This window comes from Globicephala melas, chromosome 4, assembly GCF_963455315.2.
Source record: "Globicephala melas chromosome 4, mGloMel1.2, whole genome shotgun sequence".
Lineage (NCBI taxonomy): Eukaryota > Metazoa > Chordata > Mammalia > Artiodactyla > Delphinidae > Globicephala > Globicephala melas.
In genome coordinates this window covers 62,930,128-63,002,216 of record NC_083317.1, presented here as the reverse complement: position 1 = coordinate 63,002,216, position 72,089 = coordinate 62,930,128, and positions in this window count along the sequence as shown.

Genomic DNA, 72,089 nt, shown 5'->3' with positions numbered 1-72,089 from the left:
CCTATTTACATTCAACTCAAAGACATTTCATGTCATTAAATTACTTTGACCTTGAGCAACCCAGTCTTTTTGGGCTTCACTTTTCTCATCTATAAACAGATGAGGGACTTCCCTGGTGGCGCAGTGGTTAGGAAATCCGCCTGCCAATGCAGGGGACACGGGTTCGATCCCTGGTTCGAGGAGATCCCACGTGCCGCGAAGCAACTAAGCCCATGCGCCACAACTACTGAAGCCGGCTCTCCTAGAGCTCGTGCTCCGCAGCAAGAGAAGCCACTGCAATGAGAAGCCCGTGCACCACAACAAAGGCTAGCCCCCTCTCGCTGCAACTAGAGAAAGCCCGCGCACAGCAATAGAGACCCAACACAACCAAAAATAAAATAAATTAATTAATTTAGAAAAAATTAGGCAGATGAAGGAATTCAATTTTTTGAAGGAATTTTATTCAACAAATATTTTATTAATGCCCACTTTATGCAAGGTACTTGTCTGTGTGCTGGGGACTTAACAATGGGAAAACAAAAAATAATTGCTTACTCTCTTACAGTTATATTTGTGTGGGAAGAGAACATAATATTAGCATACTAAATATGTATATTATATAGAGAGTTCATGATGATAAGCGCTAAACAGAAAATAGGTGAGGAATGGGGGATTGAAGCACCAGGGGCAGGTCAGCAGTTAGGTTACAACTTTAAATGGAGATGAACTTCTATCTCTAATGTTTTGAGTTTGTATGTATATATTTGTATATTTCTCTCAGGAAGACTATAAATTCCAGGACAATAGGAAATGCATCATCTGTGTCTGCTGTTTCATGCTGTGAGGAATATGGTGACATGAATAAGAATTTAGGTTTTGAAGTGAGAAAGATTTGGATGATTATTCCAGCTCTGCAGCTAACTCACTGGCTCTGTGGCCAAAAAGGTGCTGAATCTCTCTGAACCCTTGTTTCTTCCTCTATAAGATAATATCTACTTTATAAGATTGTTGTGAGACTGAAACTAGAGAGTTCACATGAAGACATTAGTAAAGTGCCTGACCAATTATAAGCACTCAACAAATGTGAGTTACATTATTTATTCTATATATAAAAGTTGATACCCATTTCTTTTTTATTGAATTAAAAGGTATTGGATATGTTATCCACTAAAATAAAACGTATTCTCATAAGCAAACTCCTGTAATCTTTCACTTTCTCAGAAGTCCTTTATCCTTTACATGCGATATACAACAGACTCCTACGTACTCAAAAAGCAGTTGTCAGGAAATTGGCAAATCTAAATGAGGCCTGTAAATTAGGTATTATTGTATTAAGTTACTTTCCTGATTTTGATAATTATACTGTAGTTATATAGATGAATATCCTTATATTTAACAAATTCATACTAAAATATTCATGAATAAAGGAGCATAATATCTGCAACTTACTTTCAAATGGTTCAGAGTATCTATCTATCTGTCAATCTTTATGTGTTTCTATATACATTTGGGAATCTAAGGGAATGTAGTATGTATGAGAAATCTTACAACTTGTTTGTAATTCTGATATTGTGTCACAATAAAAAGTTACAATGAAAAAATATATCGCTGAATGAATGAGTGGCTAAATGAGGGCATGAGAACACAAATTAATCCTAGTATCATCAGGAATCACAGAACAAAATCACTTAGACATCTGGTATACCTGATCCCCTCTGCAGCTCACTCTCAGAATTCTTACAGGACACTAACACATGGGATATTTGTAAGCTAATAATAAAGGAAAAAAGCTGAATTTTTAGGTATCTCATATCTAGGCATCATGTCATTGAAATGAAATTCTTGTGCATATGATGAAGATTTTAGTAGTTTTTAAAGGAAGTAATTTTTTTGATGAAGGTTGCAAATTGCCACTGTGTAAAACTGCATTCACATTATGAGATCATATTGGAAAGATAGAAGTTATGCTACAACTGATAAAGCAATATCTCTATTCTCTATGTTTTCAATAGGGGATAAATGCATTATAAACCCTATGGATGCTTTCCTTAGTTCGGCTGTTCTGTGTGTAGTTTGGTATGGCTTACTGGAGATTCACAAATTCAGCCATCAAACTACACCAGGGATTTTATTATCAGATTCTGTTAAGTTTCTTTAAGAAAAAATAAGAAATAAAAGCCTTTTATCCTCCTAGCCTCTTACTTTGGGCTTTACCAACTCATTAAAATTCTATACTCTTTTCTAATTAAATGCAGCTCTTGTCTAGGCAGCAGATATTCTAAGAAACCACAGAGATAGAGTAATTAAATGAAAAAATCATAGAAAATACCAATACTTTTTAATATTTTCTTAAGATAGTCTGTGCAATTTGTTCTCAGTATAAAAGTGTGTCTATTTCGATATGTCAAGAGCTCTTGTTTTTCTCTTTTCCTATTTTACTGTCTTAAAATATCCAAGCAGTCATCTAATCAGAATGTTATATATATGTATATATGTATATACATACATAAGCATACATACATTTTTCTATCTAGAAAGACTCCTTTTCAAAGAAAGAAAAAAAAAAAGCCTAAATAAAAGGCCCTTTAATCAGTTACAAGAGTGCTGTACCAATTACTTCCCTACAGAGTGACCTTTTCATCTTTTAATGGCATTTTGGAATAAAATCGCCCTAACACGTTGGGAGTGTTATGTGTGTCACATTTCCAATTCTATTTTTTCTCTTGTTGTCACTGAACAAGGCCCCATGTATTCATGACCTAATTAGGGTAATTTTTGAATAATAATGACCTCCTGGGGGAGACTTTTTTCTTAGTAGTATTCAGACACATTAACTAGAACAAGTGTTGCTTAATTTTTAAGTGTTTCTCTGGTTATTGGAAGTATTTTTGCTTCATTTAAAATGGAAATTATGTAACAGGAATCCCTAGAGGAAATGAGAAGCACTTCGTTTTACGTTTCTTGATGCGTTCTCCTCTCGAAAATGCAGTATTTCTGTTTTGTTGTTGTTGCTGTGTTCATCTTTTCTTTCATTCTCATGGATGTGACTGTACCTAAGAAAGACATATCACAACATTTGGGAAAAAGCTTAAACAATTCAGACAGCCCTTCTTGCAGCTGTATCTCTGGTTTACCGAATTAGTTACATAGTGACTTCATTCCAACCATCTCCTCTTTTACCATCTTATCCTTTTCCAACATGAAAATAAATTATAAAAGACACAAAAACAAACACTCACACATTTTGGAAACATACAGATTACCCCTCATTCATGAAACACTAAGTAATTTATTCTGAGTAAAACTTACACTTATTATGTGTGTGTGTGTGTCTGTGTCTGTGTGTCTGTGTGTACTCACTTTCCCCCAAAAGACCAACAGAACTGACAACATCATGCCTGTCATCCCCATCACCCCTGGAAGTTCGTGCTGTCCACTCATCCATCTCCCAATGTGGAGCTGCCCAGCCCCTAATCCAACTTGATTTAGCACTCACTCCCACATGGTCCTGTTATGCCCCTAGAACTCTCTATCTGTCATCATTAAAACACCCTATACCACTGAACTTACTTGAGGATCCAGATATTGCAATATCTGTCTTAAATGGTGACTGCTTTCTTCTCTGTAACCCCCATGTAGGTTGAATTGAGGTACTTGCCCCTCATTGCCTGTTTCAGACCACTTTTCTTCCATCCTCTTTCAAAACCCTTAGCTCCTCTGCAGCTCCTCATCAGACTACATCATCTACTACTGCTCATTATTTCAATCATGTGACAGCTTCCCATCCTCCAGATTCTAGTAACTGGCTCACTCTCTTTTGTTCTATCTCTACTGTTGTATAAAATATAAACCTACCAATAACTTAACTACTAAAATATCTACTTTGATAATCCCTCTCTCTTATATTTCGAACTCATTTACCCTGATAGGTGTACTCCAGCAATCCTCTGGCCCCATCAGGACCAATTCTTTTTCACTGAGCAACATTTTTCTCATGTCTTCACTTGGCTCCTTATAAGATGACATTATTTTTCAGTATAATCACTCCTTTCCATACACGCTCACCTCCCTGGTCCCTCTCTCTGACTTTCCTACTTATGGAACAAAACTCCAAACCTAATTACATATAAAATACTGATCTTTTCTGCATATCCATCTAAATAGCTGAATTTGACTTGGAAAACATCACACTGCTGTACCAGCTCACCCTACTTTAATTATAAGACCACAGATTTCAAACAGGCTTTCAGTACTGCCTAGCAATAGCGCTATATTTTCCTAGTCAATTTTCCCTGCCATTCACGGAGATGAATATTTCACACCTCTTCTTTGCTCAAATACCCTCCCATTTCCCCAGTCTCTTCCATTTCCTTCCAATTCAGATATGCTTTGTGGTTTAGCTTAAAGGGGAGAGGAACAGAGTTTCTCTTTTTAACATAAAAGGAGTTTGGAATTATGGGGAGAGAATAAGTTTGGAATTATGGGGAGAGAAAAACGTGTTGTTTTCAAGACTAGCTTGGAGACAGAGGTTCTAGACACAGTGCTGTTTCTAAATTGCTGGCTAAACTTGGACAATTCTTTAAATTTCTTAGAACCTCTTTCTTCAGCTCTGAAGAGGGATATGTGAATGGAAAGTTTACTAGAATCCCTTACAGAAACAAACATTTAAGCAGAATCTCTAAAATCTTGTAAGTACCGGGATAATCTAGCCTGTCAAATTTTGCATCCGTTTGAGTATTCTGATGGTTGAGAGCATGGAGAGGAAGAGAAGTACTCTGGAACCAGGAAAGTGGGAAGATTGGGAGGTGGAGGGAAAGAAGTTGGTCTTCTAACAGCGTAATAGAATATCCTTAGCTGCCCCTCTGCACAATTATTGTTTAGATTCAAATGTACAACACCATTTTAACATATGAGATAGATTTTGCAATTATATGGAATTCTCGAAGCCATTAGTTTGGGAGAAGACTGTCCTGAATGTCATGGCTATTTTATAAAGGAAGGTAATAAGCCAACAAATAACCACAAGTAAAAATATAATTGAAATGATGAATGATGAAACAGAGGCAGGGACCCTACTGTGTCTCTACAGTTTTAAATTGAAGAAACTTGTTACTATTAGAAGAAGCAGTGACAGAACACTGCCGGTTCAGGAATGGTTAGATAAGCAGAGCCTACGCTAGCACATGAAGCCACATTATAGAAATCTGAAAAGGTGTCACCTCTAGGTAAACCTTAAAAGTATTTCTTCTGAATGAATTACACAGAGGGCCTCCTGTGTGTGGACAAAGGGGACATTTTCATGCTGTGGTTGTAACTCTTTTCCTCCCTGTGTCCCCAAGGGGAAGCAGCTTAGCAGGTAGGAGCACAGAGGGATTTTCTGCTGCCACTGGTCTCCCTTGGGTGGGTGGTTCTGTTTGGGGCACCACACACATCTATAAGCAAGACCCTGGCAGCGTGAGTCTGTTTTTTCTGGATGTGTTAAGAGAAGATAGGGATATTTAAGCTAAACCCTAACTTGTTGAAGCAAATACTTCGAAGGACAAGTAATTTCTTCTTCTGTGCATGGTGTATCTAACAGATGTGGAGTATGATCTGCCTAGGACAATTTCATTTAAAGTGACATTTCCTGTATTATTAAAAGTAGTGGAGGTTTATTAATGTTATAGTTAAAAACTATAGTCGTCAATTAGGAAAGGATATGCTTTTCAGGAAATGACCCTGGATATCTACATATGAAACTCAACCCTTACCTCACAATATGTACAAAAGTTAATTCAAACCCTGGATATCTACATATGAAACTCAACCCTTACCTCACAATATGTATAAAAATTAATTCAAGAGGGATCATAGACCTAAACACAAAAGCCAAAATCATAGAGCTTCTCAGAAGAAAACATAGGAGAGGATCATTACATTTTGGGATACACAAAGTTTTCTCACATAGGACAGAGAAAACACAACCGTAAAGCAAATGGATAATGTGGAACTCATCAAAATTTAAAACTTTTGTTCATCAAATGACCCATTAAGAAAATATATAGTCCACAGGCAGGGAGAAAACATTTTCATACATATATCTGACCAAGGACTAATATCCAAAATATTGAATTCCTGAAGTAGAATAACATAAAGGTAACCAAATAAAACTAATGGGAAAAGACTTAAACAGTACTTCACAAAGAAAGGCATGGATATAATACGTTCATAAGAAAGTAATCATCATCATTAATTATCAGGAAAATTAAAATTAAATTCACAACATGATATTTCACACTTATTTGAATGGAAAAAAACTTAAAACATTAAGAATGTGGAACAACCAGAACTCTTAGTTGCTGCTGATAGGAGTGTAAAATGGTACAGTCACTTAAGAAAACTTTTTGCAGTTTCTTATAAAATTAAACACATACTCTGTGACCCAGAAATCCCATTCCAAAGAAATGAAAATATGTTAAATTTGATCGAGAATGTTCATAGCAGTTTTATTCATAATAGCTCGAAACTGGAAAAACCAGAATGCCCATAGCCAGAGAATGGGGAAACAAGTTTTGCTATATTCCTACAATGGAAAACTACTCAGCATTAAGAAAGAAAAAAACTCTACAAGTAGAGAAATTTCAAAAACATTATTCTGAGCAGAAGAAATTAGGCACCAGAGTATACCCTTGGATTCTACTTAAATAAGTTTCTAGAGTAGGAAAATGAAACTTCGGTGATGGAAAAGCAGAGTAGTTGCCCCGGGGTTAGAAGAGGGATGGACTGGAAATAGCCACAAGGAATCTTTCCTGTGCTTGTGGAAATGTTCTACATCTTGATGGGGTGTGGGTTATGCAGCTGTCTGCATTTGTAAAAACCCATCAAATTGCCCACTTCAGATCTCTACGTTTCACTAAATATAAATTACATCTCCGAAAAAATTATAAAAATAAAAGTAACTGTGGCAAATCCCTCCTCTGCCAGGTGCTTGAAGTCATCCACTTAAGATGCTCACTCACCTTAGGTAAAATTGGTCCAGTTGACTAATAAGGTTTTCATACCTTCCATCTCACTGGCAAACTACCTGAAAGATTTAAGTTTGGGCCCTAAGCAAATTCCAACCCCAAGAACTTGTGGGAAATTCATGATTTCTGAGCCTTGGAGAAACTGTTTCTTTTTTATCCGAAAACTCCCAACACAAAACCACTCTGGCTATGATGGCCTTGAGAGGAAAGTACATGTTGCATTTCTAGCCTTGAAGTATCCAGATGTTCACAAATAAATAACAGGCAGACCTTTGAAAGTTCAGAACTAATGGTGGCTCTGTGTGGTCCTTATTTCTGGGTTTCTTGTATGTATCTGCCTCCCAGATACAAGTTTTCCTCTAGGCTGATCTTCATGCCAGACTTACCTCTTCCTTGAATGCGGAGTTCTCTACCTCAGGGCCCAGAAAACAATTCAAAATAAACCTTTATAAGTAAATCTGTTGTTATTCAGTAAATACTAGAATGTCTGGTCTTGGAAAGACACTGTACTAAGCCCCATAGAAATGCCAGGTGAAATCCAGATTTTATTAAACTGACCTAATCAATAAAAGTCTACTTTCAGAGGGCCTCAAATACAGTCCTGGGGGGTGGAAACAATATAGTCCATTGTATCCTTCACAGTGATTTTTTATTTTATTTGCTTTTTAAATGAAGTATAGTTGATTTACAATGTCATGTTAGTTTCAGCTGTACAGCAAAGTGATTCAGTTATACGTATGTGTGTGTGTGTGTGTGTGTGTGTGTATTCTTTTTGAGATTATTTTCCCTTATAGGTTATTACAAAATATTGAGTACAGTTCCCTGTGCTCTACAGTACATCATTGTTGGTTATCTCTTTTATATATAGTAGTGTGTATATGTTAATCCCGACCTCCTAATTTATCCCCCTCCACCTCTGTTTCCCTTTGGTAACTGTAAGTTTGTTTTCTATGTCTGTGGGTCTATTCTGTTACTTAAATAAGTTCATTTGTATCTTTATTTATTTTAGATTCTACATGTAAGTGATATCCTATGATATTTGTCTTTCTCTGCCTGGCTTACTTCACTTAGTTCACATTGATTTCTGACGACTGAATGATCAGGGCTGTCTGTGTGATGGTCATAACAAATTTACCAAGAGATCTTGCAACACTGGTTATGAGTGCACAGAGCACCTTAATCATTAGGATCAGCAATACCCTAAGTGACTTTGCTACTATTCTGTAGAATTTGGCATTTAGTACCTGCTACAAATCCTATAGAACATGGGCAGAAGACCTAAATAGACATTTCTCCAAAGAAGATATACAGAGTGCCAACAAACACATGAAAGAATGCTCAACATCACTAATCATTAGAGAAATGCAAATCAAAACTACAATGAGATATCATCTCACACCAGTCAGAATGGCCATCATCAAAAAATCTAGAAACAATAAATGCTGGAGAGGGTGTGGAGAAAAGGGAACCCTCTTACACTGTTGGTGGGAATGTAAATTGATACAGCCACTGTGGAGAACAGTATGGAGGTTCCTTAAAAAGCTACAAATAGAACTACCATATGACCCAGCAATCCCACTACTGGGCATATACCCTGAGAAAACCAAAATTCAAAAAGAGTCATGTACCAAAATGTTCATTGCAGCTCTATTTACAATAGCCCAGAGATGGAAACAACCTAAGTGTCCATCATCAGATGAATGGATAAAGAAGATGTGGCACATATATACAATGGAGTATTACTCAGCCATAAAAAGAGACGAAATTGAGCTATTTGTAATGAGGTGGATAGACCTAGAGTCTGTCATACAGAGTGAAGTAAGTCAGAAAGAGAGAGACAAATACCGTATGCTAACACATATATATGGAATTTAAGAAAAAAAAAATGTCATGAAAAACCTAGGGGTGAAACAGGAATAAAGACACAGACTTACTAGAGAATAGACTTGAGGCTATGGGGAAGGGAAGGGTAAACGGTGACAAAGCAATAAGGAGGCATGGACATGTATACACTACCAAACGTAAGGTAGATAGCTAGTGGGAAGCAGCCGCATAGCACAGGGAGATCAGCTCGGTGCTGTGTGACCGCCTGGAGGGGTGGGATAGGGAGGGTGGGAGGGAGGGTGACGCAAGCGGGAAGAGATATGGGAACATATGTATATATATGACTGATTCATTTTGTTGTGAAGCTGAAACTAACATACCATTGTAAAGCAATTATGCTCCAATAAAGATGTTTAAAAAAAAAAAAATCCTATAGAACAAGAATAGTTCTTACTGCCTTACTCCTATAACGTAGACTCATTTTACAATAAAAGGTACAAAGCCGTGGTTTCAAAGTACAAGTATCTTTCACTAACCAAATCTATTCAGTTCCTGGATTTGGATAATGAGAATTCAAATAGCAGATTCAGCCAGCAAGGGATACAAATGTACTTGAATCTATGAAAGTTTGTGTTTGTTTCAGACAACAAGTTCAGAGAGCCAGGAATGTTTTACAAATATACGAAAATCTTCTACATCCCGATTTTGGAGAGTGAGAGTTGGCATCACTAGAGGAAATGGGTTTGTGGCTTTCTGCTGTTCTTTTAGTTTTACCTGAAGGTATTTCAAAACACAAATCAGCCCCTGTTTCTCACCAGGTGTATAGCTGGTGAGGGCCTGAATATTTATGATACAGTCTGAAATTGCCATCACCTCTTTAGCTCAGAGTTTAATTGCACTGGAAAATTCACTGTCTTAATAGACTTATAAGCAATGCACATGGATTATGAATTTATGTGTATGGATTATGGTTTTATGCACTGAAGGAAGAAAAAGGCACAGATGGTTGGGCTCCATAAACTACTTCATTGGTGTATCACATAAGCACAGGTACAATTTAGGCAGGTGGGCGTGAAAGAAAAGCGAGGAAGAAAAAGAGATGTGCAGATAAATTTATTGCATTCTGACACTGCGGTAGGAAATGAGCTTTTGAACTTTTTTCCCCCTTGTTATATTGTGGAAATAGAAGCACATCTTTTTTGGTTCCAATTCTTTCCTGGATGAACTACCCTCAAGCCGGGGGTCAGCGACTGAAAACCCCAGTGAAAGTATTTGTAAGCACACATTGAAAACACATCTTCTTGAAGTTCACTGCAAATGAGTATACTATTTCAAGTGCACGAGGCACTCATATTGTACTAAGAATTTTCTCTTGGCCTAAACGTGTATTATACTGACCTCATGAACTAGAGTAAGAGCCACCTATTAGGAAGAAAGTTAGAAATAAATTTCCACTTTTGTGACCAGGAAGACTGGGGCAAAATAAGCTCAGAATGATGTGAAGGAAACTCACAAACTGTTTGGTAGAGTCAAACTGTGAGTGAACTTCACTCTGTGCTTAGCTAAAAAGAGAACTCTGACTGAGGATTGGTTAAACCCAGTGTCTCCACATTGCCTGGGGTTGCAGTTCATTTATAGAAAATACCTGGTCAGAGGGGTAGAGGTTCCTATTCTTGAAATACCGCTCAAAGTAAAAGGTTCACGGGCTTCCCTGGTGGCGCGGTGGTTGAGAGTCCGCCTGCCGATGCAGGGGACGCGGGTTCGTGCCCCGGTCCGGGAAGGTCCCACGTGCCGCGGAGCGGCTGGGTCCGTGAGCCATGGCCGCTGAGCCTGCGCGTCCGGAGCCTGTGCTCCACAACGGGAGAGGCCACAGCAGTGAGAGGCCCGCGTACCGCGGGAAAAAAAAAAAAAAAAAAAAGTGAAAGGTTCATTAATACTGAGTTACTAAGAAGGTAGTCTCTTGGTTGCTTGGTCTCCCCTGTGGCAATCTGCATGTTTTGTAATTTGGGAATTAAGAGATTGGGTGGTTTGTAGGTAAAGGGAACTGTCAGGGAAACAGCAGCGAACTATTAAGCCTAGGCTGACCACTTCTGGAGAACTCACAGCTCCATTGAAGCCAACTATCTCCCTGGGGTGCTGGGCTGCCCTTGTGCAGGTGCTTGGTGCCTGTAGAATTAAATAAGCTTAAAATTACATCAGGGAAGGTTGACAGAGAAAGCCTGCTTTCATAGCCACAGGTTCCTCCCCTCACACGCATGTACAAGTCAGTTTTATGTGAACACACGTAGCAGAGTCTAGCATTTGTTTGTATCATCTACACATGTTTGTGTTCACTATCTGTCAGATGCTAGGACCTGGAGATACAACAGCTAAAGATGGCCCTTGTCAAATTTGCATTGTAGTTGGAGGAACAGAAAATTAACAAGTAAAATAATATAAATTGGGTAGAATACAATTTTAAGTAACAATCAGCGCTAGGGTGAAAAATAAAGCAGGAGAAAAGATTCTGAAAGGCTTGTTGGGGAAGGCCTCTTAATGAGCTGACACCTGGACAGGGGGATGAGCCATGTAAACGTCCGGGAGAAGAACATTCTAGGCAGGAGAAGCAACATTGCAAACCCCTTAAGGTGAGGATAAACCTGACATATGTGAGGGCAATGGGAGGCCATTTTAACAGGAATAGATAGAAGAGAGGAACATTTGCAGCAAATGAATTTGGAGAGGTAAGCGGATGACAGACCACACAGGGTGGTATAGATTCTGGCTGTTTTAAAAAATTAGAAGGAACACCATTAAAAGAATGAAGAAGAGAGTTATAAAAACTGACTTAAAAGGTCACCATGCTTCCAAATGGATATAGATTCTTTGGGACCAAGAATGAACAAAATAAGATGCGTTAGTGGGCTCCTAAAGTGCTTTTGGTGAAAAGTGATGGCAGCTTGGGTGAGAACGATAGCTCTGGAGATTGCAAGAAGCGATACAAATTTCACATATTTTGAAAGGTAAACCAGCAACACTTGTGGATAGATAGGCTGTAGTTTGCGTGAGAATAAAGATGAACTCAGTAACGGTTGTAAGTTTGGGGCCTTAGCCAATGGGCTGTAGTAATGCCTCTGTTAAGATTGGGGACATATGGAAGGCATAAATTTGAAACAAAGGAACATTAAGAGTTCTCTTTTGGATATGTTAATTTTTATGACTTTGAAATCCAAGGAGAGGTGTGGAATAGGAAATTTAATGCAGTAAGTCGCCCACATACGAACCTTCAAGTTGTGAACTTTCAAAGATGTGAACGTGCATTCGCGTGTCCAGTCACGTAAGTTAGTTCACCTGTCTGGTGTACATTGTCATGTCCGTGCATCTCCTAGAAGTGGTCATGCTTTTGTGTACTTTACTGTACAGTACTGTATAGAGTACAGTAGTACAGTATCTTTATTTCAAGGCCAGGATGTCCGGAAGCAAGAGGGTAGATAGAATTGAATCCAGCAAGGAACCAGAACCTGTGCCATCAGTGTCGCCATCAGTGTCAGGCGTGAGTGAAATCGCAGCTTGTCCTCCGTTTCCTATTGCCGAAGATCCTTCAGCTCTACCATCCCCCACCTCCTCTCCCTCCTCCAGTCAGTAACTCTTCTATCCTGTTCACTCCATGCCAACCCCTGTATGCCAGCTTTTGTACTGTACTACTGTACTTTTCAAGGTACTATACTGTAAGATTAAAAATGTTTTCTTTATTTTTTGCGTTTGTCTTTTTTATGTATTATTTGTGTGGAAAGTATTACAAACCTATTACAGTACAGTACTATATAGCTGATTTTGTTAGTTGGGTACCTAGGCTAACTTTGTTGGGCTTACAAACAAATTGGACTTATGAATGTGTTCTCGAAATGGAACTCGTTCGTATATAGGGGACTTACTGTATAAATATCTAGAACTTGGAAGATTCTGGGACTAGAGGAGAAAATTTGGGATGGTGTTTTTAAAAATATATTATTATGGAAAATCTCAAAAATATGAGATACGGAATAGTATAATGAATCCACATTTCCCATTACTTAGCTTTAATAATTATCAACTCATGGGTAATCTTACCTCATCCATATCCCCACCACTTTCTTCTCTTTCATATTGTATTGGAGCAAACCCCAGATATATCGTTTAATCAGTAAATGCATACATATGTCAGTATGTACCTACTTGATATTTAAAACCAAGTTCTAGACAAAATTATCTATAGAGACAATAAATAGAGGAGAAGTTTGAGTTTTGGAGCATTCTAAAATTTGGAGGTCAGGAAGAGAATCTAGCAAAGAAGCTGGAGAAGGAGCTGGCAGTGAAGTAGAAAGGAAACTACGGAAATCTGTATCATGGGAGCCAAGTGAAAAATAGTGTTTGTGTTGTGTCAAATGCTGCTGAGAGGTAGAATGAGATGGGCACTCATAATTAACTACTGGATTTAACAATGTGAAATTCATCGACCAGAGTGGTTTCCCTGAAACGATCAGGACACAGTCTTGATTGGAATAGGTTGAGGAGAGAATAGCGGGTGATGAGATTTCAGAAGCAAATATAAATAACTCTTAGAGTGATTTGTTGAGAGGAAGAGCAGAGAAATGGGGAAGAAGTCAGAAGGGAACAAAGCGTCAAGGGGGAATTTTACTTTTATATCAACATATTATTACATGTAAATATGTTGATAAAATGATCTGCTATAAAGGAGAAAGTCGATGTAGGAGAGAGGGGACAAGTTCAAAGCAAAATCCATTAGTAGGTATAAGGAAGTGGCCTCCAGCACACAGTACAGGGGGTGACCTTAGATAGAGTGGCAACAGTTCATCAATTTTCACAGGAGGAAAGGCAGAGTATATTGATCCCAATGCAGGCAGGTTGGCAGATGTGATGGGAGATAAGTGAGGATTATTCCATTCAGAATGCCTCTATTTTCTCAATTAAATATTGAGGTCATCAATTGATCACGAAGTAGGATTAGGTCTTACTGGGTATTTCAGGAGGAAAAGGTGTGAAATATTCCTCTTAAAAAACGAAAGAGTAAACTGATCAGAAAATAGTGTAGAGTTGCTGGCAGTGCTGAAATCCCACTTTAAATGTCTGGTCACAAGTTAGAGTAGGTCCAGTCATCAGAGTTTGGTGTTTTTCTCCACCTGTTTAAATTGCTCATATACAGTAGTGGAATAAGAGAAGGATTGAATTTCACCAACTAGGGTTTTGACCTGTTGGAGAAAAACCAAGTTTGAGTTGATGTTGTTTGCAAGGAATTGCTTGCAGTGATAAATTATGGTGTTTAAGCTCAGTCAAAAAGAAGATGAAAACAAAACGAGGATGAAGAAAGAAAGTGACGTGGTGATTCATGGACTGGCAGTCAGTGAAACTGACTTTAAAGCGAGTGACTTTAAAGAATAGGAAATGGGAACAGAGACTGGATTGATTAAAATCAAGATTTTGGAGCTAATGATAACAATGTGTGGTGACCACCATGAGAATGGTTGGCTGAAGTTAGGGAAAAGATCACTGGAAGTGAAAAGAACAAGAAATTGATGGCCCAGCCTCTTGGATTATCTACCTTTATGGTGAACAGAACAGTGATTCAAGTCTATTCAAAGACAGTGAGCAAGTTCTAAATATTTTTAATGAAAGAAGGCATGACCAGTTGGTCAGTAGATGGTGTGATATGGTGACATGCTTCAAAGGCTTTTGAGTTATTGAGGGAGGAGGAAAGAGAGATGGTCTGGTGTGGCAATAAAGGGTATGAAGGAAGCCTCCTCACCCCCAACACATGTTTTCAGGGGCGAGGATAGGTCATGGGAGAGCCCTCCCCTGGAAGGACTACGGGAGCTCTTTGATCTCAAGGAATATTTACATTTAAGTTAGGGCAAATACAAGAAGAGCATGTTCAGATAAAACATTGAGGGTAAAGGGGAATTTGCTAATGAGAAGCTGACTGTTTTAGAAGGCAATTGAGGGGTTTTGGGAGAGATGAAAAGGGGCAGAAGTTTAGGTCAGATTGTAGGTTTCACAGAGCTCCATGAGATTGATTCCATGCACTGGTAGATGCCTGGGAGGCTTATACTTCTGGTGATAGATGGTGTAAGCAGGGATGAGAGCATGATGGGTTAATTCCTTTTGATTGTTCTTGTTGTCCTGGTATTTAGGGTAGTTAGCTAATCACTGTCTCCTTTCTTCCCAGAATCAGTCTCTTAAGTAGTGATAAAGTGCTGGTTCCACAGCTAGGGGAATGTGGCTTACCATATCACGTGAAGTTAACTCAATTTCAAGAGCAAACAAAGATCTGTAAAACTATTCTGTAGACCGTGGCAGACGGTGAGACGGTGTCATGCCAAGGGGAGGGAAAGCTTTAGCGAGAATAGATGGTGAATAAATGGTTCCTTTCTTTCTCTTTTACTTTCTTCCCTATCACAAAGAAATATCTTTAGGAAATGGAGTTATGATATGAATTTCACAGAGTTCCTGAATTAATTAAATTTTGTTAAAACAATACAATCTAAGACAGCCTTTCTCAAACTTCACACTGCAAAAGAATCATCATGGAAACTTAATAGAACTGCAAATTTCTGGGACTCCAAAGTACTATAGATCAGGAGTCCTATGTTCTATTTTGCCCAGGGCAGTACAGTTTATGCTTGTTAGCCTGGCATGATTATTTATAGCAATCCCTTTCCCTCTCAAAAATGTTCAGGTTTGAACAATCAAGTATATGGTCAACTTAGGAAAAGGATCTGGGAATCTTCATTTTAAACAAGAGTCCCAGGTGATTCTGATGCAAGTGACCTAAATTCTATGCTTTGAGAAGCACCACTTCAAGGGATAATACTGTTTGTTTTATCAATTCTGGGCATCATATTTTTTCTGAATTATTCGGTTATGATTCTCCCCAGCCAAGGCTCCTATGTTTAAAAGTATCTGCAAGAGCCCGTGGGCTTTGAGAAAAAGCAAATAGATTTATTCAGAAATGACTGACCCTTACTCTGATATTACAACATGTAATTTATTAGATCAGCTTGAGTTTGTGCACATGCATGTACACACACACACACACACACACACACACACACACACACACAGGCTAACCCTGTTGAATGGCACTCACCATATCCCAGGCAATCATCAAAGCACTTTGTATATATTAACTCATGTAACCCTCAAGACCACACTTTGGGTTTCCATTAATATTATTTCCATTTTACAGTGGGACACACAGAAATAAAACAACTTGTTCACGATCACGTAGCTAATATGTGGTAGAACTTGGATTCAAAACAAGGCAGTCCAGTTCCCCAGTCTATGCTCTTAACTGTTATGCAATATTACCTCCCAAGCTCCTGTTCTGGGGAAAATACTGATCTCTATTTCCTCCCCCCTAAAATCCTGGTGATTATCCTTAATCAGATAACCCACTTGTTATCATGTTGTGTTGTCTCATTTCTACTGATCTTCTTTGTGTCCCCCTGAATTCTTACCCATGTTTTATTATGAGTGTCATTCAGGGTCTTTATTATTTGTAAATGGCCTTTGTCTTTTCATTCACAGAAGTCTACCAAATTACAGGTTTTCATCACTCCCAAATGCTACAAAAGTAGGGGGAAGGGAATTAACATTCATTGAGGACTCACTATCACCTATTTTGTTGAATGTTACATCATTTTCTTATTCAATGTTCACAACAATTCTGAAACGTGTATTTTTTACCCCATTTTAAAAATAAGGAAATGGTGTTTAGAGAGAATAAGTAGTTTTCCCAGGGAAAAGTAGTAGAACCAAGATTTATTTTTATTTATTTTTAATCTTTATTAGAGTATAATTGCTTTACAATGGTGTGTTAGTTTCTGCTTTATAACAAAGTGAATCAGTTATACATATACATATGTTCCCATATCTCTTCCCTCTTGCGTCTCCCTCCCTCCCACCCTCCCTATCCCACCGCTCCAGGCGGTCACAAAACACTGTGCTATGCGGCTGCTTCCCACTAACTATCTATTTTACTGTTTGGTAGTGTATATATGTCCATGCCTCTCTCTCGCTTTGTTACAGCTTACCCTTCCCCCTCCCCATATCCTCAAGTCCATTCTCTAGTAGGTCTGTGTCTTTATTCCTGTCTTACTCCTAGGTTCTTCATGACATTTTTTTTTTTTTCTTAATAGAACCAAGATTTGAACTCTGGGTGGTAACCTGCAAGGGGAGACTATATACTGTACTTTATTTTAACACCAAGAATGACTTTATTTTTCTATTTGGTTGGCCTGAAGCTTTTTCCTTGACTTGTGTTAATAATAGCAAAAGGAATAGCAAATAATAATAAATAATAAATAATAGCAAAAAGCCACTGCTTTGATGGAGTCTGAGATGAAAGCGGTAACATTAGGGATTCCCTTTTCAGCAAGATGGGAGGTGTTGCTTTTTAACCGTTTCACAGCCAGTGTTGGAAGAAATTCTACGTCCTCCTCCTCAAACTAAAAATGACTTATTATCTGACATTTATCCACCCATACATGGATCTACCCTCTAGTAAAGGGAAATGATTACAGTGGCCTGATGGCTGAGAACTAATGAAAAGAAATTATGAAACTTCTCCCTGCCCCTTGGAGGATCTGTGTTGGAGGGAACATGTTGAAGGACGACACTGGAAACAAGAGCCTGTGTTGAGTTGCTACTTATCTTTCTGGTCACAACATATTTGTTCAAATGAGGATCAATTCATCAGCACCTTCAGAAAAGAAACTTCAATACAAAGTTGTAATAAGCAACGTTGTCACAATCAGGCCTGTAGGATGCCAAGAAAAGAAAAGAAAAAGCTGAAGGAAAAAGCTGAACAAAATGACTACAGCCGTCAAGGACACAAAACAAGTCCCCTGAAAGTGATTGACCCTGACACAGCCTGAGTCTCTATAAGATTTTTAGCAAGGCTGAAGAACTGGGTATAACTCCTCAAAGCAATGTGACAACTATACCACCTTGTGTCCATAAAATATCTACCTTTTCATTCCCTAGCTCCAGGTGGAATCATATTTTCCTCACTGGGGAAGCCCAGATTCAAGACAGCAGTAGTATCTACTCTCAAAAGGAACTAAAAGGTTGAGTAGACATAACATTCTTGCTGTTTGCCAAAAAATGAGAAGGTCAGTGAGTTTAACTGTTGAACAAGACCCCAAAGTCACTATAGAAAGTGTGCAGTCTGTCAGCAATCCCTCAGACATTTCACACAGCATCGCTAATACTTTCCTAGTCTAAGGTGAAGGCTTCAGAATGCAACGTAGTCTTATCTGTTTCGTGTTAGTGCCTATCACAGAGCACAGTGCATATTCATTCATGATTTTGATTAATTCTATGTCTGACAGATCTATTAGGCCCATGCTGGAAGTTTGAGGTCTAAATAACGTTTCCATGATTGTAAGTCATGAAGGACTTATGTCAGTCGCTCTAGTTTATAGTCACCTTATTGCAAAATCCCCTTGATGGATGGATGGATGGATGGATGGATGGATGAAAGATACATACATACATATATACATACACACCCATATACAAATATTATGTATTTATGTATTTATGTGTGAATATATGAGCATATGTTTTACTACATACAGTTATGATAACTATAATACATACTTAGTAAAATTAGGTAACCCGAATAAATAAAATTTAATTACATTTTGGAGTGTGTGTGTGTGTGTGTGTGTGTGTGTGTGTGTGTGTGTAGGAAAATGATTAGAGATATTATGCCCCAATGCAGAAATTACTTACCCATCTTCCTTTTGGACAAACTGGAATTAATTTCCTGAGGTTTAGCATATGAAACAGAATTATCTGTTCACTGATCCTGACATTTTTTTTGCCCAATATCCAGTCATATTTAGATCTTAAAAACGGATATATATATATGTGTGTGTGTGTGTGTATAAATTCTGACATATATATGTGTGTATATATATGTGTGTGTGTGTGTATGTATATATATTCTGAATCTAGATGTTTACAAGAGGATGTGTCTGTTTATAACTCTCAGTCTTAGGTTAGACAAGTTAAAATTCTTCTGTACCTATTTTTATTTTCATGAACACAAACTCCATGCATTGTTCCCTCATATGCTATAGGGATTTTAGGATAAGCTGACTAGAATTCTCCATTCAGCATTCAGTCCACATTTGATGTCTCAATAAAGTTTTGTTGATTGAAGCAAAGGCAGAGGTTAATGGAGTTTTAGTACCATTATATTATACACCCAACGATGATTTCATAAGCCTACGGAGATTTTTCTCAGGTTTCAACTGCAGTTCCCACTTATTTATATTTGGTGAAAGGGAGAAAATAATCATTTCATGACAATTTATGTCACAGTTCTGTTTTAAGCACCAGGATGCAGTCTAAAGTGATCATCCTTTTATCGTTGTTTTCAGAATGAGACCGAGGCTGCTTCCTGTTAATCTGTCTATAAAATTTGCAACAAGTATGCTCTGAGTTAGACTCCCAGTTTTGCCGTTTACTAGCTGCGTGACCTTGAACATGTTCTGTAACCATTATATGCCTTGGATTTCCTATTTAAAAAGTGGTAGGGGGACAAAAATCCATAATTTATAAGGATGATGGAGGCGTAAGGGATAGGAAGCCTATGAAAGAAGTTAGCACCATCTCTGGCACTCCTGCTCTTTCACAAGCTTCCCATGGCAGATGCAGAAGAGAAATTCAAGGCCTAAGGATCCCATGAACCCACTTACTGCAACTCACTCATCTCACAGACAAGGAGCTGAAAGCCTAAAAGGGTGAAGTGACTGACCCAGCTGCGTGGCTGCTGACTCATGGCACAAACGCTGGACAGAAGCTCTTGATTCCCCAGGTATGAGATTCCCAAGCACCAGTGCATCCAATAAACCATTAAAACAGTCCCCTCAAATTTATTGTTGTTCTTTCTGAATTCCTGAGTTTCTGGACTTGGTGAGCTAGGAGTACCTTGGAAGTGATGTGGTTTAAGGGACAGAACGTGCGTTCTGAGTTTGTTACTATGTGGTTACATAGCCTTCAGCTTTCCCTCTTGAACTCCCATCAGGACAGCCCGCTCCGTCATTAGTCCTGAAACACAGATCCTTTCCCTTAGTTGCTCCCCTACTTTATGACCTCCAGGTAGCATTGCTCCACTCCTCAAGCAATTGTTGAACACCTTCTATATGCCAGATGCAACACGAGGTGGAGCCGCTTCGGAATCTCTGAAAAATCACGGTCTTTTTTTCCTTCTGCTTCCCAGCTGCATCTTCTTAGCCCTAATGGTCTCTGAAAACCAAACATTGTGCTCTAAGACTCTTGCCAGATAAATTATTTAAAACCTCTCTTCTCTGGTCTGGGAACACACCATCCTCATTGTGACTGAGTGATCAGCATATCTTGGAGGAAAACTAGTTCTCAACAATCTCATCCTGCAAAAACTCCAAATAGGCTCTTGCTAGGTGGGAGGAAGGGGAAATTACTACTAGATAATAATTCAGCATCTTGCTCCAGTTTGCATAAGAACTCGGCAGCTTCCTGTCCTGCTTCCCAGAAATCACTGAAGCAGAGCATCTAAGGATTGTGCTGCTGACTAATTGGAATAAGCCAGAGTAGAGATCGTGACCCAGGGACCATGTTGATGTCACGTTTAGTCAGAGGACAGGAAAGTACTTTCCAGAGACATGCTATTATGTGCTGCTGAGATTAAGGAAAACTGAAGTTCTAAAAATTCATGAAGGCAGATGATTTTTAATGAGGATTTTTGTTTATTTTTATTAGTGATTGCTTACTGACTCAATTAATGGGAAGTCAGAACTTCAGTTTGCAGAGGAAAATGAGGAGACAAGTAAAAGCCTAACGGTGTAAAATATTATCCAAAATCACCTAAAGGGAAAATATTTTTTAATCACCGAATTAAAATTGTGTTAGTTGTGTGTATTATTTTTAATTATATATGCCGGCTTTGGCATCATTATTTATAGAAGTCAAAATCTTATAAAGGTAGAGCCAAAAAAAAGCATGGAAATGGCCTCCAGAGTTAACCAGAATGAACTGTCTTTAGCATGAATTATTCCTGCCATATCATATTTCTTACAACTCTAAAAATCAAACACTTAACAATATCTTATAACTTGTACACTTAGAGGTGCCTGTTTTAATCAGCTTCTTATTATTGGTGCATGGAGGAAGAATCAGTGGTTTGGCAAGCAAGAATGATAGCGTATCTCTCTCTGCTCTACCACGATGGTGCTGTGTCAGCCTCCACAGTAACTCTCTGGGCCTCGGTCTCCACATCTCTAAAATATACACATTGCCTTGGAAACCCATCGTATTCAGAGTATTTCAACTCCACATACCTATAATTGTGGTTATATTTCAATAGGGCCCTGTCTTTCCTCATCAGACCTTTCCCACCTGCTCTTATGTAGCCGGAAACAACATAAATTGCATGATAGAAATATATTCACAATTTCCTCTCTGCTCTCCTTCAGCCTTTGCTGTTGAAGCAACAACCTACAGGTGTCTGAAGTTTATTTGTTTTGTTATGTTTGTTTGTCTAGTTGGGGAAATGGGATGAGCATCAGAATTTAAAAGAGCTAAAAAAGGATAGATCTAAAAATTAGGGCTTCAAGTGCTCTGGAAGAGGGACTAGAATATCAGGATGAGAGGGATGAACCCGTCAAACTGATCAGCCAGGGCTGGAGATTAGGGTGTGGACAAGAGTGTTTGAGTGTTTGCTAGTTTGCTTATTTTGAGGAGCTACTTGGAGGATTTCTTACACTGAAAAGGATCCTGTGGTAATCTTTTGGATTCTCTCTTGTCAACACTTGAAATATTTAAATGATTACTGAAATGTCTTTTCAGTGTTTCTTAGATACTATTTGACTCTAGCCTCATGTTGAAAGGGACATGAGCCCACCCAGGTTATTAGGGTACATAAAGATATGATGTACTATGTTTAAGTTCTTACTCCCATAAAATCTTCTTCAGTTCCGTGATGACCATCCGTGCTGCTCCAGGCACTCTGGCGCCAGAAAATTTGTTACATGACTTTATCCTTTTTCTAAGAGCATCACGTCACACTTTCAGTGACGAACCTCTTCTGAAGTCTCTCCTACTTCTCGTTTTAGTTTCTTCCACGCCTTCACCATTGGGTGATTGCATTGGTCTCACCCATGTACTGAAGCTGGATGGTGACAGCTCCAGGTTAGAGAACACCACAAAGCTGAGTACATTTTGTTCACAACAGTACAGAATCTGGTAATTCTGCCCAGGAAGCTATGCAGGTATCTCATGACGATAGCCACAATAATCTTTCTCAGGCGTGCACACGTGTAGCAGGTCACTGATCGTAGCGTAGGTCTTATCTTATTCAGCCTTTCTTTAAATAAAAGAGTCTCAGATGTCACCATGAAGAAGGCAGATTTTACAGAGATAGACATGGGGTCAAATATTCTATAGACTAGGGGCTCTGTGCATCTGTTTTTGTAGCATTATACACTTTTCAGCGCTCTCGTATATTGTTTGATTTGATCCTCTTCACAACCCCGTGAAGCAGGCGAGGCCAAGAGCCATGGCCCCAGATGAAGAGTCAGGCTTAGAAAGGTTAAGTTACTTGCCAAAGCCAAACAACCTCTGTGAAAGAGTCCACAGTAGTTCTCCGGACTTTGGGTTAGAGTCCATTTCTCTATTAACTCTAAGATGTTCTCTCTGGGTAAGTCTGGCTGAGGTTAGAACCACTGTTTAGTGTTTGACTGGGCTTTGTAGCTCATGATCACAGAGGGTCATTTGATCTGTTTGCTAGGGTTGGCTGTTTTCAAGTTCACAGTCCTTTCATCAAGGGCCAGTTCTAGAAAATTCAGAGACAAGGAAAAAACAAAAACTTCTTTAAGAACGTACTCACCTGGAATATATACCATTTAATTGCATTGTGTTAGAGGAGATTGTTTATCTAGATTGCAACTCATTAATGAATAACAATAATTAGTTCTAATTTACAAGTGGGGAAAGGAAAGGGAGGCATGGAACATTGCCTGAATCCTCTGTTGGTTGTTTTCTTCCTTCCCTACTCTAATTACCTCCATCACATTCTTGTTTTGGGAGAAAGAATTCACTGATTTAGGTGGAAATGCATCGTGCAGCCAGTTAAGGCCAATTGCCTGTGATGGGTGATGGTATTCATTGCAGTCAAAATGCAGGCCTTGAACCTATTGTTTGGTTACAAAATTTGAAGATGTACTAATTTCTTATTTTGAAAAGATGCTAAATAAGCCATTACTTCAGTACCTTCTTCAAAATTATTTATTTAGGAGTAGAACCTCTGTTTGGGAAAAATCAGTATTGGAATTCCCTTGTCTCCTGACTGAACTTACTGATAACTATGAAATAGTACATTCAATATATGTTTGGTTCACAGTAATTCTTCTGTAAGTTTGGCAAAAATTTCCTTATCTAACTGTGGCTGATTATTTTTCCTTTTTTCTGTCCTCTTTATCTCTAATTCTTTTTTCGATCCATCAGAGAACATATGCTCACTGAGGTTCTTATTACTCTCCACCAGAAGCCAGGGAGATAGAACAGTCAAGTTCTAGAGTCACACGCCACAGGCTAAGAAATAAGAGAATTAGATGCCTGTCTTTAAATCCTGGTTAACTATTAAGTTGTTAAGGTTTCTGCAGCCATTAATTTCACAATGCACCGATTTCTCTCTGTAAAACAAGAATGAGAAACTTCTTGAAGAAGAGTTGTGAAGATAAACAGTTTGGCCTGCTTTGGGACTGTAAGTTCATAGAAAACAAGTAGTTGAAAAATGCATTGATTTCCAAAATTTAAAACAAATAAATACCATAAAAATTCCTGTTTAGAGATAAACTTCTTAAGATGGAGGAAATATCGATATATATATCGATATAAATATATTATTATATATATAAATATATGTATATATTTCTGCTTTTCTTAGAATATGATATGTGTGGACTCACTGGGAATAATTCCAGGAAAACTTTTCCCCAGGTATCTCCCTGAGTGTTTAAACTATTAAATATTACAGGGCTGGGGCCCCAAATCATATTGTTCATTAAAGGTAGTTATTTTTCTCTTTTGAGTGGCCCATGGTCATTGTCCCCTGTGAAATGCCACTACATCCAGAGTGGCATTAGATTTTACTGCAAGGTAAAAATGCAGCTTTGGTGGTGGTAAAAAGTCTGTGAGGCAAAGTGGACAAACACTATAGAAGTAGAATAGTGGGTTATAATTTCACTCCTTAATTTTGTCACATTGGGCAAATCATGTAATCTCTCAGAACTCAATTCCTTCACCTGTAATATGAGATAATAATAGCTACATCCACAGTCTGTTATAACATTGAGCAAAGTAATAGTATTCGAAAGAGATTTTCACATTGGAAACACTCAATAGAGATGAATAGAATTAGCTGCAATATTAGTTACTGTGACAAGTTCTGTCTAAGGACTATCAAGGCATTTTCACAATCATAAAGGAGCCTTTCCCAAACCTTATTCTGTTGAATATGATCATACCTTTAGTTGTTAATAGGATTTACGTAAAAATAAAGAATTTCATAGTCAAATAAGCTTGAGGAGATCCTATTGCAGAGTCACAAAATGCACATTAGCATGCTAAAGTCATTAAAAGTCCTATCATTTAAAAAAAAAGACCTTTTTAATGTAAATTTTTAGCAAATTTATTTTCTCATAGAACACACTCTCACAGAATGTTTACTAAGTTCTTCCAGAATATATTTTTGGAAGACACTGTCATAGAATTTCAGGATTTTAAGAGGTCATAGAAGTGATCTAGCTCAAATCCTGCTCCATTTCATTTTATGGTGGGAATGCCAGAGTTCACAAGGGTTGAGGAACTTATCCAAGTCACACCACTAATTATGGGCAGACTCACGATCATAACAGATTGATGCCTTTTCTGCTGTATTACCTACAGTGAATCTAGATTAGCTTTCCCTTGGCTTATCATAAACCATTCATCAAGGGTCTTTGGAAAAAATGGTCTATAGCCTTCCTGTACACATAAACCCTCTACCCTTCCATAGTGAGATCCTCAACATTTGAGCCCAATGACCCATTTTTTCCCCTACATCCATGAGCATGTGCAGAGTCATCTGCATGCCCTGACTAGGTGGAGAAATAGCTAGTTCTAAACACTAGTTCATTCAACTAGATCCAACTAGTCTCAATTCCCCTGGGCAAGTATTATATTTATTGAGTTCCTATTATATAGTAGTACAACGAGAGATCCCAAACTGAGAAGGACTTAGTCCTTAAGGGGTCTTAACCAAAAAGCCATGTTCAGAGGCTACAGGCAGTTTTATGAACTCCTTAGTGATCTGCAGCAAGCCTGTTAGGCTTAGAAATGCAGATATCTTATATATACAAGACAGAGATTAATATTTATAGCAACGCCAGAATATACACCTGCAGCGAAATGCACAAAAACACCACAGTTTTTAGAGTAAATGTCTGCTTACAGTAATTATCATGTTCTGCCTCCTTGCTCTGATTTTCTGTGTTCTATCTTCTCAAATAGAATTTTAAAACTTCTTGAAATTAGAGGTTTTGTCCTTACACACCTTCACATAAAGAGGTTTAAGATATACTTGCTTTTATATATTATGTGGAGTTCAAGTGCATTATTAAAATCATATTTGCGTGGCTGAAAGAGAAAGGGAAGATTCAGAGCTGAAACCTGGCCCCCTTCATAAGAAAAATGGATTAATTAAACCCAATGTAGGTGTCTCTTGTTCAAAACACACTTCATGACCCATTTCTCAGCACATAAGTTGTTTAGATTAACAATATAAACCATAGATCTGAATAATGCCTCACTGTTATCCAAATAATTTGGTTTACTGACTGTCTTCTTCATGCAGAAATAACCTCTGAAGTAGCATACCTCTGTGAAATAGAAGTAAAAGCTGCTACCTTACATATGACAAATACATTTACCATTGTGAGCAGTTGAGATCAGTCACTTTAGGGCACAGATGGCTGTCTTAAAGTTACTCTTGAACTCCAAATTGCCACATCCTGGAACAATAATTCATTGTTTGCTGAAAAGTTTTCTAGCACTCAGATTCTGGTACAAGTATGGAAGAATATACATAGAGCAGAGTATGCAGTCAAGCATTCTACTAAATATATAAACAAACAATTTCATGGGGATAATCTCATCACTGCCTATCCCAGAAGATTATAATGGCTCCCAATACTCATCCCTCCAATTCCTTAAGCCCACTCTCTTGAGACTCTCCATAGATCCACCAAAAAGCACTGAATAAAAATACTCTATGGGAAGTATTTTTTTAATTTGTTACTTTTATTTTAAGACTGTACCCTGAAGATTAAGTATGTGTTTTGAATTTCAGTAATTATTGTGATCCTCAAAAATGACTGGTTATTGGGTAATGATGAAGCATTTATCTAGATAAGAAGTAGGTAAGGTAATTAAAACCAGGGGGAAGTCAACTAACAGGAGGAAGGGAAGAGAGAACTGCTCCAGAAAACAGTAGATTAGGAAGAGGGTCCTCTGAAAGACAAGAAAAAAATTCTACCAGTGAATATGAAAAATGTTGGCGAGATATCACTCCTCTTAGGAATTAACAAGAGAGTTCATAAATAATTAAACTCCGTCTATTAGTGCCTCTTTTACCTCTCGAACTTTTGCTCTAAATTCATCTTCCCTGGCTTCAAAAATCATAGCTAACTTAGTTGACATAAGTATATGTGTTTTTAAAAATACTTTTCTCCTTCCATTTTACACCCTTTAAGTTCAAACGTAACATTTATTCTCATTTGTATTTATGGAAACTTTTACTCTATCACTTGGTACCCAGCACATACTTAACAGATTTTGCCTCAGTCTTAACTATTGAACTAAAAGCTAAGTAAACATTTGGCTAATTTGCTATGGACTGAATGGTCGTGTCCACTGTCAAAGTCATATGTCAAAGTCCGAATCCCCAGTGTGGTGGTATGTATGTATTTATTGCATTAACTTTTTTTTTTTAAATTGAAGTATAGTTGATTTACAATGTTGTGTTGTTTCAAGTGTAAAGCAAAGTGATTCATATATATATATATGAATTCATATATATATTCATATATATATTCCTTTTCAGATTCTTTCCCATTATGGATTATTACAAGATATTGAGTATAGTTCCCTCTGCTATACAGTAAATCCTTGTTGTTTACCTATTTTATATATAGTAGTGTGTATATGTTAATCCCAGACTCCTAATTTATCTGTCCCCATCATCTCCCCACTATCTGCTTTGGTAACCATAAGTTTGTCTTCTGTGTCTATTTCTGTTTTGTAAATAAGTTCATTTGTATCCTTTTCTTTAGATTCCACATATAAGTGATATCATATGATACTTGTCTTTCTCTGTCTGACTTACTTCATTTAATAAGATAATCTCTAGGTCCATCACTGCAAATGGCATTATTTCATTCTTTTGTATGGCTGAGTAGTATTCCACTGTATATATATATATATATATACATATATATATATATATACACACACACAAGTATGGTGGTATTTAGAGGTGGACCTTTGAGAGGTAATTTGGTATAGTTGACATCATGAAGACGGAGCCCCCGTTATAGTATTGATGCCCTTATGAAAAGAAGAAAGGACCCCAGATCTCTCTCTCTCTCCACCACGTGGAGATATCTAGAAGATAGCTGCCTACAAGTCAGGAAGAGGTATCCCATCAGACACTGAATCTGCCAGCACCTTCATCTTATACTTAGCCTCCAGATCGGTGAGAAATAAATATTTGACCACACAGTCTATGGTACTATTTTTTAACTGCAGTCCAAACTGACTAAGACAGTAATGGTGTTCTTAAATGTCGTCTTTCCTATATTAAAGGGCTGGATGTCTTACTTAGTAGCTAGGCTCACTGAAACAACCTACATTCCTTTCCTAGTTATAGCATTTCCTGAAACATGATCATTTTACCTTTTCTACACTGTTGGATAGAATTTTTCAATTTCTAAGACATCTTAAATTTATAAGACAGTGTGGCTTGTGCCATTAAATCATGTCTATCTTAAATAGTCAAAAAATCCTTCATTAGAGCCAAAAAATATTATACCCAAAATATCGAGGGTGATTATGAATTGTCAAGCTTATGAGTTTTCAAGAGGTGCCCTTATGAGATAAGTTTAATTAAGCAAGACATTCTATTAATCATTTCTAATTACTCATGCAAATCACAGACGCTCTGGCCTGTGGTTTAATACCCTGATTTGATCCCAAATACAGCTGATGTCTGTGGCACAATGGGTATTTCAGTAAATGTGTTTTCACTGATCTTGTTACTCTATCTAGATATGATAATTGTCAGAAAACCACAGCTTGATTTGTGAGGCCTTACAAGTGTTTTAATTGCTGAATTAAAGAGGCAAAGGTAAAAGAATGCAAGAAAAGTTTGTGTTACTACATGTAGCAGTACAGATCAACAGTGCACACATATCCATCTGGCTCTATGGGCACTATCCAGGGTGCTGACCCAGAGATCCATGCTTTTTTCTTCCTAGATACAATTTCTATCTATTCACTTCGAATATGATGCTTATATATAGGCATGTTACATGCTTGTTGGACTTAGAAATTTAAGGATTGACTTGTAATGATTCCGCATCCTCCTGGGGGTTTATCCCATAGGTTGAGACCTCCATACTTTTTATGTTCTATGGCAAATTTGGGTTTTAACTTTCTTACTCAGATGAAAATACTGAAATCTCAGTAAACCAAGGAAAAATTAAACACGTGTCCCTCACTTCTCCCCAACACAGTGAAAGCTTCCCTCAATCTTCATAGCCAATCCAGTTAAGCCTGAGATGCCAGTCACAGCCTCAAGCTCCCTTCCCCCACCCCTCATCTTCCTAGAATGCTCCTACTTTAAAATCTCAGTCTCAGTGTCTCCTTGGACACTCTCATTATCAAAATCTGCTGTCACAGACTGCTAAATCAATCTGTACTAAGGTATAAAGGACAGATAAGGTTATATTTGCATTTGAATACAGATCATTGTGTTTCACTAAAGGGATTAGGCTCTGACCTGGAATTTTAGGCATCAGCAAATAGATGACAGGAGGACCAATTCAAGGAAATTGAGCCTTCCTAGTACCCATGAAATTTAGTACCCTAGTACTAAAAATGTCCTCACTTATTCACTCACCAGAGAAACAGTGTGACCTAGCTGTTAAAGACCTAGGTTCTAGGGCCAGACTGCTTGAATTTAAATTCTATCTCAGGCATTTTCTTACCTGTGTGACTCTGAGCAAGTTTTTTTTAGTTTTCCTGGGCCTCATATACCCGTCCATGAAAAGAGGGTGAAGATAATAGCGTCTACCTTGCACAGTTGTAGGTCATGAAAATTTACGTGTGTGTAGAGTGCTTAGGAAATGCCACACAACTGGCTAGTGCCTCGTATGTGTTTGATAAAGTAAATACTAGTAAGGCTGGCCTTGAATCTTTATGGTGTTTCTATCAGGAATAAGGTCTAAGTTTCTGAAGATGTCTTAGTTATTCCTGGGGACTAGACTATGAAGTTGGATAACTTATTAGGGTAGATTAGGCAGACAATTAGATATACAAGGGAGAAAAGACAGCCTCTCCAATAAGTGGTGCTGGGAAAACTGGACAGCTACATGTAAAAGAATGAAATTAGAAAACTTCCTAACACCATACACAAAGACAAACTCAAAATGGATTAAAGACCCAAATGTAAGGCCAGACACTATAAAACTCTTACAGGAAAACGTAGGCAGAACACTCGATGACATAAATCACAGTGTGATCCTTTTTGACCCACCTCCTAGAGAAATGGAAATAAAAACAAAAATAAACAAATGGGACCTAATGAAACTTAAAATCTTTTGCACAGCAAAGGAAACCATAACCAAGATGAAAAGACAACCCTCAGGATGGGAGAAAGTATTTGCAAACGAAGCAACTGACAAAGGATTAATCTCCAAAATATACAAGCAGCTCATGAAGCTCAATATCAAAAAAAACAAACAACCCAATCCAAAAATGGGCAGAGACCTAAATAGACATTTCTCCAGCGAAGATATACAGATGGCCAAGAGGCACATGAAGACATGCTCAACATCACTAATCATTAGAGAAACGAAAATAAAAACTACAATGAGGTATCACCTCACACCAATCAGAATGGCCATCATCAAAAAATCTAGAAAAAATAAATGCTGGAGAGGCTGTGGAGAAAAGGGAACCCTCTTGCACTGTTGGTGGGAATGTAAATTGATACAGCCACTATGGAGAACAGTATGGAGGTTCCTTAAAAAACTAAAAATAGGACTACCATATGACCCAGCAATCCCACCACTGGGCATATACCCTGAGAAAAACATAATTCAAAAAAAGTCATGTACCAGAATGTTCATTGCAGCTCTATTTACAATAGCCAGGACATGGAAGCAACCTAAGTGTCCATCGACAGATGAATGGATAAAGAAGATGTGGCACATATATACAATGGAATATTACTCAGCCATAAAAAGGAACAAAGTTGGGTCATTTGTAGAGGTGTGGATGGACCTAGAGTCTGTCATACAGAGTGAAGTAAGTCAGAAAGAGGAAAACAAATACTGTATGCTAATACATATATATGGACTCTGAAAGAAAATGGTTGTCGAGAACCTAGGGGCAGGACAGGAATAAAGACACAGACGTAGATAATGGACTTGAGGACATGGGGAGGGGGAAGGGTAAGCTGGGACGAAGTGAGAGAGTGGCATGTACATATATACACTACCAAATGTAAAACAGATAGCTAGTGGGAAGCAGCTGCATAGCACGGGGAGATCAACTCGGTGCTCTGTGTCCACCTAGAGGGGTTGGATAGGGAGGATGGGAGGGAGACGCAAGAGGGAGGGGATATGAGGATATATGTATACATATAGCTGATTCACTTTGCTATACAGCAGAAACTAACACATCATTGGAAAGCAATTACACTCCAATAAAGATGTTAAAAATTAGTCTGTCTTTTCCCCATTGTATATTCTTGCTTCCTTAAATACATGTTACTAAGTGAAAGAAGCCAATCTGAAAAGGCTACATACTGTATGATGCCAACCATATAACAGTTGGAAAAGGCAAAACTATGATGATAATAAAAAGATCAGTGTTTTTCAGGGACTAAAGGGAGTGGAAGGAATGACTAGGTAGAACGTAAAGGATTTTTAGGGCAGTGAAACTATTCTGTATGATACTGTAATGGTGGTTATGTGTCAGTGTACATTTGTCAAAACCCATAGAATGTTCAATACCAAGAGTGAAGCTTAATGTAAACTGCAGACTTTGGGTGATAATGACATGTCAGTATGGTGCATCAATTGTAACAAATGTTCCACTATGGTATGGGATGTTGATATGGTTCATAACCGTACACAGGTGGGAGCAGGGAGTATATAGGAAATGTCTGTACCTTACGCTTCCTGCTGCTGTGGATCTCAAACTTCTTTGGCTTTATCCGTGTGTACAGCCCTGGTTTGTTTAAGAAAGCAGAGAGGGAAGTCAAGTGTACTTCACATTGTAGAAAGTGAGTCTGAAGTTGTATAAGACGGAGTCTGATGGAATGAGGCAATGGAAAAAGCAGGCGGGAGAAAAAGGAGTTGGAGCTTTAAGTCTCAAAATGAAGGAAAATACTTTTTCTTGAGACAGAAGTGAGGAGAGAGAAATGGTAAAGCCCTTGGCTATTTAGCAGTTGTGAGGAGGATTTGGTTACAGAGACATTTGGAGGAAAAGAGGAAGAAGGTGAGGAAGTTTACACTTTGTGACTTTGATTTCTTCTCAGTAAAGCCAAGCCACACAATGCCCCAAGGTAGAGTAAATATTTGCTGAAGAGGTTTTTAAGTTCAGAGGGTTTGGTTCTCTAGTTAGCTTACTTGGGGGGAAAAATGTTTAGTGTCTACACTGGTTCTTTATATTATTGCACTCCTTAGTTCTTCTATATCTATACCAAAACATGTGGCTATTGAGTCCTTGGTTTGGAATTTGTTCAAATTAAGATGTGCTGTAAGGATAAAGTACACACCAGATTTTGAAGGCTTAGTACCAATTTTTTTTTAAAGGTAGAATATCTCAATCATTTTTATATTGATTATATGTTGAAATGATAATTTTTTTAGATATATTTGCTTAAATGAAGCAGATTATCAAATTAATTTCACCTGTTTCTTTTTACTTTAAAAAAAATGTTGCTGGGCTTCCCTGGTGGCGCAGTGGTTGAGAGTCCGCCTGCCGATGCAGGGGACACGGGTTTGTGCCCCGGTCCGGGAAGATCCCACATGTCGTGGAGCGGCTGGGCCCATGAGCCATGGCTGCTGAGCCTGCGTGTCCGGAGCCTGTGCTCCGCAACGGGAGAGACCACAACAGTGAGAGGCCCGCGTACCGCAAAAAAAACAAAAAATGTTGCTACTAGAAAATTGAAAATTACTTGGGTAGCTCCCATTACATTCCTATTGGACAGTGCTGTTCCAGACCCATGATTATGTCTGTTCGAGTGTGTCCTAACAGCTAGTTAGAATATACACCTCAAATACCATATTAATACATGTTTTAAAAATCTAGTGTAGATATTTATGGGCCACCTTGAGTTTTGCAAGCTAAAATAGGTGGCACATATATACAATGGAATATTACTCAGCCATAAAAAGAAACGAAATTGAGTTGTTTGTAGTGAGGTGGATGGACCTAGAGTCTGTCATACAGAGTGAAGTAAGTCAGAAAGAGGAAAACAAATACCATATGCTAACACATATATACGAAATCTAAAAAAAAAATGGTTCTGAAGAACCTAGAGGCAGGACAGGAATAAAGACACAGACGTAGAGAATGGACTTGAGGACATGGGGAGGGGAAAGGGTAAGCTGGGATGAAGTGAGAGATTGGCATGTACATATATACACTACCAAACGTAAAATAGATAGCTGGTGGGAAGCAGCTGCATGACACAGGGAGATCAGCTCGGTGCTTTGCGACCACCTAGAGGGGTGGGATAAGGAGGGTGGGAGGGAGACGCAAGATGGAGGGGGTATGGGGATATATGTATGCATATAGCTGATTCACTTTGTTATACAGCAGAAACTAACACAACACTATAAAGCAATTATACTCCAATAAAGATGTTAAAAAAAAAAAGAATAGATTTTCACAACAACACTTCTTTTAATTTTTATCAGATGATGCCACGGTGACTTCTGAATGGTGAGGAGACTTGGGTCCCCTGTCAATCCCTGGAGCAAAGTACAGGGTAATAATGATAGCAACCATTTAGTGAGAACCTACAGTATAGGCTAGGACTATGGTAGAGGTGTTCTACACACACTTAAAGACAAACAAAGTGATTGTGTTTCCAAGCTGGAACCCTTGAACCTCTCTGAAGGCTAGTGTTTGTAAAGTGAAGCCTAAATGATCACCAATCAAACATCTATTCATCTAAAAGCCGTAAAGTGTATGAGATGTTGCTACATATGCTAGCTCACAGAGCTTATGGCTCAAAAATTCCTATTTTACCTTTGAGGCAACTTATCTGAGATTAATCTTCAGGGTTGCACAATTAGTAAGTGCTTAGAGAGACTCCACATCCTTCTTCTCCCCATGATGCTGCACCATAAAAGTCAATGATTCCTCTTTTACACGATTGTTTTTGAGGACTAGATGAGTTGAAGCAATACAGCCCCTAGAATTGCACCTTCTTCTCCTCTTGCTCTTTTCCTGTCTCTGCAACATTAACACCTCTCTCCTGTTGTTCCTTCCACCCTGTGTGTCTACCTTTCACAGTGTTTGGTCTTTCAACTCTCCTTCAACTCCCTCACTGTTGCTTGCTTTCTATCCCTCAAGTCCCTCTTTCATGTCTCTCTCTGTTGACATCTGCTTCTTTCTCGTCTTAGTACTTGAACCCTGCTCTAATATCACCTTGTCTTTGGCCCCCTGCTCCTTTCCAGTTGTCTCCCACTTTTACTTAGGAGTAGGCCTAAGAGGTACCTGCAGTTTTTCTTCTAAACATTTTTTACCAAACACCGGTTGGGAGCAAGAGAGAATCTTGAGTTAAAAGAATCAGCAAACATGTTTTTAGAGTTAATTTGAATTATTTAGAATGACTTCCTGGGGAAGTGGCATTTTGTCACCATATTTAAAAGTATATATTCAAGGATGTTCTCGTGTATTGGGACTAACCTATCATGCATTTTTTTTTTTTTTTTTTTTTTGCGGTACACGGGCCACTGTTGTGACCTCTCCCGTTGCGGAGCACAGGCTCCGGACGGGCAGGCTCAGCGGCCATGGCTCACAGGCCCAGCCGCTCCACGGCATGTGGGATCTTCCCGGACCGGGGCACGAACCGGTGTTCCCTGCATTGGCAGGCGGACTCTCAACCCCTGCGCCACCAGGGAAGCCCTATCATGCATTTTTATAGCATTTAGCTGAACATTTCCATGGATAATGTTGCCATCCCTTCTTTCTTTCATTTGAGAAGTAGGGGAAAGTAATGTTTTAAAAATATTGATTGTTAGATTTAATCATACTCCAGACACATCTTTGTTGTTTTGATGTGATTGTGACATTGCATATAAGAAAACCAATCACTTTAGAAATTACCTTCATTTATATTTTACAGTTCTTTGAACTTGATTATTAGTGCAAAGAGTTTATTCCTTTAAAAGCAGCAGTTCCTTGGTTCTACACTCAAACAAAGAACTGAGATTTTTATAAATATCTTTTTTTTAAAGAGAAGTATTTTACAGCCTCTGAGCTGTGAAATATGGGGCTCTCATTAGCTGCACTGAGAATTCCGTTACCACTCCAGCTGTTGACTATTTATTACGGAAGCTGGTGCTAGTGGTAGTCAGAGAAAAATGCTCATTTAGTTAGAGCTTTCCAGGTGAAGATTTCTTTGAGGTTGATTTGAACATTTGCCTATTATGAGAAAAAGCTATGCATTATTCAAATCATGAAAAAACTACAAGAATCCCTCCAAATTGTTCAGTGTTTTGTCAAATAAAATAAGTGCTAGTATTTAGAGAAAAATTCCATTACACTAATTAACTATAAAAATTCATTAGCTAACACATTATTTTCTTTAAATGAAGTATATTAGGAAATCCCAAATCTAATTGTTTAGAGATACATTTTAGTACATTTGTGAATATTTCACTCACAACCAAACTAAGCTATTGCTTCCATTTGTAGTTATTATATAGTCTAGTCTTTAAAATCTCAAGTGGACTAAATTATCATAAACACAGTTGTCTACATTCCATTGACCTCTAGGGACATCTTTTTTGAATAATGTTATTTTCATGAGCAGCAGTGTGCTATATAGTGGTGAAGCCCCAACTCTCAGCTCTAAATGATGCAAACCAAGGTTCAAATCCTTGCTTGAGCTTTGAAGAGCTAAACAACCTTAGCAAACTGCCTGACCGTTAGTCTGTTTTTTCACTTATCATCCAAGTACAATGATCCTAGGAAGTGGATTGATTGAGTCATGTTACGCACCTGGGTCAGTAAATGACAACGTTATTCAGAAGTGGCACATCCAAGTAAACTGCATGGCAGGATAAAGCATAACGGTTTTCCTTCTTTTTTCTTTGTATTTTCTAATTTTTCTACTGTTAAAAATATATTGCTTTTTTAATCAGTAAAAATAAAGATTATACAATACATTTACAAAGAGGAAATAGACACCAAGGAATTATTTTGAAAAGCAAGATAAAATAAAGAATCTATCAAAGGAAAGGGTTATCTAGTCTGTGCCTATCCACTGCCATCCTCCTTGCCTCCCAAATTGAAGCCTCTGGAAACAAACTCTGGCATTCGCTGGCACACTCCTAGGTTTTCCGCTTGCACAGCCAAGAAGTGCAAGAGCCATGTTGTGGGATTTTCAATTGGATCATCTCACAAGAGGGTACCAGTATTTTCAGACTGGAAACAGCATGTTACTACACTTTGGCAATAATGCATTAAATACAGATGGGTTTGTTTTTAGCCAAATATGTATCATACAGCCAACAGCTGTTTAGCTATTGCCAACGGTCTGTTTAGTACACAGAGAATCTGTGAGCTTCTTTTTTTGCTCAAGAAAGTCTAGTGGATCTATGTAAAAGCTTCAAAAGGTGTCCAACCTGCCACAAAACAGGAGACAGAAATCACAAGCGATGGACAAAAGCCTGCAATAATTTTCTCTCCCAGATTACAATACCCTTGATTCTAATCAGTAGGATTAGCAGGTTTTTTCTTCCATTTTTTTTTTCTGTTGAGAAATAATTGATTTACAATATTATATAAGTTTCAGGTATACACCATAGTGCTTCACAATGTTTAAAGATTATACTCATTTATAGTTATTATAAAATATTGACTGTATTCCCTATGCTGTACAATATATCCTTGTAGCTTATTTATTATACATAAAAGCTTGTATCTCTTAACCCTCTGCCCCTATCTTGCTCCCTCTCTTCCCTCTCCCCATTGGTAACCACAAGTTTGCTCTCTATATTTGTGAGTCTTTCTTTTTTGCTGTATTCACTATCTTGTTTTATTTTTTAGATTCCCCATGTAAGTGGTATCGTACAGTATTTGTCTTTCTCTGTTTGACTTATTTCACTAAGCATAACTTCCAGGATTAGCATATATCCAAGTTTTAATGTAATTCTAGACCCATTTCAGTGGATAAAGAATGCCTTATAATCTCAGCAATAATGCAATCAATGATCACATTTGATAATTTTTTCATGTATTCTTTAACAGCATGACACACTGAAGAGTGTGCGTAGCCTGAGGGTCACAGCTCATCCCTGCTCCCTCCCGCTGTGGGCAATGGATGAGAACCAAGTACAGTATTTCTCATTGCCTAGAACTTATTTTACTCTCTATTAAAATCATTCAGAGACCTAATATAAAAAGGCCAGATGTATTACCTGAGAATCAAAAACACAAATGGGATGATTTTATTCTATCAAATTCATGCTTGATTTAATAGAGGAAAATCACAATATAAACTAGTAAAACACAATTTATTACTGTATTATATGTGCAAGGCCTTCCCTCCCCTCCCTCTGCTTCTTTTGTAAACATCGTTTAATACTTGAAGCAAGTCAAATCATTTATTTACATTCTGTATTTTAGGGATACTGCCCCCATGTGGTTGTAAGGAAACATGATTGCACTGTAAACTCCAGTCTTTTTTTACCCCTGTTACCCTAGAGTTCTTGAATTGAAATGGATAAACCTAAAACATTTTAAGCAGTCATCAGAAGCGGAAATCAGTTCTTAAATCAGTTTAAACTCATAAAGTAGAATTAACTCTTATAACACATGTAAAAGTGATCCAGATTTTGTGGGTTCTGAAGCTTATAAAATTGGGGAAGCTCTTAAGAATACAAATTTACATGTACAAAATCATTATACATATTTCATAGTAAGGGAATATTTATCTTGAATTAGAAATTAAATAATCACGAATTATTTAAGGCTTGGAGATCCCTGTAGGCATGAAATCTCTATGGGCATTTTCTCCAAAAAACTCATTGAGAAATACTTCCTGTTTACAACTTGGCCTTCCTTCACCTCCTCGCTCACTTGAAAACACCTTACAACCCCCAGCACTCATCAGAGTCTGTGCGAAGGAGGAATTTGGAAGCTTAAGTTTTATTAGTTTTATGATAGACTCATCAAAAGATAAGATTTTGGCATTTCTCGGCGCGTGGTTGCAGCTGTGAGGCTAACCCCTAAAATGAGAACAAGCAACTCTATGGTTCTCAACCTCAAAATACTGTCATTGCTTTCTAGCTACCTGATAAGTGTTGCTATAATTATTTACAGTAACCCCATATTTTCATGGAGTGATACATCCCCTGGTAATTATTCCTTTGTTCCTAGTTCTGGGCACTTCAGTGTCTCTTACTTGGCAGCCCCCTCATGAACTCCTGCCTTTTGTTCTCTAGCCAGAAAGGATTTGTCTTCTTTTCAAATCAGTAGCTCATCAAATAAATTCCCTTGTTCTTACCTATAGAACTAAGTAAACCTTCTGAAAGGACATATTTTGGGGCAAAGGATATTGAGGAGGAGAGAACAAGGGTTAGAAACCACAGCCAGAACTTTCTGGAAAATCTAAATTCACATCTGTCTCTGATTAGTGGTATTTTTCTCCTCCTGTTGAAAATCTTAAATGAAGACAAAATATTTTGTTGGGTACACAATTTCTTACATAATCTTGGCAAATGTTCTCAACTCTGGTCTAGGTTGTGCTGTTCCTCACACTAGAGTAGACACGACATTTTCCCATTGGAAGGAAAACTGGAAATAAACTAGTTTTTAACCATAGTTTTGAAGTCATCAATTTCATTGTTAGACCCTGACTCCTTCCCATTCTTCCTTTCTTTGTCTTCTTCCTGTCCCAGTTCACCCCTCGGAAAGGTCTTCTCTTGGGATCATATAGTGGGACCCCTCTTAAGGTAAATGTAAACCAAACACATGAATTTGAACTAAGAGTTCATCCTTTCAGGGTCCAACTATAAACAGAAAGAGATGGTGAAAAACAGCCAAAGAAGACATTGCTCTTGTTGATTTCGGTCAACACAGATTTCCAGAAGGCACAGGGAGGGGCAAAAGTGCCAAACAAAGTCAAACAAACCCTAATCTATTTACAACTGATATTGAATATTTGAATTTTGTAAAAAGTAGGAATTAATGAGAAATAATACATTTCGGAATTTTTTTTCACTTAAAGGCAAGGTTAGAAAATACAATTTGCATGTAAATCAACATTTACCTGACACATGCACTTTTCCCGGCTTGAATAAACCGTGACATGAAAAAGATGAAAGACGTAGGGCGCATATAAAAATCTTTAAAAGGTAATTGGCAGACACTTGCAATAAATATTTATTAAGCAAAAAAATTTCCTTTTCTGTTTTTGTGCCACTGTGATTTCTGCTTCATCTCTGTCTTCTTTCCACTTTCTCATTAAATATGACTTCTCTTTTATGATAGGATTCAGACCACATTCTGATGGTGGAGGAGGATGAAGGGGCCTTAGGAAAGAGGCTTTTTTTTTTTTTTTTTTTTTCCCTCATAGCTGCTTTTTGAAGCTGTAGAAAAAGTCTGGGACAAAGCTGAGTGCCTGAAAAGTTTGAAAGGAGAGAAGAACTTAAATAAGAAGATGAGCTAACATTAGATTGGCTTTGCTGCTCCTTTTAAATTATTCCCATTTTGTCTGTTTTGTTATTGCTCCTTGAACTCTAATAACCCCTATCTTTGAAAACTGTGCAAAGACTATTACATCAAGAGGGAAATCAGGCCTTAAGGTCCAATGGCCTCATCAATACATTTGAAGTAAAGCAGAAAGCCAAGTTTAAGAGCGCCCTTTTGCCCCTTGACTTGTGAATGGGTTCTGTCCAGCTGGCCTCATGAAAGTTGTCCAACTATAACACATCAAGGGCCCACTAAAATACAAGCCCCATCAAAATCCTACAAGCCCTTGCAAACTTGCCTTAAAAATTTTGTTTTTGTCTCAAGCCCATTGTATCTTCTTTCTTTTCCTCTCTTGTTCCATTAGCTGACTCCCTCGTCACGACTAACCTATGCCATGGTTTAAAAAATTCTCTCTTATTTTTATTAATTACTTTTAATAGTCAGTAGAGTTATTCTAAAATCTCTCCTCACCTCCTGCATGAAGTTTCTTCAAGCCATTAAAATGAGAAAGGAGATCCTATGGACCAGCATTTTATTTTGCAGCCTCAAAATGTCACCTCTCTCTCTCCCCTCAATCCACATAAAATGCAATTTGGATGACATATTATTTTTACATGTGATTAATGACTCTCCCTTCCCCCACTTTCAGTATCTAAGAAGGAATCTATGCAAACAAGAACAAAGTTTTTAAAGCGGCATTACTTTATTATTACATACTTCATATAATTTTTTTCTAAAAATGATCACCACCACAAGTCTAGTTACCATACATCACCACACAGTTGATCCCCTTCACCCATTTCACCCACTCCGTATCATTTTTAATTTTAAAATTATTTTGAATATTCATTTATTTGGCTGCACACGAGATCTTCATTGCTGCATCTAACATCTTCACTGTGGCAAGTGGGATCTTTTAGCTGTGGCATGCGGGCTCTTAGTTATGGCATGAGGGATCTAGTTCCCTGACCAGGGATTGAACCCTGGTACCCTGCACTGGGAGCATGGAGTCTTAACCACTGGACCACCAGGGAAGTGCCCACCCACCCCATATCATTTAAAAAAAGTCTTAGCATACCTTTTAACTGAATTGAAATATATTATGAATTAATACTATTCAGGCATCTCTGGAGACCATAGGAAATGCACTGAAATATCATAGAAATAAGGCTGTAAATCTTTGGTCTATACATGCAGTAGAAGAAGTCTACTCTAGACAGATCAGGGTACACCATCCACTTAGCATCTGGTATTTTGAAGTACCAATTATGTAAGGAATCTTGTCTGAAAGATGCCACAAAAAAAAGAAAACCACAGGCCAATATCACTGATGAACATAGATGCAAAAATCCTCAACAAAATACTAGCAAACAGAATCCTACAGCACATTAAAAGCATCATGCACCATGATCAAGTGGGGTTTATCCCAGGAATGCAAGGATTCTTCGATATATGCAAATCAATCAATGTGATAAACCATATTAAACAATTGAAGGAGAAAATCTATATGATCATCTCAATAGATGCAGAAAAACTTTTGACAAAAATCAACACCCATTTATGATAAAAACTCTCCAGAAAGTGGGCCTAGAGGGAACTTACCTCAACATAACAAAGACCATATATGACAAACCCACAGCCAACATTGTTCTCAATGGTGAAAAACTGAAAGCATTTCCTCTAAGATCAGGAACAAGGCAAGGTTGCCCACTCTCACCACTATTATTCAACATAGTTTTGGAAGTTTTAGCCACAGCCATCAGAGAAGAAGAAGAAATAAAAGGAATCCAAATCGGAAGAGAAGAAGTAAAACTGTCACTGTCTGCAGATGACATGATACTATACATAGAGAATCCTAAAGATGCTGCCAGAAAAATACTAGAGCTAATCAATGAATTTGGTAGAGTAACAGGATACAAAATTAATGCACAGAAATCTCTTGCATTCCTATACACTAATGATGAAAAATCTGAAAGAGAAATTAAGGAAACACTCCCATACACCATTGCAACAAAAAGAATAAAAGACCTAGGAATAAACCTGCCTAAGGAGACAAAAACCTGTATGCAAAAAACTAAGACACTGAAGAAAGAAATTAAAGGTGATACAAACAGATGGAGAGATATACCACGTTCTTGGATTGGAAGAATCAACATTGTGAAAATGGCTATACTGCCCAGAGCAATCTACAGATTCAATGCAATCCCTATCAAACTACCAATGGTATTTTTCACAGAACTAGAACAAAAAATTACACAATTTGTGTGGAAACGCAAAAGACCCCAAATAGCCAAAACAATCTTGAGAAAGAAAAATGGAGCTGGAGGAATCAGGATCTCAGACTTCAGACTATACTACAAAGCTACAGTAATCAAGGCAGTATGGTACTGGCACAAAAACAGAAATATAGATCAATAGAACAGGATAGAAAGCCCAGAGATAAACCCACACACATACGGTCACCTTACCTTTGATAAAGGAGGCAAGAATATACAATGGAGAAAAGACAGCCTCTTCAATAAGTGGTGCTGGGAAAACTGGACAGCTACATGTAAAAGAATGAAATTAGAACACTCCCTAACACCATACACAAGAATAAACTCCAAATGGATTAAAGACCTAAATGTAAGGCCAGACACTATAAAACTCTTAGAGGAAAACATAGACAGATAGACAGAACACTCCATGACATAAATCACAGCAAGATTATTTTTGACCCATCTCCTAGAGAAATGGAAATAAAAACAAAAATAAACAAATGGGACCTAATGAAACTTAAAAGCTTTTGCACAGCAACGGAAACCATAACCACGATGAAAAGACAACCCTCAGAATGGGAGGAAATATTTGCAAACCAAGCAAATGACAAAGGATTAATCTCCAAAATATACAAGCTGCTCATGCAGCTCAATATCAGAGTAACAAACAACCCAATCCCAAAATGGGCAGAAGAGCTAAATAGACATTCCTCCAAAGAAGATATACAGATTGCCAACCATCACATGAAAGGATGTTCAACATCACTAATCATTAGAGAAATGCAAATCGAAACTACGATGAGGTTATCACTTCACACTGGTCAGGATGGCTATCATCAAAAAATCTACAAACAATAAATGCTGGAGAGGGTGTGGAGAAAAGGGAACTCTCTTGCACTGTTGGTGGGAATGTAAAGTGGTACAGCCACTGTGGAAAACAGTATGGAGGTTCCTCAAAAAACTAAAAATAGAACCACCATACAACCCAGCAATCCCACTACTGGGCATATACCCTGAGAAAGCCGTAATTCGAAAAGAGACATGTACCACAATGTTCATTGCAGCTCTACAATAGCCAGGAAGTGGAAGCAACCTAAGTGTCCATTGACAGATGAATGGATAAAGAAGATGTGACACATATATACAATGGAATATTACTCAGCCATAAAAAGAAACGAAATTGAGTTTTTTTTTGTTTTTGGTTTTTGTGGTACGCGGGCCTCTCACTGCCGCGGCATTCCCATTGCGGAGCACAGGCTCCGGACGCGCAGGCTCAGCGGCCATGGCTCACGGGCCCAGCTGCTCCGCGGCATGTGGGATCCTCCCGGACCGGGGCACGAACCCGTGTCCCCTGCATCGGCAGGCAGACTCTCAACCACTGTGCCACCAGGGAAGCCCCGAAATTGAGTTTTCTGTAGCAAGGTGGATGGACCTAGAGACTGTCATACAAAGTGAAGTAAGTCAGAAAGAGAAAAACAAATACCATATGCTAACACGTATATATGGAATCTAGAAAGAAAAAAAGGAAAAATGATTCTGAAGAACATAGGGGCAGGACAGGAATAAAGATACAGATGTAGAGAATGGACTTGAGGACCAAGGGAGGGGGAAGGGTAAGCTGGGATGAAGGGAGAGAGTGGCATGGATATATATACACTACCAAATGTAAAATAGATAGCTAGTGGGAAGCAGCCAGATAGCACAGGGAGATCAGCTTGGTGCTTTGTGTCCACCTAGAGGGATGGGATAGGGAGTGTGGGCGGGAGTTGCAAGAGGGAGGAGATATGGGGATGTATGTATATGTATAGCTGATTCACTTTGTTATACAGCAGAAACTAACACACCATTGTAAAGCAATCAAACTCCAATAAAGATGTTAAAAAAAAAAAAAGAATCTCATCTTTGCTTTTTTTTTTTTTGCGGTACGCGGGCCTCTCACTGTTGCGGTCTCTCCCGTTGTGGAGCACAGGCTCCAGACGCGCAGGCTCAGTGGCCATGGCTCGCGGGCCCATCCGCTACGCTCCGCACCATGTGGGATCTTCCCGGACCGGGGCACGGACCCATGTACCCTGCATTGGCAGGCGGACTCTCCACCACTGCGCCACCAGGGAAGCCCTCATCTTTGCTAATTTGATCAAACACAGTGGATTCAGTGCTTCAAAACAATGATTTCAATGCTTATTGGAAGAGGTCAACTGCCATGTAAGTAATTAAATTTGACTGTTCATGTCAGAGTGGCCCACATCAGGCCTATACAAATCCCAAAGGGTCTGTGTTGATCTTGTTGGGAAAAGTACCACCTCCCAAGTCTCAGTGTGTTAATGAGGCATGTACAAGTGACCCCTTCCCCTTTTCCAAACTTAAAGTACACTCTTCTTACAAATAGAATGCATTTCAATTGTCATTGGAATGTTTACCTTTAATATCTCTATAAGGATTAAAAGGAACATTCCTGATTAACCATTAACTTACTTTAGGCATTTACTGTGAGCATATGAGACATCCCCATTATGGTTTGTAGGTGAATAGTACTTAATGTGGAAATTACTTTTTAAAAAATTGACAAGGAGATGGAATAACTGATTTCAACATTTCTACAGGTCTCACCTTTTGGAAAGCTTATTACTGAATCAGGGAAAGTGAAATTATATGTTCAAAACTCAAAGCTGCCAAAATATAGTGTTGCTCTTTAGAATACTAAAAGAGTTTACTTACTTTATAAAATATTGCATAATTTATAAAATGTAAATTAAAGTCCTGTTGAAAATGACATTATAAAAGGATGCTATCAAGTAATTCTTAATAGATTTTCCACCATTCCATGGTATCCCTGGACACTTGAACAAAAATAAATGTCACCAGCAGTTGAATCTTTCCATTTTCAGCAAATTTTAATTTGTTTTCTTTTGTATTTCTTTTCAACCCATGGCTTGCAGTTCCTTGGCTTTATTTAGTTTGGTTAACAAGTCTTATTATTCCAAAAGCCAGTTGCATTTACCAAGTCTTTTGATTCTGTATCATGTAAGAGGTTCTCCATTTGTTCATTTCCATCTGTCTTACTGCCACTCCCTATTTCAAGTCACCATCATCTCTGAAATGGGTTACTGTAACCTCACTCCAGCTGGATTCTCTGTACCTAGTCTTCTCTCTATCCATCCATTCTCTGCACTTTAGACAGAGTAATCATTTAAAAGCAAATGCGATCTTCTAGTGAATCCCCTCTTAAAGTTCTTCAGAAGTAGTTCCTCTATGCCCTAAGGTCCCAACTCCTAACAATACTAGAGTATATTAAAAAAAAAAAACACACACAACTCATTCCTTCCATTCTGTATGCATATGCATGCCCCTTAGTCATGTGACTGCTACTCTTCTCATCAGGAAGTAGAGTCTATTTCTCTACCTTTATTTATTTATTTATATTTTGCGGTACATGGGCTTTTCACTGTTGTGATCTCTCCCGTTGCGGAGCACAGGATCCGGACGCGCAGGCTCAGAGGCCATGGCTCACGGGCCCAGCCGCTCCGCAGCATGTGGGATCTTCCCGAACCGGGGCACGAACCTGTGTACCGTGAATCGGCAGGCAGACTCTCAACCGCTGCGCCACCAGGGAAGCCCTATTTCTCTACCTTTGAATCGCAGTAGAACATGTGAGATGCTTTCACCAAAAGAATGTGGTAGAATGGTGCAGGAGTTCTGAGCCTAGGCATCAAGAGGCCTTGAGGCTTCTGTTTTCATCCTCTCGGGGGGTTCTGTCCAGAAACCACCATGTGAAGAAGTCTAGTCTGGCCTGTTGAAGGATGGGAGGAACGTGTGGAGTAGACACAAGCCAGCTGAAGCTCCCTAAACCAACCTGCAAAGAGGTAGCACCAACTACTTTGTTAAGTATAGTGTACATAGTATGCATTTTACTATAATTTTAAAGATGGGGAAAACAAGAGAGATTACAAATAACCATCCCAAGATCAGACATCAAGTGTTGAAGCCAAGATTTAAAAATCAGACACCTTCACCCCTGTCACCAGCTCTTAGCCACTATGCTACATAAATAGTCTACATACTATGATGCAGACTTTTTTTTTTTCCTGCTTGATTATGTCCAACTGTGTGACTTTGTTATTGATATTTAACTCAACTATATGAAAGTTACTTCCTGGCTTAACACACACAATAGATCATACACCTAGGTCACTTACCACCACAGTTTCCAGAACATGTTAAGTGCTTAATAATGGTAGCTATTGTTCCTATGCTGGTAGTGAATCTCCTTACTTTGAGGATGAATTTTATTTTTCCGAACAGCAAGAAGTCATTATGGAACTAAGAAGGGTGAGTAGAGTGGGCAATTTCAACTTTAATTCCATTTGGCCTCGATAACAAAATATACAGGTAAATTAAGAAAATGGCCTTTCTCCTGTGGCTTGGGACTTGGGTTTAAATGTCATTCTCTGCAGGTTTTTGACAACATCAGTGGTAAAGTGCAAGTTAATACCCACGAAGCGAAACACTCACGTGGATGTATAAGTTCTGGCATGGCTATGAAAATACCAGTCTTGTCTTATAGTCACACCTTACATACATAATTCGTATAAACTTAGGAAAAAATACGAATGATAGCTGTGATTTGGGGTACTTAGTGTATTGATAACTGTATTAGGAGTGCTTGGGTTGGCTGAGTTTGGCTGTCATATTGCTCAGGAGTCATTCAAAGGTGAAGCAGCTTAAATGTCAAAAGATTTTTACATCTTCAAACTCTAGCATTTTCTTGGGAACTCTTGCCAGGTCCAGACTCCTCCAGGAAGGGTGGATATAATTTGCTCTCTGTGAGGTGCTGATTAGTAAAGTATATTTTTTTTCTTTGTTTATTTTATATATGAGGGGATAAATCATTCAATTCCTGAAATAATGTTGTTTTGTTTTGTTTTTTAATAGAATAAAGGCCCAAATCTTCAACATGATATTCAAAGCCATGTGATTTCTAGCCTGCTGTCTGAATGTCTTATTAACACACCTTGCACTTCCTTACTTTGGTGCTTTATTCATAAATGTACTTCGAATGTGCGTTTTACTTTCCCACTGTCCCTACCATGTTTATTTTCTCCTTAATGAAAATTCTTGACAGTCATCAAATCATATGACATATTCCTATACAATGCCCTTAGTAAAAACAAACTTTTTCTTAGGTTTTCCCAAAAAACTGTGTTGTGTGAGGATCTATGGATCAAAATACAACAGAGACTGTCTTAATAGCATTTAGAGATAATAATAGTGACTATATCACAGGCTTGTTTGACGGATTACATGAGATATTCTATGTAAAACACTTTTAAGATTTCCAGATATATAGTAAACATAACTACTATATAAATGTCCGCTATTATTATTTGCAGTTGCTAAAAAATAATGTACAGCAAGTCCCCTACATACAAACGAGTTCCTTTCTGAGAGTGCGTTTGTAAGTCCAATTTGTTTGTAAGTCCAACAAAGTTAGCCTAGGTACGCAACTAACACAATGGGTTATATAGTACTGTACTGTAATAGTTTTATAATACTTTCCACACAAATAATACATAAAAAGCAAACACAAAAATAAAATACTTTTAATCTTACAGTACAGTACCTTGAAAAGTACAGTAGTACAGTACAACAGCTGGCATACAGGGGCTTCCATCGAGTGAACAGGCAGGAAGAGTTACTGACTGGATGAGGGAGAGGAGGTGGGGGATGGTAGAGCTGAAGGATCGTCAGCAATAGGAAACGGAGGACAAGCTGCAATTTCACTCACGCCTGGCATTGATGGCACAGGTTCTGGTTCCTTGCTGGATTCAACTCTATCTACCCTCTTGAAAAAACGATCCAGTGATGTCTGGGTAGTAGCTCTGTTTTTCTCATCATAGATGACATGGTAGCACTGGATTGCATTCTGAACGGCTGCTGCAACCTTCGTGTACCATTCTATGTTCAGGTCCTGTGCCTCAAAACCCAACAGTGCCTCCTTAAATAAAAAAAAATCCCCTTGCCATTTCCTGCGTCGTGAATCTCTTCGGTTCTTCAGTTACTTCTTCTTCCTCTTATCTCTCTTCGTCCTTTCTCTGGGCCTCCAGTTCCATCGGGTCTTCATTAGTAAGCTCCTTGTGTTGCACAGCAAGGAGTTCAATGAAGTCATCCTAAAGTGCACAAAAGCACAACCACTTGTAGAGGATGCACACACATTACACTGTACGCCAGACACGTAAACTAATTTACGTAATTGGACATGCCAACACATGTTCTCATCTTTGAAAGTTTGCAACTTGAAAGTTCATATGTAGGGGACTTACTGTATAAGTAGTTGTAGGGATGATTGCACAATTTTATAAGTAAAACATGACAATGGCATTGAGCTACCAGTAAATCTATGTAGATAAAAAGTGAAAGGAGGGAGAGAATGGTATACAAAGTGTTTGTACGTTGGGTTTACATGTGTATAGAGTTGCCTGAAAGCAAGGTCTAAGAGAGCAGGGTTGATGAAGTATATCTAACCAAGATTAAAATAGAGCTGCCAAAACTCAGCTGACCTTAGAGGATGGGGAAAATTCTCTCACTTCCTAGGCCTTTGTCTTGTCAATTAATCAGACAAATTGCCAGATGAATTGATTAAAATCTCTCTTCTCAAAATGAAACTCAATCCAGAAGTCAACTTTGTTAAGTAAAAACTGATGATTAAAGGAAGAAAAAAGATCTGGGGGCAATCAGAGAGTCTAGAATTGCTGAGGACCTGAGACCTGTAAGTAGAATTTCAGCCATACTGATATCAAGGTGAGGGAGTGGCCCTCTTCACTGAGACCAGAGGTAAACCCTCTGAATATTTAACAAAGAACTCTCTGTACGGGAATGTATCTGTGTATAGGTATGTGAGTATACGATTAATTCACCCACTGGATATTGGATTTCTTTGAGCAGGTATACTTTGTAATAAACCTAAAATCTAAAAATTAAAAAAAAAGCTATCTCCCCATCCTATGATCTGTAATAAATTACAGACTTTTATAAGTTGTGGCTGTCTTTTATCTGTTGCCACCTCATAACAATTACCATGCTTTATCCATAGTGGGGCTTCAATAATTATATGAAGGGTACAGTGGGACCATTTTATCTCTTGATCTAGTAAATCTTAAACCCTCCTACAAGGTCTTTGAATTTCTCACACAGATTATCACAATGCCATGCATGTAACAGACGACACATTTGGTGGATTTAGCAAATTACTATGTCAATGTATTACAAGAAGATAAGAGATCTTTTTTAGCAGTATTGAAATACAGTATATAGTACAATACAGTATTTTTATTTCCTTTTGTTGTGTAGTCAACAAAATCAGCCTTTTTTTCCCCCTAAGAAAATATATTAAGTTTTCCCCATCCCGTTAGTCTTAAACCTTAAGGCAAAATTTTACATTATTCCAGACTTACTCACATCTTGCTAGTTTGCACCCATTTTTCAGCCTGTCAAAATCTTTTTGAATCCTCTATGATGGTTTTCCCCTCCTATCTTGTGTCATCTATGAAGATGATTGGCCCTTTTTCTGTACTTTGGTCTAAAATATTAATCAAATCACAATTATATGGAGAGTATATGCACTCAAGATTCACATCCCTGGAGGTTTTGCTCTAGGCTGACGTAGGGAAGCAGTTAAAAGAATGCATGGTTCATTCTTTTTGGAAAAGAGTGACAATGCAAGCTCCACTAATTATATCAGGGACTTATTTTTCCTATTTGAAGCCCAGTATATCACTTTCTTATCTTATCAATTTTGTACACAGCCTGAAGTTTGCAAATAAATAGCTGTACTTGAATTGTCCTTAGCAAACAAGTTTTCTGAAGTACATATTTGTCGTGAAAATAAAGAGTTAATAGGATTTAATTGGACATAATTGAATGATATTATTAGTATAATAAATTTGTATGGCACTTGTACCTGCAAGTCACTTCTTAGAACATATCTGGAAGGTTCATGTGTACTTTATTCAGATTTATGAAGTTTAGAGTCACCTGTTCTTTGTAAGTAATGGGGCATTTGTGTATCCGTGACTGGTCCTAAATATTTTCTTTCTTTCTTTCTTTCTTTCTTTCTTCTTTCTTTCTTTCTTTCTTTCTTTCTTTCTTTCTTTCTTTCTTTCTTTGCTATGCTTTTAAATGTTGATAAACTTCTCCCTCTTTTAGAACCAATATGTTTTTCTTTTTTTTAATAATATGCATTTGTTTCCTCCTCGTCTTTAAAAAATTTTTCTTTTTATTATTTTTTATTGAAGTATAGTTGATTTACAATATTATATAAGTTTCAGGGGTACAACATAGTGATTCAATAATTGTATACATTTTTTTAAATTAACTAATTTTTATTTATTTATTTTTGGCTGCGTTGGGTCTTCATTGCTGTGCGCAGGCTTTCTCTAGTTGTGGTGAGCAGGGTCTACTCTTCATTGTGGTGAGAGGGCTTCTCTTTGTGGTGGCTTCTCTTGTTGTGGAGCACAGGCTCTACGGCACACAGGCTTCAGTAGTTGTGGCTCGCGGGCTTAGTTTCTCTGCAGCATGTGGGATCTTCCCAGACCAGGGCTCGAACCCATATCCCCTGCATTGGCAGGGAGATTGTCAACCACTGCACCACCAGGGAAGCCCCTGTTTTTCTTTTCAAAAATTTTATTTTCATGTGTCCTGGATGACATAAGTCATAAGAACAGCTTCCATTTGTTTAGGATTTATTACATATCAGGCACTTTATGTCACTGTTTCTCATTTAATCCTCCAGCAAACCTCTGAGGAAGGTACTGAGGAGAAAAGAAATAAACAAGTTTTCTCAGAGTAAGCACCTTGCAAACAACCAAGCTGATTTTAAACTTAGGCTCAGCTCAACCCATTGCAGGCCCTTACTATAAATGCATAAATGCATTTATATCTTCACATACAATTTTTCTAGAATTTTGGAAAAGTAATATTGAATAAGCAGAAGTCATCCTGATTATCACTTAACCCAGTAACCCACCTAACTAAGTTTTCTTTTTTAAGTACCCTGTTTCAGGCCTACCACCAACTCCTAGTATTTCTCGTCTGGCAAATCTTACCCTGTTATGTCTGCACCCTTGGTCAGCTACTGGGTAAAACATACACATGGCTGAAGCTATAGTTACTAATTTCCATGCTCAGTGCCACCATTCAATGCATGCTACCCTGTCTCCTGCCTGTTCCACTTGCCTCAAGCCTTGGATCACTCAAATCTTCAGTAGGTAACGTGTTATCAGAACTGAAAATCTGATCTGACTTCCGGCTTAAAACTCTTTCATTGGTTCCCCATTGGACCTTAACAATTTAGGATATGATTTTAACCACTAAGCAAGTAAATATAGGGAGGGCCCTTTGGGATTAGAACCTTGTTTACCTTTTACTCTCCTATCTGAGCACACCTAGCCTGTAGAACAAGCCCCAGACAGGGTAAATCCTGTTCCTCAAATGCTTCTGCCCTCACCCCACCTCTCTTGACTAGTTAGTACCAGGATTTGTTTAGATGCTCAACAATGACATCAAGAGCTAAGGTTCTATGGTAGATACAGCAGAAGTTTCCCCTTCAAGGAAGTGCTTCTGTAAGCTCCTTCAGGGTCAGCTTGAGCTGCAGGGAGCCAGCTCTTCCCAGGGAAGCTTGCCTCTAATGACTTAGCAAGGATGAGATTGGGGTTTAAAGTTATGGCCCACAGGACACTCTGGAAACACTTTGTTCAAGAGCTCACTGTATGTCAGCTGAGAGTTTATCGGACCCGATTAGAGTTTGGTTTCTTCCTCTTGCCCAATGTGGCTTCCTTCAGTTTCCTTTCACAGATGTTGATCCCTAAACACTGTCTTAGTTTTGTGTCTGCAGAGCACAACCTCCACCTTTTTCTGTCACCCACAGATGAGGTCTCTTCCCTTTTCACAGGATGGTTTCAGCAGTTTCTGCCGTCACATTCGTGTATGACACTATGCAAAAGTCATGCAGGCAGGGATGTAGGAGTCAGGGTGTGAAGGGAGCACTTTATCTCATTTTATTAAGAAAGAAAGTATTCCTCAGAATGTCCCAGCAAAATTAGATCTTCATTTTTCTCAACTGTGTCTTCATGGCATTGTTTAAACATGTTCTTTTCTTCACATTTCCTAGAAACTGAAAGTTAGATGTAGTGGATTAATGAAATTAAAGACTGTTAATTTCAGGAGGCACCTAATAGCAGGTGGTCCTTCTATTAGTGCTGGCAAGATTCATCAGTGGGCTCAGGTGTTTTCATCCTGATCCATCCATTTAAAATTCACCATAAGCCATCAAATAGTTTTAGCGGCTGTCTGTGATCACCATATCCAGTGGTTTACTAGGGTTACAAAATTCTGACTTTCCAATTCTATCTTTCTTCCTGTACTTATTATCTGTGGTTTTCTGTAAAGAAGAACTTTTCCTTATCAACTATTTGGTAACTCCGAAAAACAGCTTCTATGGGAAAGGCAAGACAAATACTTGATCTTTTCCCTTAATCGGTTTTCAGAATAATGAGGTGTTGCCCTAGCAATATTTAAGGATCATCAATGAAGTTTTTTTTTTGTTTTTAATCAGTGTGAACTTCTGGACTTTTTTTTTTTTTGGACTTTTATATATGTTTCAATCTATTGCAGTCATTATTATTATTTTATTTATGTGATGCTCAGAATTTCCCAGTTTGGGCCATGGCAACTTTCCAAGCTGGCATTTGTGTCCTTTTGATATGACCTTAGTAGTCTTTGATAATGTTTCTTTCAGTCATGGCAAGACTCATATTATAAATGCCCTGCTCCAGATGTGGAATCAGCTATTTTTACAAAAAACAGTTTTTTGTTGTTGTTGTTTTGTTTGTAGTCAATATGCAAATTATATTTAGAGACAACAATCTGGACACACCATAGAGTTTTGTTATTAACGCTTACTCTAAAAAGGGTAAAAATACCTAAACAAAGCCTTTAACTGTCAGCAATTTTATGTTGTCTTTGTCTCCTTGAACTTTTAATACCACTCCACTTCCCTCACATAATTTTATTCTAATGCAATACATTTTTACATTTGAAAGTATATTAATCATCCCATCATAATCATCTGCAACAAAAAATTATATATAAAAAATACAATTGTATCTAATTGTATATAAATTAAAATGTAAAATTTTTCTTAATTCTTTGCAATCACACATCTCTAAGTCTTAAATGCTTTAGTATACTGTATAAACTTTCATAAAAGTTTGTAAAAATGTTTAAGGATCTAAATAAATGTTCAAAACATATAAAACACCTCTTAAGGGTTTTTTTTTTTTTTTTTAATTTAAAGATGTAATGTTAATCTGTGAGAAATAAAGATGGAAAATTTCCCCCTTTTTCTTCAAATCATGCAAAATATGCAACTGAGGCATAGAGCTAGCTGGGGTGAATGAAAGGATTTCCCTGGGCCTTTCTCATAGCAGAATAATAGATAGGCAGAGAGGGAGTCTTTCATAACAGATTAAAATTGTCCATCATAGTTCTTAGAGATTTTGAATATTATAATTTTAAAAATGGGTAGAAAATGCACAGAATCATGTTTTGCGCCGTATATTTTACCTGAATAACATAATGTAACATCAGCTTTCTTAGCAACACTTCATTAGCTTTGCTCTGCCCTTGGACTCTTCCTCAGGATGCATGTTTTCTTTGAAGGTAGTCAAAGGTAGGAAAAATGAAGTCATAAAAAGGACTTATGTCTTCACTCCTCTGCCACACTCTTCAATATATTTGAGTTCAGAATATCCCAACATTGACCAAAACACCCTGCTTCTAATTTAACACATCACCCTGCAGATTTCACATTGTCCCTTTATTGGAATACAGATTTTTGAGTAAAGGAATTGTCCCAGAGTAAGACTCTGGATGGTTAAAGGTTGGCCTTTCTTCTTAAAGTGGAAGAAGGGCAATAATCAAAGAAATAGTGGGAAAGAAGAAAACCAGCAGGTTAATTTAAGACTGCATGAAATCTGAGGATCAGAAAATGGATTCGCTTAAAATTATTTGTGCTCGCATACCTTATTTTGAAGTCTGCGGTGCTAAAGTATATACCCAATAGTAGGATAAACAAGCTTCCTCAATTCAACTCAAGCATAATTGTATTAAGTTCTGCCAGATTGCTCTATTTTATACATTCCTACCAATAAAATCCCATTTCCTTATATTCTTGTAACATTTGTTATTATCCAACTTTTATTTTTTGCCAGATTGGTGTAAATTGGTATCTCAAGGTAATTTTAATTTATATTTTTCTGATCAATAGTATTTTTGCTATGCATTTTTTTTCTTTCTTTCTGTGAACTTTATTTTTGATTCTCTGCCTATTTTCTTTTGAGTTCTTTGCCTTGGTCTAGTGGATTTATAGGAATTTTCTTGCATATTCTTGATATTAATCCTTTTAAGATTTCAAATGTCCTCTCAATGTATGTCACCTTTCAATTTTATCAGCAGTAACCTGCAGTGAACATAAATACTTAATTTCCAGTGTAGTCAAAGCCAATGATTATTTTATTATTTGCTTTATAGTTGTGCTTTCTGAGTCGTTTAAAATTATGTTCCTACCCCCAAGGTAACAAATATATTTAATTTCATCTATTAGCATAATTGTTTTACTATTTACATAGACTGTAAATCTGTTTGGAATTCATCTTTGTATCTAAATATCAGGGAGAGGTTGAACTTTATTGTTTTCCATTTAATGAACCTATTTTTCCCCCAAATATCTTTTACATAATTACTCCTTTATAGATTCATATTACTATTTTATTATTTATATAGTTCCTATATATGCATAGATCTATGTATAAGCTCCTTATTCTGTTTCATTTGGTCGATTTGTTTATTTCTGTGGCAATTTTATGTTTTCATTACCATAACTTTATATCTTAAGGCTTGTAAGGTTTTCTCTGGTCGACTTCTTAAAAGTGGATTTAGTGATCTAAGATTTTTATTTTTTTGTATACATTTTACAATAAATTTATTGAATTTATTTAAAATACTTCTGCTGATCCTACTGGTATGTTTATTGGGAGTAACTGTAGATAACACATATCTTTACAATGTTATCTCGTCCAAGAACAGGGTATCGATCACTTTTTATTTATTTATTTATTTTTTAACATCTTTATTGGAGTACTGCTTTACGTTGTTGTGTTAGTTGCTGCTGATAACAAAGTGAATCAACTATATGTATACATATATCCCTATATTCCCTCCCTTTTGTGTCTCCCTCCCATCTTCCCTACCGCAGCCCTCTACATGGTCACAAAGCACCGAGCTGATCTCCCTGTGCTATGCAACTGCTTCCCACTAGCTATCTATTTTACATTTGGTAGTGTATATATGTCAATAACACTCTATCACTTCATCTCAACTTACCCTTACCCCTCCCTGGGTCCTGAAGTCCATTCTCCATATATATGCATTAGCATATGGTATTTGATCTCTTTCTGACTTACTTCACACTTTACGGCAGACTCTGGGTCCATCTACCTTGCTACAAATAACTCAATTTCGTTTCTTTTTATGGCTGAGTAATATTCCATTGTATATATGTGCCACAGCTTCTTTATCCATTCATCTGTCGATGGACACTTAGGTTACTTCTATGTCCTGGCTATTGTACATAGTGCTGCAATGAACATTGTGGCACATGACTCTTTTTGAACTATGTTTTTCTCAGGGTATATGCTCAAGAGTGGGATTGCTAGGTCGTATGGTAGTTCTATTTTTAGTTTTTTAAGGAACATCCATACTGTTCTTCATAGTGGCTGTATCAATTTACATTCCCACCAACAGTGCAAGAGGGTTCCCTTTTCTCCACACCCTCTCCAGCATTTATTGTTTGTAGATTTTTTGATGATGGCCATTCTGCCCAGTGTGAAGTGATAACCTCATTGTAGTTTTGATTTGCATTTCTCTAATGATTAGTGATGTTGAGCATCCTTTCATGTGATGGTTGGCAATCTGTATAGCTTTTTTGGAGAAATGTCTACTTAGGTCTTCTGCCCATTTTTTGGATTGGATTGTTTATTGTTTTGATATTGAGCTGCATGAGCTGCTTGTATATTTGGAGGTTAATCCTTTGTCAGTTGCTTCATTTGAAAATATTTTCTCCCATTCTGAGGGTGGTCTTTTCGTCTTGGTGATGGTTTCCTTTGCTGTGCAAAAGATTTTAATTTTCATTAGGTCCCATTTGTTTATTTTTGTTTTTATTTCCATTTCTCTAGGAGGTGGGTCAAAAAGGATCTTGCTGTGATTTATGTCATAGAGTGTTCTGCCTATATTTTCCTCTAAGAGTTTTATAGTGTCTGACCTTACATTTAGGTCTTTAATCCATTATGAGTTTATTTTTGTATATGGTGTTAGGGAGTGTTCTAATTTCATTCTTTTACATGTAGCTGTCCAGTTTTCCCAGCACAGCTTATTGAAGAGGCTGTCTTTTCTCCATTGTATATTCTTGCCTCCTTTATCAAAGATAAGGTAAACATATTTGCATGGGTTTATCTCTAGGCTTTCTATCCTATTCCATTCTCTTTTTGTGCCAGTACCATACTGTCTTGATTACTGTAGCTTTGTAGTATAGTCTGAAGTCAGGGAGCCTGATTCCTCCAGCTCCATTTTTCTTTCTCAAGATTGTTTTGGCTATTCGGGGTCTTTTGTGTTTCCATACCAATTGTGAATTTTTTTGTTCTAGTTCTGTGAAAAATGCCATTGGCAGTTTGATAGGGATTGCATTGAATCTGTAGATTCCTTTCGGTAGTGTAGTCATTTTCACAATGTTGATTCTCCCAATCCAAGAACATGATATATCTCTCCATTTGTTTGTATCATCTTTAATTTCTTTCATCAGTGTCTTATAGTTTTCTGCATACAGGTCTTTTGTCTCCTTAAGTAGGTTTATTCCTAGGTCTTTTATTCTTTTCATTGCAATGGTAAATGGGAGTGTTTCCTTAATTTCTCTTTCAGATTTTTCATCATTAGTGTATAGGAATGCAAGAGATTTCTGTCCATTAATTGTGTATCCTGCTACTTTACCAAATTCATTGATTAGCTCTCGTATTTTTCTGGCAGCATCTTTAGGGTTCTCTATGTATAGTATCATGTAACCTGCAAACAGTGACAGTTTTACTTCTTTTCGAAGTTGGATTTCTTTTTCTTCTCTGATTGCTGTGGCTAAAACTTCCAAAACTATATTGAATAATAGTGGTGAGAGTGGACATCCTTGTCTTGTTCCTGATCTTAGATGAAATGGTTTCAGTTTTTCACCATTGAGAATAATGTTGGCTGTGGGTCTAATATAAGTTTAAATATAAGTTCTAAAGATAGCCTTTATTATGTTGAGTTAAGTTCCCTCTATGCCTGCTTTCTAGAGAGTTTTTAGCATAAATGTGTGTTGAATATTGTCAAAAGCTGTTTCTCCATCTATTGAAATGATCATATGTTTTTTCTCCTTCAGTTTGTTAACATGGTTTCTCACATTGATTGATTTGCATATATTGAAGAATCCTTGCATTCCTGGGATAAACCCCACTTGATCGTGGTGTATGATGCTTTTTATGTGCGGTTGGATTCTTTTTGCCAGTATTTTGTTGAAGATTTTTGCATCTATGTTCATCAGTGATTTTGGCATGTACTTTTCTTTTTTTGTAACATCTTTGTCTGGTTTTGGTATTAGGGTCATGATGGCCTTGTAGAATGAGTTTGGGAGTGTTCCTCCTGCTATATTTTGGAATAGTCTGAGAAGGCTAGGTTTTAGCTCTTCTCTACATATTTGATAGAATTCGCCTGTGAATCCACCTCGTCCTGGGCTTTTGTTTGTTGGAAGATTTCTAATCACAGTTTCAATTTCAGTGCTTGTGATTGGTCTGTTTATATTTTCTATTTCCTCCTGGTTCATTCTTGGAAGGTGGTGCTTTTCTAAGAATTTCTCCATCTCTTCCTGGTTGTCCATTTTATTGGCATATAGTTGCTTGTAATAATCTCTTATGATCTTTTGTATTTCTGCAGTGTCAGTTGTTACTTCTTTTTCATTTCTAATTCTGTTGATTTGTGTCTTCTCCGTTCTTTTCTTTATGAATCTGGCTAATAGCTTATCAATTTTGTTTATCTTCTCAAAGGATCAGCTTTTAGTTTTATTGATCTTTGCTATCATTTTCTTCATTTCTTTTTCATTTATTTCTGATCTGATCTTTATGATTTCTTTCCTTCCACTAATTTTGGGTTTTTTCTGTTGTCCTTGTTGTTCTTCTCTCTCTGATTGCTTTAGGTGTAAGGTTAGGTTGTTTATTTGAGATGTTTCTTGTTTCTTGAGGTAGGACTGTATTGCTATAAACTTCCTTCTTAGAACTGCTTTCACTGCATACCATAGGTTTTGGGCCATCGTGTTTCATTGTCATCTGTTTCTAGGTATTTTTTGATTTCCTCTTTGATTTCTTCAGTGATCTCTTTGTTATTTAGTAACATATTGTTTAGCCTCCATGTGTTTTTATTTTTTACAGTTCTTTTCCTGTAATTGATATCTGATGTTATAGCATTGTAGTTGGAAAAGATTCTTGATACGATTTCAATTTTCTTAAATTTACTGAGGCTTGATTTGTGACCCAGGATATGATCTATCTTGGAGAGTGTTCCATGAGCACTTGAGAAGAAAGTGTATTCTGTTGTTTTTCAATGGAATGTCTTATAAATATCAGTTAAGCCCATCATGTTTAATGTGTCATTTAAAGCTTGTGTTTCCTTATTTATTTTCATTTTGGATGATCTGTGCATTGGTTAAAGTGGGGTGTTAAAGTCCCCTACTATGATTGTGTTACTATCAATTACCCCTTCTATGGCTGTTAGTATTTGCCTTAAGTTTTGAGGTGCTCCTATGTTGGTTGCATAAATATTTGCAATTGTTATATCCTCTTATTGGATCGATCCCTTGATCATTAGGTAGTGTCCTCTTTGTCTCTTGTAATAGTCTTTATTTTAAAGTCTATTTTGTCTGATATGAGGATTGCTACTCCAGCTTTTGATTTCCTTTTGCATGGAATATCTTTTTCCATCCCCTCACTTTCAGTGTGTAATTTGTCCCTAGGTCTGAAGTGGGTTTCTTGTAGACAGCATATATATGGGTCTTGTTTTTGTATCCATTCAGCCAGTCTATGTCTTCTGGTTGGAGCATTTAATCCATTTACATTTAAGGTAATTATTGATATGTATGTTCCTATTACCATTTTCTTAATTGTTTTGGGTTTGTTATTGTAGGTCTTTTCCTTCTCTTGTGTTTCCTGCCTAGAGATGTTCATTTAGCATTTGATTTAAATCTTGTTTAGTGGTATTTTTCTCTTAGTTTTTGCTTGTCTGTAAAGTTTTCAATTTCTCTCTCAAATGTGAATGAGATCCTTGCTTGGTAGAGTAATCTTGGTTGTAGGTTTTTCCTGTTCATCTCTTTAAATATGTCCTTCCACTCCCTATGGCTTGCAGAGTTTCTGCTGAAAAGAAAGATCAGCTGTTAACCTTATGGGGATTCACTTGTATGTTATTTGTTGCTTTTCCCTTGCTGCTTTTAGTATTTTTTCTTTGTATTTAATTTTTGACAGTTTGATTAATACGTGTCTTGGCATGTTTCTCCTTGGATTTATCCTGTATGGGACTCTCTGTGCTTCCTGGATTTGATTGACTATTTCCTTTCCCATATTAAGGAGGTTTTCAACTATAATCTCTTCACATATATTCTCAGTCTCTTTCTTTTTCTCTTCTTCTTCTGGGACCCCTATAATTCGACTGTGTGTGAATTTAATATTGTCCCAGTAGTCTCTGAGACTGTCCTCAATTCTTTTCATTCTTTTTTCTTTATTCTGCTCTGTGGTAGATTTTTCCACTATTTTATCTTCTAGGTCACTTATCCTTTCTTCTGCCTCATTTATTCTGCTATTGATTCCTTCTAGAGAATTGTAAATTTCATTTACTCTGATGTTCATTATTGTTTTTTTTGCTCTTTATTTCTTCTAGGTCCTTGTTAAATGTTTCTTGTATTTTCTTCATTCTGTTTCTAAGATTTTGGATCATCTTTACTATCATTACTCTGAATTCTTTTTCAGGTAGACTGCCTATTTCCTCTTCATTTGTTTTGTCTGGTGGGTTTTTACCTTGCTCCTTCATCTGCTGCATATTTCTCTGTCTTCTCATTTTGCTTAACTTACTGTATTTGGTGTCTCCTTTTCGTAGGCTGCAGGTTCATAGTTCCCATTGTTTTTGGTGTCTGCCCCCAGTGGGTAAGTTTGGTTCAGTGGGTTGTGTAGGCTTCCTGGTAGAGGGGACTGCTGCCTGTGTTCTGGTGGATGAGGCTTGATCTTGTCTTTCTGGTGGGCAGGACCACCTCTGGTGGTATGTTTTGGGGTGTCTGTGAACTTAGTATGATTCCAGGCAACCTCTCTGCTAGTGGGTGGGGTTGTGTTCCTGTCTTGCTAATTGTTTGGCATGGGGTGTCCAGCACTGGAGCTTGCTGTTCGCTTAGTGGAGCTGGGTCTTATCATTTAGGCAGAGATTTCTGGGAGAACTCTTACTGATTGATATTATGTGGGGCCAGGAGGTCTCTGGTGGTCCAATGTCCTGAACTCGGCTGTCATCCTCAGAGGCTCACGCTTGACACCCATCCAGAGCAGCACAACACTGTCAGCCACATGGCTTCAAAGTTCTTCAATGTGTTTTTGAGTTAGTTTTCCAGTCTTTTGGATCAAGGAGTTTTCCTTCTTCATATTTCACAAAGGATTCTCCCTCTTTTTTCCCTTTGTGCTTTCTAGTTTCACTTGCTCATTCGGTGCTGGGGGCAGAGGCCTCACACCTGGCTCTTTAGACCAGAGTCCATAGTGTCTCACTTTTTATTTAAATCTACTTTGTAACTTATAATAGAATTTAAAATTTTTCTCTATAAAGAGTTTGTGCACTATTTTGTTGTTTTCTTTTCTTTCCTTTTTAATTGGGGTATAGTTGTTTTACAATGTTATGTATAATAGACTGCATTTTTGACCAAGGCAATTTCTACTTTCTATCTTTCTTAGTTATTATGAATGGCACTTAATATCTATTATATCGTCAAGTTGGCTGTTTCTGGTATTAGATAGATGAATATATTGGTTCGTGCAAAATAGATGAATGATACTGATTTGTGCAAGTTGTTCTTACTTATAAGTATTTCAGATGTTTATTTTGAGTTCTAATAGTTTATATGAAGAATCCGTTGATTTTTCTATGTAAATAGTCATAGCATCTGCAGATAATTAGAGCTTTGCTGTAATTCTTTCAATCCTTGAAGCTCTTATTTCTTTTTCATGTGCTTTTGCACTGGCCAGAACCTCTAGTACCATACTGAATAACAGCAGTGATAATGGACATCTTTGTTTTTCTTTCCATATCTGTAAGGGAATGCCTTTTAGAAGGATGCTTACTGTAGATTTGGTATATAATCCTTATAAAATTCCAGAAGTGCCTTACTATTCCAAGTATTCTGAGATTTTTTTGTTTGTTTGTTTACTTGTTTGTTTGGTTTTGTTAATATTCATTATACATATATACATAACTTTATCAAAAGTTTATTTCTCTACACTTACAAAAATAGGTGACTCTTTTTCTCCTTTAGGAGAAAATTAGTGAATAGGTACCTTATGTTGATAGATTTTCTGATATTAAACAATCATTTTGCTTGGTAAATTTATTTTTTAATAATCTCTTGGATTTGGTTAGATAATTCTTATTTAGTGTTTTCTCATATATGCCCATAAATAAAATTATTAATGTTTTGTACTGTACTTACTAGTTTTAGAACCTTGAGAATCATAGTTTTTGTTTTTTTTTTTTCTGTTTTCTTGAACAATTTGTGTACGACAGGAATTATTTTGTCTTTAAAGTTTTGAACTTCCTGTAAAACTCTGCTTAGAAGTAGCAGAGTGCCTCTCATTGCCATCTCAAGTTTTTGAATGGTTATTGATCAACTTTCTAACTTTTGTTCCAGGTTTGGCAATTGTTTTAATTACTATGGCTGTGTAACAAATTACATTGAAACTTAGTGATAAAAACAATAATTTTTTATCCTCACAGATTGTGCGGGTCAGGAATTGAGACAGGAATGTAGTGGGGTGGCTTGTTCCTGAGTGATATTGTCCCCCAGCTGGAAGAATTGAAATTTAGGGGCTGAAGTCACCTGGAGGCTCATATATTCATACATCTGACTGTCAATGCAAGCTTTCTGTGAAAACCTTGGTTCCTTTCCCTGTGGGCCTCTCCATGTTGTCTTCCCATGTCAGCTAGTTTAGGCTTTTACCTCGGTGGCTGGCTTTCCCAGAGTGGAGGAAGACATAGCATTGGATATCACACAGCTATCCAGATAGCCACACTCTATGGGTCAGAGCAGTCACATGCCTGCTAAGGCTCAAAGGGAGGGAAAATGGACTTTATTTCCTATGAAAGAGTGGCAAGATTCTGGAAGTACATATGGACATTTATGAAGAATACAATCTGCCACAGTAATTTGTATACTTTTTCAGGTGAATGTCTCATCTATTTTCATATGTATTAGTGAAGAGTTGGCTATAATTTTCTTTATTTTTGTTAATTGCTGTTTTGTTTTTGGCTGTGTCCAACTTTGCATTCTGTATTTTGTTTGATTGAAAATATCTCCATTTTCCTTTAGCAAGTATTATCAGAGGTTTGTCTAACTAGTCTTAAAAGAGCTAGATTTAGATTTGAGCAATATTTATTATTGCATTTTTGTTCTATATTTCTTGATTTTCCTTTTTCTTCAATAATTATCTCCTAATTTCAGTTTGGTCTGTTCCTCTTTTTCCAATGAATCAGACAGAATCATGGCTCATTTTATTTCAATCTTTTAATTTTTCTTCTTTTTTGATAAATGTTTTTAAAAGCTATACATTTTCCTCAGGTTCTGCTTTAGTTGTGCCCTGACAGCTTTCATATGTGGTGATATCACTGTCATTCAGTTGTAAGTATTTCATAATTTCCCTGATGATTTCTGCATTAGCCCAAGAGTAATTTAATAGCAAGCATTTTAGTTTCAAGACATAGGAAATATCTTTGGCTCTTTTTCATTATTACTTTTCTAATTTTATTGCAATATGGTTAGAGAACATAGTTGGATGTTGAATCATTGGAAATGATGGAGCCTTTATCCCTGGATTGGGGCAAATTGTACTCTTGTGAGTATTCCATGTAAGCTGAAAAAGAATCTCTTTTTGTTGTCTGTTTTTTACCCTAATGAGGCTTTAGCAATTCTCAGCTCTAACGCGTGATCCCTGGACCAATAAAACACAGGCAGGCAAAGATCAGCTCTTCAAAAGGGGGAGGGGGAGAAAAAGGGAAGGCAAAGGGCACAAATGAAATTGCTCCCTCAGTGTGCCAGTCCATCACAGTCCAAGGAACACTTTCACGCACAGGAGATCCCTGACTTTCTCTCTCTGGGATTTCTTTCATTCATAAGCCTTCTCATTTCTGTGACATCTCCAAGGTTGGCTTTTTAAATTAAACTTTCTAAATTATACTTAGAGTGAAGGAAACTACAAACCTTGTACATATTAGGCCCGCTAAATGCTTACCCATAAAAGGAAAGAAAGGGGTTACATGTGTCCAGTGCTATGAGCACCACATACAACAAGGGAAGGAAAGGGTGGGGTTGTTGGTTTGAGAAGGCCTAGAAGTGGGAATGAGGTAGTCCTAATTGTTTCTGTACAGCTTAGCCTGGGAGCTGGTAATTGCTATCTGCCTTTAATTTTGAATTGAGGAATGCTCTCTTTATTCATAAAAATAAGGAATTTTAAGTGTTTTTGACCTGTGATTAGACACTAAAGCAGTGATGGAAGAAAGCTGAGCTGAAGTTTAAGGAGGGAGATAGGAGAGGAGAGAGCCAAGGAGATCATTTAAGGGGTGGTTTCAGAGTTTAGCTAGGTGATGATAGGTGCTTGGAGTGATAGCAAAAAAGGTGAGGACTAAGATAAAATAATCTCACAAAGAATAAACATGACTCGGAGACTGACTAGGCCAGGAGTACAGGAAAAAGAAGCCATAGGAGTCAGAAAAAGAGGACTAAAATTTCAGTAAGTGTGTAAGACAAGGGAGTCAAGGAGATTATAGACCCATGTTCATATATGAGGTTGAATTGTGATTACAAAACCACAGGCACATGTTGAGAAGGAGCCCAGAGAAGCAGAAGTGAGATCACACTGGAAGCTTCTAGTGTCCTCACAACTGGGCAAGTTTCACTCGGCCCGCCTTTTGCTATTCTGCTGGAGCAAAACAAGTTTCCCTGGGTGTGCTTTTCCTCCAGCTCGTATTTCCAAATCTAATGGTCTTCTCAAGAATTTTCATAAACATAAATCCCAGTAATATTGAGTGACTTTGTCAGTCTGGTTTTCCATTCTGTCCTGAATTTCTGGGCAGAGGATTACCCTCTTCCTGTTTCAAGGACTAGTGCAATCTGGTTTTCTCTCTATTCCTACTACTGCACATTTTCAAGTTGCAATCTGGTTAGTTGGAAATAGTGGCTGATAAAATCTCTGTAGAATGAAATTTAATTCTTTCATCCAGAGTGTAAGTGCATGGCTAAAACAAGGGTCTAGACCAGGTTTCTCCCCACACTTTTTTTTTTTTTTTTTTTTTTTTGTGCAGTACGCGGGCCTCTCACTGTTGTGGCCTCTCCCGTTGCGGAGCACAGGCTCCGGACGCGCAGGCCCAGTGGCCATGTCTCACGGGCCCCGCCGCTCCGCGGCATGTGGGATCTTCCCGGACTGGAGCACGAACCCGTGTCCTCTGCATCGGCAGGCGGACTCTCAACCACTGCGCCACCAGGGAAGCCCCCCTCTCCCCACACTTTATATCCTATTCCCTTCGTGTCTCCTAAATGCTAACTCTCCCATCCCCGAATCTCCAAAACCTGTTCTAGGTCTTTCCAGTGTGCAAGGTATAAAGATTAAAATGGTTGTGCTGTGTATCCCCCCTGCTCGGTACGTAGGATGCTAAACTATTTCAGATGCAGGATCTTTGTGCACTGAAATCCCAAGGAGAGGAAGGCAGAGTCTCTCTGCCTCTCCCCTGGTCTGTATCTTAGCTCTCCCCACAAGAACCTGTCTCCAGCAGACCATTTCCTCTGTGACAGTTTTCAGACCTCCCAGCTGTGTCTATCCTTGTCTGTCTTCCTCTGCTCGCAGCCAGCAGGATGCTTCAGCTCCTAGAGCCCACAGCCTTCCGTTTCTGCTATGGCAGTGGGTTGGAAGGTTTTTTGTTTTGTTTTGTTTTCTCCTTCTTCTTTCTTTTTTTGTTTGTGTTTTTGTTGTTGTTGTGGTTCAATTTACACATTCCAGAACTGTCATGCTGGACCACCCCTCCCCCCAACAGCTGTCAGACCCCCCTACAAGGAGACAGTCAGAGCGAACAAGAAACAAACAATGTATGAGAGAAATTTCAAAGTGTATTCGGAGAATCGTGTTACTTCAAAGGCAGTATTGAGGTCCCCCTGGAGCTCATTACTGTAGTCGGTGAGATAAGGCAGGGAGGGAGCTGCTCAGTTGGCTCCCAGGGGATGGAGAAAACGGAAAAGGAAAAATAAAATAAAATAAAAAGCCCACAAGAAGTGCAGTCTAGCTATTTTTTAAACTATCAACTCTATATATCCACCACAGATGAAGAAATAAATCTTGCCCCTTCTGTGGTCCCCAGAAGCTGTTTATTTCAGCAGATAGCCCACTGATACCCCAAAAACCATGAGCTCTTTGGAGGAGAATGTCTTTCCAATAGTGGAACCAGTACAGCTGTAGGAAAAGGGGAGAATGGCAGGCTATGTTCTGCTGAATAACAGCAGTTGAACTGATGGGGCAGAAGGGAGGGGAGGGGGCATGGGGCCTACCAGCCTCACACTGTATATCAGAATGGAAAGCTACCAGGGGCTGCTGGGGAAACCCCCAGAAGCCTCTTTTACTTCTGGGGAGCTGCACTTGTTTTAGTAGCAAAAGTCACGGCTTTGACGATACATTTCTGACAAAAGTGACCAGGAAGGGAAAATCTATTCCAGTAATAATAGATTTTCCTCATCCTTTAGATTGTGCATACCCCTCCTATAGCTACTAAAGCTTTTTCTGTTTCTCCCAACAAGCTTGTTTTGCTCATTAGTTTGTGATGTTTAAGGTCAAGGAAAAGAATTTTGTATTTTGGTAATGTGTTGTTTGCCTTTCCATCTCTGAAATACTCATAGAGTCCAAGAAAAAAAATTGAATCAAGTTGCTTTGAACTTGGGCTATCTTATTACCATCCTTTTTCTCACACTTATTTTTCAATATGTATACAGTGACATCCACTCCTTTTGGTGTACAGTTCCGTGTGTTTGGACAGATGCAGGGTTGTATAACACCACTACAATCAAGACACGGAATGGTTCCATTGCCCCCTTCCCCCTCACAAACACACACATATATGCACACACACACTCACATTTTTGTACTAATCCTTCGTAGTTAAGGCTTCCCTACATTACCTCTGGTAATGACTAATCTGTTTTCGGTCCTTATCGTTTTCCGTTGCCAGAATGTCACATCAGGGGAATTATACACATTTGGCCTTTGGGTCTGGCTTCTTCTAATTCACACAATGCAGCTGAGATCCATCCATGTTGTAACATGTATCAATACTCTGTTCATTTTTATTACTTAGTATTCCATGGTATAGCGGTATTACAGTTTGCTTATCCATGCCCAAGTAGAAGGACATTTGGGGTTATTTCCTTTTTGGGGTGGCTACAGATAAAGCTGCTATAAACATTAGGGTAAAGTTTTTTGTGTGAACATAGGTTTTCTTTTCACTTGGATACACATCTTGGAGTGGGCATACATTTTTGTTGATTGAATTAATGAATGGATTGACTGGTATGATGATTTTTTGTTTTTTTTTCTGTAAGCTGCTCACAGTTTTTTTCCTCCATACGCCACCACTGGAATGAGGCTGGTATTTCCATTGCCTATTTTGCATCCTAATCTAGTTTCTAGGATAATTAACCTAGTATTGTCACCTGAAACTTCAAGTGTGAGAATGATTTGATGAGGGGTTTAATTTTTATTTATGGAGCTTCAAGACGTAGAACTCTTCATCATTTTTCTTGCTGACACGAGCGGGTCTGATGTCACTATGGTAAAAGAGTGAGGAGCTGGGCATGCTCAAGTGTATCTCACCTCTAGAGTTTCCTTCTAGGATGTGGCCAGCTAATTCTTTCAGAATATCAATCCTGGAAGCTTTTTATACCCCGCTGTATAGACAAGGCAAGAATAGCCTGTAAATCTCTTGTGTATAAATACAGAAAGAAGGATTATTTGGGCACATTAAACTAAAAGGTATCACTGAACTATTACTCTGTATAGTATGATCAACTGTAAATCAGATACCATTGTGCAAGCGTCCAGCCTCTATACGTCATGTACATAGGACCGCATTAAGCAAAGCTGACTAAAAATATTGCTAGTTTTTGTTCTTTTGAAACCCATTTTTTCACCAAGCATTCCCATAAAGAAGTGTTTTATTGCTGTGTGAATGCATCACAATACTTTATATATTGAACATAGTTTATAACGTATTAATTTGAAGTGGAGCATACATTGTAAATTAGATCTTACATTGGCCCCTTCTTGTAAATAATCCCAATTCTTTTCATATCGTGTTGAGACGAGCCAGACTTTAAAATGTACCATCAAGTCATCCTCAGTTATAATAGTCTTCATTTGGGTCCATCACAATTGTGATCATCATGAAATCAAATGATGTACAAGAAGCAGCCTAATGTTAACACCTCTACAGAGAACAAATTTTAGAAATGTTATCACCATTGCCTTCGGATAACTCAGTTGTTCTCATCTAGTTTTAGGTTTTAGACCCCTTTGAAAATCTGATGAAAACTATTTTCAGAAAAAAATCATCTACACCTGTGTAAACAAAATTTTACTTATAGTTTCAGGGAAGTGATAGAATGAATGAAGTCCATCTATACATTCTTTAGTGATCTATGTTCATGTTAAGAACACCCCCAAAATACTTTTCTTGCATACACATTCTTGTTTGACTTTTTGGAAGAGCTGTATTAAAAACAGTAGTTGCATGATCCCTTCCAAAGACAATGAGGAGAAAAATACTGATTCTAGCATTTGGCCAAAAGGATTCATTTAAAAATCATGTATAGAAGGAAAACTATAGAACGGTAGAAATGCAAGGCCCTTGGGAACTATATAGGTCCAGCAGAACCAATGTCTACCACAGTGCCCACAGAAGAGGCTCAATTAACATTTGAGAAAGGAAGACAAGAAGGAAGGGAGAGAGGGAAGGAGGCAGGAAGGCAGGAAGGGAGAAAGAAAGATGTCACGCAGGCAGGGCATGTATGGTAAAAAGGGAAGGAGGTGACTACAATAGCATCCTCTAAAAGTGACCAGGACATGAGTAATGGTTTGTTATATAAATGTAGAAAGAACGTTCCAGAGACTGCTAGAAGGGTAAAAAGGTTTCCTGAGCGCAGCAAGCTGATATTGAATATGAACCTAGCCATGAGGTCAGGGTTACCACGAGGGCAAATGGTGTGCCTGCTGAGGCTGTCAGGGGCGGGGCGGGGAGGGCAGGGAAGCTCATTCCTTCCACGCTGGTTCCAGCTGCAGATCAGACTTGGTCTAGTCAGAGGAGAACCTTTGATATTGACTCCTTCTTCCACAGAGTAGCCCTTGTCATTTTCTCTATAGTATCGTCTGTCAGCCTACTGAGTTCTTTGGCAAGGCTGCCGTTTTCCTTGTATTGCCTGAGCTGGTATTCACAAAAAACAATGCGGGGAAGGGAGTGTCGGCATCTTAACACTTCCTTGGCCGTCCCCTTCATGCCTTCCTGCCCCACATCGAACTCTGCACCCCTAGAACTCTCCTCCTCAACTCTTTGGGAAAGAGTATACAGGCACTGAAGCCAACCAGGTCGGAAGGTTGACCCCCGGTTTTCTCACCAGCTGTGTCACCTTAAAGAAAGCTCTTAACTTCTTTGAGTCCCTTAGGATTATTAGGAGTGCTGAAGAGACTGCACCCAAGTCAAATGGGTATATCACCCCAGAAATCAGAGGGCCTCTTGATGTGAGTATACCAGTCACAAGTTTTTATCCTTTACAAAGGTAGTGGAAAACGCTAGAGCCAAAAGGAAGGGAGATGTAAGAGGGAAGAAGTGGAGAGGAGAGATGGTAGCCGGGTGCTGTTTACTGTGGGTCCGTGGCAGTCTGAGTCCAAGGTCTCTACTAAAAGAAGAAAATTCAAACCGAACACTGGTATCTCCGGTCCATATCGATCTTCACCCATGGCGCCTGCTCCAGTTTTGTATCTAGAAAATGTATTGCTATAAGAATATACTTCATAACATGCATTACTGGTAGCCTTTTCTTTCCACTCTTTTTTACTCTCTCTCTGAATTTAAAAGACCTTAAGCCCTTGCTTGTGCTTTGCGTGGAAAGAGGAAATACTTAACATTTTTCTAACATATATAATCTATGTTCTTATTTGCTGCATAAGGCCTTAACACTTTTTCCTTGGAATACCTCTATGTTCTAATCTTTGGAATCTAAATTAGGCATTTGTATGCTACAAAGAAATCTCCCTGTGGCTTAATGTCTTTAAACTCTGTGTATTTATGCTCCTGTATCCTTTTAGGTTCCAGCAAAACATACATTTATAAAATGCTTTGTTATTTGCACAGTATTTTCATATGAATTTTCACATCAGGGCCTCTTGGAAACTGAGGTTCAGAAAACGTTAGTAGCTTAACCAAGGTCACACAGCAATGAGATGTCAAATTAAAACCTGGGTTAGTTAGTCCCATTTCTATATACAAACTCATTTTGTACCCCTGATAAACTACGGGGAAAAAAAGGTAACTATATATATTAAATTTATATAAAATTATATATATATATATATGGTCACTCACACACATATCCATTTAAGTGCTTCTTTTCCCTCTCCTTGGCATTTCATTAGTTCTCTCAGCAACTCTGTGAGTTTGAATTAGCAATTTCAGTTTATAAACAGAAAACCTCAGACATTGTGAGGTGTTCAGTGAACTGAATATTTCTGTGTCTTGGAAAAATCTTCAGAATACTAAGGGGCACATTATTTGAGCATATAATTCTGGGGCTAGTGACCTCCCTCTGAGAAATCATGTCTCAGTAATTTTCACTAGCTCTTTTAAATCATAACAATAAAAAATATTCGTAAAATTTGTTTGTTGCTGTTTTTTTTTAAGATGGCAAATTGAGTCACGCATCATATATAAAGTGTGAAAACCCATCACCTCCTTCATGCAGGTGCTGTTCTAGGCACCAGTGTACACCCTACCTTTGTGATGACATGAAATGCCACAGAATCAAAGTGAAAGAGACTTTACTTACTCGCAGATAACGTGGGAACTAGATCCAGAAACGTTTTTCTTTGTGTTAAGCAAAGCATGTCCAATCATCTTTTGTAATTTTGAGTACGGAAGTGCTAGTAGCATTTTTCTGTATGTTCTATTAAATTATTAGACCTACGATTAAGATGCTTAGCAATTCTCACTAACAGGGAAATCTTCACTGGGCAAATATCCCTATTTTTTGGTGGGAGGTGGTCCTTTGTTTCCACAATAAGTAGGTCCAGCCTTCATGCCTTGTCACAGAAGCTGACACCAAACCGGGCCTGGCTTCATTACTCAAGTCTAGTCTCTGCTCCAGGGGAATATGCATTTCTAGAAGATGACAAATCAGGAAAAAGACTGCAGGGAAGACTTACTCACAAGATTGAGGGAAAATATGATCCACTCAAGTGAGGTAGACCTGTCTTTGGACACTTCACTGAGTACAGCAACAATGATATGAAGCCAGGCCAGAAACATCAGGCCTGATCTTCAAGACCCCAAAGAGGGACTAAGTTGAATGGGCCAAGGCTGTTACAGTCTCAGAGGGGATTTTCCTCCAGTTGTGTGGCTAAGTAGCCTGTCTCACTGAACTTTGTTGACGGTACCATCCTCCAACTGGGAACCTGCCTTCCTTTGTTCTGTAATTGCCTGTGATGTAGCCTGTCCTGCAGCTTTGTCCCTGACCTGGTGTCTTTTTAACTTCTCTGGCCTGAACAGAAGTCACTGACTTCTCCCCACCCCCAGAGGCTGAAGACCTTTTGGGAGTTAGTAATATAATCAGCCCCTCTGAACCACCTGCCCAAGTGTGGTTTCTGCCTTACTGTTTATCCTGCTTGGGAGACTGAACAGTTCCTAGGACTGACCACAAAGAGATTTTCTTCCTCTTCCCCTTTGTCTTCCCCTTTGCTTGCTACATTGACATACCTCATCCTGCTGCTGCCTCTGCCCCCATCCCTTTACAGACCCCATCTAAGCATATGCCTTCTCCCCTCACCCATGTCATCAGTCCTCTCCCTGCATTCCTAGAACTCCTGCCTTTTTAATTATAATACACACGATTTTCTCCCCCCTGAATTCCTTCCTGCTGTTGTGTTCTCCTTTTCAAGGCTGCTCTCCCTGTATCCCTAATCTGAGCCTTGTTCCTTCCTTTATAGCTTGAGGGGCTCAAAACTAGTATTTATACTCCTTCTTCTACTCTGGACCAGAACCATTGACAGCCCCCCTTCAAATGATACTCACCCCTCTCATTTCTACCCAAAGCCTTATACTTACTGGGTCTTGGAGCTGCCTAAATGGAGTAGAGTTGGAGGAATCCTTGTTACTATTCAAGGAATAGTAAAGGAGAGGAACCTTCCACCAAATTTAACAAAAGAACAGGGGATGGGAGAAGGTAGTCAGGGAAACGTGATCCTGTATATTTCCCATGAAGATATTGTTGTATGTGGAATTCCCTTCATGTATTCATTCATTCTTTTTTTTAAGATTTTTTTAGTACTTATTTTGCTCCAAGCATTATGTCGGGTTCTGGATAGCTAAGAATATCAGGCATTTATGTGTGCCAAGCAAAGTGGTAAGCACTTTACAACCGCTTTCTCATTGAAGCCTCAGAATAACCCAGAGTATCCTCACTTTAAGGAGTGATGATACGTTGATGGTACGTTGAATAGCTTGCTAAAAAATTCACACCGTTAATAAAGTAACTCTACTATATTATTTTGCTTCTCAAGTTAGGATCAGGTTTATTGTGTATTAGGGCAATTTTTAAGTGACATCAGGAAATTTCCTATTTCTAAAGGGTGGGAGTAGACTTCCAAACAACCAATACGCAAACTACCTGTTGGTAAATTAGGAACTGACTCTAGGCTACTTGTCTTAGGGATATTGTTATTGATTCATATGTTACAAACTCACTCTTATCTATATATTGCATTTGAAAAGAATATATAAATGAAGTATGAAGCCCAATCACAAATTGAAAAGGGTTAAAAAAGTGCTATTACAGAAGACATCAAATTAAAAATAGAACAAGTGGGTTAGGGACTTCCCTGGTGGTGCAGGGGTTAAGAATCTGCCTGCCAAGGCTGGGGACATGGGTTAGAGCCCTGGTCCGGGAAGATCCCACATGCTGTGGGGCGATGAAGCCCGTGCACACAACTACCGAACCTGCGCTCTAGAGCCCGCGAGCCACAACTACTGAGCCCATGTGCCACAACTAGTGAAGCCTGCATGCCTAGAGCCCATGCTC